Raw genomic sequence first — 72,089 nt, forward strand, 5'->3', positions numbered from 1 at the left:
CTGACACACAATTACCGCTTTGTGATTGTAGATATTGTAGCCTATGGGAGCACTGAGGACGCTTGCGTCTTCAGAGCTTCCAGAATGGGTCAGCAGCTTTACAACCAGCTGCTCCTGCCCAGCAATTCTGGACCTCAGGAACCCATTTTCATGGTGGCGATGAGGGGTTTGGTCTCTTCCAGCATGTAATGTGTGTTTTCTCTAGATGAGCATTGAACACCCAGAAGGGTGCCTTCATTTACAGGCTTACTAGGGCTTGCCGGTATGTGGAATGGGATCCTTCCTAACAAGTGGAGGTTCATTCATCCAGCTGGATGTGGAATGTGTGGACTTGGTTACTCAAGTCTACATCATGCTCCACAATTTTCTTCAGATTCACAATGCCACCTTGGACTTTGACCGGGAGCACAAGTTTCCTTTTCAAGGAAGATCTAGATCATCAGGACTGGTAATTTGGTACTTGTTTGCAGAGTACTTTATGATCACAAAGAGTTCTGTTCCCTGACAGCAGGATTACATGTATCTTAACAAACCACCCAGCACTATTTCACATGGGAGAGGGGAGTACATGATGGTTTCTTGTTCACAAATAAGCAAACACAAATACAGTTGACAAAAAAAAGATCTTTTTAGAACTAAAACATTCAAAAATCAACATGTATGCATTAATGCACTGTGCAGCATATTATACTGTGTGGGGTCCACTGTGGAGCATATTATATTGTGTGGGATCCACTGTGGAGCATATTGTACTGTGCAGTGTCCACTGTGGAGCGCATTATACTGTGCGGAGTACACTGTGGAGAACATTATACTGTGCGGAGTACACTGTGTAGGGGCCACTATTGAACAAATTATACTGTGGAGGGCACTGTGAAACATTATGATGCTTGGCAACTCAGAGTTTCAGCTCTCTCCATACATTTTTTGGGGGATTAAGGTCTGGAGACTGGCTAGGCCACTCCATGACCTTAATGTGCTTATTTTTGAGCCACTCCTTTGTTGCCTTGGCTGTATGTATGGTAATTCTCCTGCTGGAAAACGCAGCCACTACCCATTTTTAATGTCCTCGTAGATGGAAGGAGGTTGTCACTCAGGATTTTACAGTACATGGCTCCATACATTCTCCCATTGATTCGGTGAAATAGTCCTGTGCCCTTAGTGGAGAAACACCCCCAAAACCTAATGTTTCCACCTCCATACTCGACAGTGGGGATGGTGTTCTTTGGGTCTTAGGTAGCATTTCTCTTCCTCCAAACACGGCCAAAGAGCTGAAGGTGCTGACCACAGCATCTTTTCCCAATCACTCTCAGAATCATCCAGATTGGTCAGAACACAGCCGAACACTGTGAAGATCTCAATGAGAGATAAAACATGGTGAGTATAACTGTTGTTTTTATTCACCTCTTCTGGGCTTCTACTTATTATACTATAGGGTCTAGGGAGGTACCAGAGTACAATAATAGGACTGTAATGAACCAGAACTGGGGCAAACCAATCAAATATTCGTCAAAATGATTTTGGTGGAGTTAATCTGACGCAGCCTGAGGTTCTTGAGGGAATATTATTTTGTTTGGGGTCACTTCCGAGTATTATACTATGGGGTAGCTCTGGGGGGCATATTAGGCTGTATGGGGTATTGTGGAGCACTATACTAGAGGGTCCTTTGGGGAGTATATTATACTATGTGGGGCCACTGGGAAGTATTTTACTGGGGGGGTCTGGGGAGCATATTATACTGTGTAGGGACACTATGGAGCACTATACAGGGGGGCCGCTGGAGAGTATATTATGAGTGCGGGAGCTCAGAGAAGCATTTTATACCCTATGGAGCATTTTACTGCAGAGGAACTGTGAAGAATTATATATCATGTGGATTATTGTATTGTGGGTGGTATGCTGTGGAAATTTATACTGTGTGGGGGAACACTATGTATATTGTCTGGGGAGCACTGGTGAATATTATATATATTGAGTGGGGGCCACAAGACAGGGAACTTAAAGGGATTGTCCACTTTCAGATCAATATGGAAAGACAAATGTTATTGTTTGTATAATAACAAATTGTACAATTTTCCAATATACTTTCTGAATCAATTCCTCACAATTTTCTAGATCTCTGCCTGTTGTCATTCATTCTGTTACTTCTAGTGGATAAAAGTCTGACCATGGTCATGTGATTTACGGTCCATGGTCATGTGATGAGCACACAGGTGTACAGCTGATTACCAGGCAGATGTCTGATTACTGTGCTGTGACTATAACGAGCGGCACCTGTGTGTCCATCACATGACCATGGACAGTAAATCACATGACCATGGACTGTATATCAAATGAGCATGATCAGAATTTCATCCACTAAAGGTAAATAGAATGAATGACAGACAGCAGAGATCTAGAAAACCATGAGGAATTGATACACAAAGTATACTGGAAAATTGTAAAAAATTTTATTATACAAACAATAACATTTACCTTTCAATATTGGTCTGAAAGTGGCCAACCCCTTTAAGATACATCGGGGAAGGGGGGAGGGCCCACATTATGTCAGTATACACTCACCGGCCACTTTATTAGGTACACCTGTCCAACTGCTCGTTAACACTTAATTTCTAATCAGCCAATCACATGGCGGCAACTCAGTGCATTTAGACATGTAGACATGGTCACGACAATCTCCTGCAGTTCAAACCGAGCATCAGTATGGGGAAGAAAGGTGATTTGAGTGCCTTTGAACGTGGCATGGTTGTTGGTGCCAGAAGGGCTGGTCTGAGTATTTCAGAAACTGCTGATCTACTGGGATTTTCACGCACAACCATCTCTAGGGTTTACAGAGAATGGTCCGAAAAAGAAAAAACATCCAGTGAGCGGCAGTTCTGTGGGCGGAAATGCGTTGTTGATGCCAGAGGTCAGAGGAGAATGGCCAGACTGGTTCGAGCTGATAGAAAGGCAACAGTGACTCAAATAGCCACCCGTTACAACCAAGGTAGCCAGAAGAGCATCTCTGAACGCACAGTACGTCGAACTTTGAGGCAGATGGGCTACAGCAGCAGAAGACCACACCGGGTGCCACTCCTTTCAGCTAAGAACAGGAAACTGAGGCTACAATTTGCACAAGCTCATCGAAATTGGACAATTGAAGATTGGAAAAACGTTGCCTGGTCTGATGAGTCTCGATTTCTGCTGCGACATTCGGATGGTAGGGTCAGAATTTGGCATCAACAACATGAAAGCATGGATCCATCCTGCCTTGTATCAACGGTTCAGGCTGGTGGTGGTGGTGGTGTCATGGTGTGGGGAATATTTTCTTGGCACTCTTTGGGCCCCTTGGTACCAATTGAGCATCGTTGCAACGCCAAAGCCTACCTGAGTATTGTTGCTGACCATGTCCATCCCTTTATGACCACAATGTACCCAACAACTGATGGCTACTTTCAGCAGGATAATGCGCCATGTCATAAAGCTGGAATCACCTCAGACTGGTTTCTTGAACATGACAATGAGTTCACTGTACTCCAATGGCCTCCACAGTCACCAGATCTCAATCCAATAGAGCATCTTTGGGATGTGGTGGAACGGGAGATTCGCATCATGGATGTGCAGCCGACAAATCTGCGGCAACTGTGTGATGCCATCATGTCAATATGGACCAAAATCTCTGAGGAATGCTTCCAGCACCTTGTTGTATCTATGCCACGAAGAATTGAGGCAGTTCTGAAGGCAAAAGGGGGTCCAACCCGTTACTAGCATGGTGTACCTAATAAAGTGGCCGGTGAGTGTATTATGCGCCAATATTAATGATGGCAGTTCTGTGTTCTATGCCTGCATCACAGCGCCCTCACTATAATCTTGCACATGCATGGAACACTCCATGGCCATATCATTCCCCATACAGTACTGTGCATGACCCATCCATGGACCTTTTGGGGCATGCACTGCACTGCACTATAGGAGATAGTACATGCATGTTCTCTGAGCTGTGATCAGGCCATGTCTGTAGGTCCTACACAGATGGCGCCTTCATTACACAGAAGCTGACACATTTTTGAGGTCCCATCACATATAATAATAACTAACAGGAGGATCCGACTTCACACGGGTATATTTCATTTTTTGTTTGTGTAGTGGCCCCATAAGAATTATCCAGTTTTGCACTGGTGTATTTTGCATATCGTTTGTGTGTGTGTCCATAAGCATCTCATTTGCAGACATGCATATTTAACCCTCCAGTGTGTGGTACTGTGTGCTGACTTGTGTATCTAATCCTCCAGCGTGAGGTATTGTGTGCATACGCGCGTATCTAAACCTCTGGCGCAGTGACTGTGTGTATTGCTGTTGGAATATGAGTGAAAGACTTGCAGTTTTGTTTTGACTAATGGGGGTCAGGGTCTTGGGAAAGCTGTATCTCCAGAACGGTACGTCTGAGTGAGTTGGGTTCTCGTCTTAAACCTTCCCGGACACCTGAAGTATCTGTGTGTCAAATTTGGTGAAGATCGGTCCAGTCATTTGGTCGCGCATAAAGAACAGACAGACAGACAGAAATTTATTTTTATAAGATAGAGAGATAAAGCAGGTGTAAGGCTGATGCTCTGTGCTTGTAGGTGTACTACCTTACCAAGTAGACCTAGCCAATTGCTCACCTCTATGAATATGCTCACCTTCTGAACTTCTTTCTGCCAACCCCAGTCTGCCTGTGTGTATAAAAGTCCTCTTCCCTAGCCGCATTTTGGCTTTTGCATTGTTTAGTTGTCAACTTGATGGTCTGTTTGGACGTATACATGTTTTTCTCCTGTCTGTCGGAGTTTTATGTCTGAAGCCAGTCATGTCTGTAATTTTGTAGCCACATTTGTCCTTCTGCAATGGTTTCATCTCTGCTATCTGTGGCCTACAGGCTTCTGTTACGGTTATACCTCTGCTACCTTTGGTCAATAGGCTTCTGTTATGTATATACCTTTACTACCTGTCCTGATGTCCTGCTTTGTGTTCTGGCTTTTGTTAGGTGGATGATTTGGTTTGTTCCTGTCTAGTATTGCTATTACCAGCTCTGAACACTGTTTTTACTCTCTTTGTATTTTGATTTTGGCCTGTGTTTATACAGTGGAGGAATTTATTAAGACTGGTGTTCTTCTGCAGGAAAAAAACTGCGGCGCTGCAGAACTAGACTGTGCTGGGAGATACTGGAGCACCGGGGACAGGTGAGCATGGTATTTTTAAAAATCGTAATTGAAAAAAGAAATGTAAGTCTGGACAACACCTTTAACTAAATCCGAGGGTGTACTCTTAATTCTGATGTACTCTTGTGCGCCAAAATTAAAATCTGACAGTAAGGAACTGACCTAGCGTTCAGGTATAACTCACATCAGTTAGCAGTCCAGTTAGTAACCAGTCCACTCGGTCTCCATCTCACATTCGTAAACGTGGCGAACGGGGCACTGAAGGAACAATATGGCGCATCTTTGGCACAAGACAGGCGTTCACCAAAGATGCAACACATTTACATCTGTGGACCCTAGAAAACTGATGTAAATGGGTTAGTAAATTCTCATCTGTGTTTTGCCTGACTTTGTCCCTGACTTGCCTGGTCAGCTGCTGCCAACATAGTGACCACCTCTGGAGACAGCGACCTGACAGACTCCCTGATGTGGGGTCCAGATTCCTCTATAGGGGTTTAAAAGGTGATAACCAGGAAGTCTGATTAGAACATGCCCTTAGGTTGAGTTCAGAAGCAATATGCCCTTTCTTCAGGTGGATTCTGTGGCCGATTCAGCCTCTCTTCCGGCTAGGCCCATTTATTAGGGCCTAATTTGGAGCCGAGTGTCGCGACTGGATGCCAGTGTGCTGCATCGGCATCCAGTCGCGGCTACCCATTTTGGTCCGGAATCTGAGGCGGCCTCCGTGTCAAATTCCAGACCAAAAACCCCGTCTGAACTTAGAGATGGTCCAAAGTCAAACAGGTTTGCTAGCACAGTGGATTTGCTGTCTGTTACCAGAGTCTTATATGCATGGTTGTGTTTCACATGGCTAAGAAAGGTACAGCTAAAAAATCTATAGTTTGCCAAAATTCAGGGACAAATGCATACAGATCTGTGGGAAGTACATAATGTGCTTCAGTTATTCTAGGCAAAGCCATCATACTTGACGTGCATCCACAGCTATGCACTTCAAACTATACACAGTCCTGCTTCATGTTTGTACCTACCTTCTACAACATGAAAACCCAGCCTTTATGGTATATCACTACGGGTTATAAGTATTTGCTAGATACATCTGATTATTCTTATCTCTGAAAAAAAGAGAATCTGACAAAAAAAAAAAAGTGTAATATTTACTAAACTATATGTGTCAGAATTCTGGCTTAGTGTGTGCCAAAAACTGTCCTGCTGCTTGCTCTACTTGCTGCAATTTGCTTGACAAAAACATATGGCTTAGTGGGAAAGTGGTATGATGCGCCATCGTTCCTAATGGACATTTGATCCATCAGTCAAAACACTTCAAAATTTTTAGGACTTGAGGATTTTACATATTGACTGTCTTTACCATGAAATGCTTGTTAATAAATCAGGATTTTTTTCCTGTCCATATCACACATCACTAGCCATCACTGGTTCAGATTGTTCTATTGAATATTTTCACTGTAACATCTGTAACCTATTCAAGCTGTAATCTGACACAGTGTAAACATACTTTTCCAGTGAATCAACATCATTGCAAAAAAGAAAAAAACTTGTAGAAGAGAGGGCATTTACAGCAAGTACTTGTACGCACAAGAAGGAACTTGTATGTATAGAAAATATGCCCCATTTTTACCAGAATTAATGTATTGATACCCTGTAGTCTGAGCTGCTTACTTCCTTTGTCAGTCGGCAGAGTAGCACACAAACATTTAAAGAGGACCTTTCACAGGTCAGAACAATATTAGGCAGTATAATGTGTGTTAAACAGTCATAGATTTTACTAGCTCTACTGAGAAAAACATTTTATCAAAAAAAAACCCATAAATTATATGAATTCTGTGCAGGTTTTAAGGCTTTTCCAGAATTCTTAGTAGAACTGTGATTATAGCTATATGTTCCTAGGATAAACTGTATGGTAAACTGAATTTTTAAATACAGTATTTATGGTCTGTGACTTTACCATTGAAGTCAATAAGAAAAATAATCTGCCACATAAGGGAATACCAGTGCTTATTCTGTACTGTAAAATCCAGTACTATGACATAATTGTACTGTGACATCACAGGGCATTATATTGTAACTAGAGATGAGCGAATAGTATTCGAAACTGCAGTTTCGAATACTTCGCTCCATAGGAATGAATGGGAGCGGCCCTGCGTCGGCCGGTGCTTAACCCCGTTGTAGTTCGCCCGCTCCCATTCATTCCTATGGGAGTGAGGTATTCAAAACTGGAGTTTCGAATATTATTCATAGTTACATAGCAGATGAGGTTGGATAAAGAAATTAGTCCATCAAGTCCAACGCTCATCTGTAATTATAACATTATGTTTATTATCCATGTACTGGGAAGATGACTTTGGTCTTTAGGCATTAGATATAATATGACCATATTTATTATACCTGTTTTGAGAGCACACTGTGTGCAATGGCTCCATACAGCGGCAATATACCCAAATACAGCAACAATTCTGCCCACTGTGTTGGAAGCCACACACAAAATACCGGTTACTCTGCCAGAACTGTTTGTTTTCTCACAGACACAAGTAGTGTGTAGTCTTGAAGATAATACATCTGTGAGCAAACAAACAGTTCTGGCATTGTGATTGGCAAGGAAACTTCCCTAAATTATGTATGAGATTTATGCCAGCTTGTGGCTGGCATACATTTCAGTTCTAGTGAATGGACAGCTCAAGATGCAATAAAATTATTAAGAAGCCTTAACAATTGTTATGCATCTGACTCTAGTGAAACAAAGTTTTAATACATTTCCCCTGCTGGCATAAATCTGGCATATTTTAAAATTGCCTAGTCTAAGTTTATACGTCTATTAAGTTTATACGGTCTATTAGACAGAATTAAAGTAAGCCTGCCTCACTGTACAGAAAGTATCTAGGATTCTAGACAGTAACCCAGGGGTCTCAAACTTGCGGCCCGCGGGCCAACTGCGGCCCTCGGAACGAAAGTTTGCGGCCCCCGCGCAGCTCCCTGAATGTCCCGCTATAGTCATCTTTCGGCCGACACACTAAGACACGCCTCCAATAGTCAGGTGACGTCACACACAGGTCCTTGAGTCTTAAACTTCAGCAGTACTAGCTTTCCACTGATCACCCATCACTTTTATTGCTGTTATAACAGATAAGTGATCAGTGGAAAGCTAGTACTGCTGAAGTTTAAGACTCAAGGACCTGTGTGTGACGTCACCTGACTATTGGAGGCGTGCCGGCCGAAAGATGAAGAGATGTAGTACTGAGAGGAATGTGAGATGGAGTGTGTGTCAGTGTGTGTGTGTCAGTAACCTAGGGGCAGAGATGGAGGGGGGACATGAACCTGGGGTCACAGATGGAAGGGGGACATGAAAATGGGGGCAGATGAAGGGGGTATCTGAAATTGGGGCACATGGAGGGGAATATGAAACTGGGGGCAGATGGATGGGGCACATGAAACTGGGGCAGATGGAGGGACGACATAAAACTGGGGACAGATGGAGGGGGGACATAAAAAGGGGCAAATGAAGGGGGATATCAAACTGGGGGAGAAATGGGGGAGATGAAACGGGGTAGATGAAGGGGGGCACTTAAACTGGGGACAACTGGAGGGGCATTAAACCGTGGGAGTAGCTGGAGGGGGACCTGTCTGCCTCTAGTTGTCCCCAGTTTATTGTCACTGTCCACCTACCCCTACAGTTTAATGTCTGCTTCTAGCCTCCTGAGTTTAATGTCCCCCTCTAGTTGCCCCCAGTTTAATGTCCCACTTCAGCTGCCGTTAATTTATTGCCCCCCCTTCAACTACCCCCACTGTTTTATGTCCCCCTCCAGCTGTCCCAGTTTCATGTCCCTTCTAGTTTCCCCGAGTTTAAACTGGGGCACCAGGAGAGGGACCTAATACTGTGGGGCAGTTGGAAGGGAACATTATAATGTGGGGACATATAATGTACAGGTGCCTGTAGGAGGATTATACTGTGTGGGGGCACATGGAAAATGAATAAGAATGGGTGGAGTCATCATAAAATTGGGCGGAGCTAAATTTGCTGTGGCGAGCATAGCTTGTGGAAAACCTGATGCGGCCCAGCCTCACCCAGGCTCTACCTCCAGCGGCCCCCGTGTAAATTGAGTTTGAGACCCCTGCAGTAACCTCTCAAAGCCCTTTTTTTTTATATCACCATTCATTTATCTGTGTGTGTACAGTATGTCATGGCCCATCTGGAGGTGTTATGTGAAGTCCTGTTTCACTGGTCCTGATATGACTGCTGACAAAATGGGTTGGTTGGTGGGCAGATGGGCTCACAATCCATAGGAGCAGAATGGAAGAATGGACAGGCAGAAAGGCAGATAGATGTGTGGGAAAACTGATGTGGAAGTAGTGAAAGCTCAGTAGGAACAAAGTTAGGAGTTCATGAAAAATAGAATACTTTATTGATCTGCAAGGGCAATTCATTGTCCAACAGCTAGTTGTTTCATTACATTGTAGGCACAGGAATACATTTTTTGATCCGTTCATGGGTGGGGGTCAGTGAGGGATTTGGGCCAGGAGTACCCCTAATGCCAATAGATGTATTTGATAGTTCTGTTGAAGCATGCTATTGTGGAGGGGATGAATAACCTCCTAAACCTCTCACTATGGCAATTAGCTGGACAAACCTCTCACTATGGTTACTCTGTTAACCAATCAACAGGCCATGGAGAAATTTCTTTGGATTTGCCACAACTGAATGCAGTTTTTTGAGTCCACAGCTTCCCCACCGTCCATCCATATGGATTCCAATTGTGGAGCTGGCTCTTCTAATTAGTTTCTCAATCTTCCTTTACATCGGACACCCTGTAATTGCCAGCATAGAACATAACTCCGCCCACTAAAGTGTGGTAGAATGTCTCTAATAGACTACTGCAGATCTTGACCGATCAGTTTTTGTAGGAAGTAAAGTCTGCTTGCACCTTCCTGTACACCCTCTTAGCATTTTGTCACCATTTGAATTTGTTGTCTATAAGGATGCCCAGATACTTGTAGGATGTGACACTCTTTACATCTTGCCCCACTGTAACCAGGGTGGAAGGATTGGTGCTATAGTCAATCGCCATCTCTTTAATTTTACTTATGTTACTTAGTAGGCATTGGCGGGGCCCCAAGGCGAACATTTGACATGCTTCCCCCTGCATTCCTACACACACTATTATGTTCTATGGCTCCTGCACACAAAATGCTCTAGGCTGCCACAGCAACCAAATGGCCTTCACTATCTCTCTGTGCAATAGCCATTTAGTACAGGAAAGCTATCGGAAACTCTCAGGTGTTGTGGTTGCATTTGAAGGTTGTGCCCATGATCAGAGATGTCTCCTGGGTACTGCTACTAGGTTTCTAATGTGTAAATAAGCAGAGACCCAGCAGCTATAAGCAGCAACCTTTAAATAAAATAAAATAAAATCTTCTGGAAAACTGGACTGCAAATACATGCTGAAATGATGTAGCCTATAAGATCCCTGACACAGGAAAAGAGAAATTCATGAGTAGCCAGTAAATCTGCCTGCTGTCTGAATAAAATCATAATCACACAAGCAGCCACTAATACATAGAAGTTCATAAGTAGATTTGTCTTACATTATAAGCTGTGAGATGTGCAGAATATTCAGTTTTAGAAGTTTGCAGATGTGTAGAAAGGATGCGAGGAGAATCAGCCCCATATGTGGTTGTAAACTGCTGTATTGATACATGGTCAGGCTTGGAATAGAAAGAATGATATTTAGATTTTGGAGGGCAGATTTTGCCAGAATGATTTTCAACTGCCATGTCTTGTTTGCAAAACCCCTAAACTACCAGTACAGTGGAAAACCCCCAAAATGAGACTCCATTGTGGAAACTACACCCCTCATGGAACTTATCTCAGAGATATAGTAAACATTTTGACCCTACAGCTGTTTCACATATTATATTAACACTGAAAATTGAAAAATTACCATATTTTTCAGACTAAAAGGAAAAACTTTGTTAAAAAGGCCCTCCATCTTACAATAGATTATAGTGGATGGAGAGGGAAAAGATTTGCAAAAATATATACTGTATAATATATACTGTATAACACAAATGAATTATATGTGGCCACCTGAAAGAAGTTAATTACTTTTTTTGTAGTACCACGTATGATTTCCTTATGATTTCCTTTTGTAGTACCTGGTCTTCGAGGTCCACACCTCCATGTTTTTGTTGTAACCAGTAATTGTAACAAGTTTTACTGTGTCAAAGCAAAAAAGCAACCTTTGAAACTGTTGTTGTGGCATCAGTGTGGATCCAGCTGAAGATAAAAACTATCTATGTTATCCTCGTATTTCAGGGCAAGCGACTCTCCACTGCTGACTGCTTCTCCTTTCTGAATTTTTCATTGACCAATGACTGCGAAAACCACTGTCAGTTCTTCTGGATGGTCCAACAAGCCTTGTTACCAGACACATTTTAGTTTTTTTTTTTTTTTATTGTATGTGCGATTTTGAGGGCTGTAACACTTTTATCATATGTTATTCAACTAATTTCTGCATCTTTTTTCAGTGACACACAGGGATTTTATTTATTTCTTTTAATATCCGAGAAAATATAAACAAAATGGGAAGGAAGTCGTGTCTGTTCTTTCTCTTTTCATTTAATAATACAAAGTGCTACTAAAAAACCTCTACAAAATAGTTTTTCCTCTCTATTATGGTAATTTTTGTTTTGTATGGTGTCATGAGGGGTGGAGCTATAACCTTTAATAACAGCGTTTTATTGGCATATTTTATTTTTTGTTTACTTTTTAAGCTTTTTTTTTGTAGGGGAAGCAGATTTCCCCTGTAACTGGGGCTGGTACATTTAGCCTCAGTTGCAAGTGAAATACAGCCTACTGCCCATTATCATAGAGCTGATGTGGGTCCTGTAGGACCCAGTAGCTCTTATAAGATGCCGATCCCAGCAGATCAGGTTACTGCCGGGTCAGAGGGGAGCTGTAACCTGGTGGTGCCCATAGCACTGTATACAGCACTCATTGAGCACTGTATACATGGCGATCGGGAAGGTTTAAGTTACAGCTGGCTCCCTGTTTAAGCAGCTGTGTATCACATTGAAAGCAATAGGGAAAAAAGCTTCCCATTGATTTCAATGGGGAGCGCACGTATGCCGACACTCATAGTAATCAATGGGAGCTGTTTTTTATGTGCTCATTCTGAACGAGTTTTACGTTCAGAATGAGAGGAGCGTATACTCCGTGTGAAGGCTCCCTAATTGTACCGACCCGCAGAATAAAGGTCACATGTTACTTATACTGTATGCTGCATGACGAAACATTTAAAAGGTAAAACGTAATGCCAGAATTGAGATTTTTTTTTAATCCCAAAAATGGTGTCATTACAAAATGCATCTCATCGCACAAACAATATATAGAAAATATAGCATCTAGCAATGTGAAAACAAAAAAACCCCCAAAATCGCCAAATCATTAGAACACAACTGGCTGCGGCAGAAAGGGAATATATAAGCTGTGTGAGCGTACATCAGGGAACACCCCCATATTTACAGCTTGTACGGGAAAATAAACTAAAAGTGACCCCAGAGTAAAGCCTCCCAATCATAGGAGCTATTGGGGACATAATAGGGAATTTGTGTACCCCACAAAGCTTTGTATTCACTTTTCACTATCCGCTGTGCAATCCCGCTTGGGATACTAATGCTCATTACACACCATGATAAATTCTGTGAGGGCTGTAGTTCCCAAATGCGGTCATTTTTTGGAGGGTTTTCATTGTTTTGGTACTCTAGGAGCTTTGTAAATGAGACATGGCGCCTGAAAACTATTCCAGCAAATTCTGTTTTTCATACCCCAGTGTCGCTCCTGAGTGCCCAGAAATCAGTTTACACCCACATGTGGGGTATTTCTGTGCCCGGGAGAAATTGCATAACAAACTGTGAGATGCATTTTCACCTTTAACCATTTGTGAATGTGTTAATTTTAGGCATAAATGAATATATTATTGGATAAAAATTAAACGTCTAAATTTCATCTCCATATTCTTTTAATTCCCGTGAGATGCTTAAAAGGTTAACAAACTTTCAAAATGTTGTTTTGAATTATTTGAGGAGTGTAGTTTTAAAAATGTGGTGTTTTATGGGGGTTTCTAATATATAGGCCTTTATAATCCTCTTCAGAACTGAAGTCGTCCTTAAAAAATGAGTTTGGGAAATTTTTTTGTAAATCTGGAAAATCACTGATACACTTGTAAGCCTTGTAACATCCAAAATAAATTAAAAGGTGATGCCAATATAAAGCAGAGATATGGTAGATAATATTTATTCATGTATGTGGGCGGTATGACTATTTGCCTGAAACGCAGGGCATTTCACATTTTGAAAATTGCGATTTTATTTTTATTTTTTTTAAATTTCAATCAAATTTCAAATTTTTTTAGAAATAAATACAAAAATTTTGATCAATATTTACCAGTAACATGAAGTACAATGTGTCATGAGAAAAAAATCTCAGAACACTTGTATAAGTTATAGTGTCTCAAAGTTATTGCCATATAAAGTGACACATGTAAGTTTTGAAAAATGAGACCTGGTCCTTAACCAGTTAAAATAATAGGATTGTGGATAAACTGGGAAGCATATAAATTAGTTTGGGCACCAATACATTCTAGTAACTCATTTATAATTTATTTATAAATAATTGGTGTAAAATCTCCCACATCCACATTTATACCAGTGGCGGTCTTAAAAATCAAGCATGAATGGAGTGGCAGAATCAGAAGTCTCCTATCTGGGAAATGCTACATCCTTTGTAAATGTGTCCTGTTACATGTACTGAGCATCTCTGCCTCTCCAGTACTGATTCTTGTCATCTATGAAGGTGGACCAGAGTGACTGCTACTTTCTGAGCTGTCACTGTTGCTGGTAGTAATACCTCAAATTGCAGACTGATACACTTTCTTCACTGTCAGACAATAAAAGGGCCTAAGCCTCTTCCACAGTATAAAATTTCTGTACCATTTTATTAATATACATCATTAATATATATAAAAATATATTAGTTGCTTCATGGTACACAATTAGTTGAACTTGATGGGTCTTTGTTACATGCAATTTAACAAATCAGTGAATTAATGTAATTATATTATTCAAATATATATGCAAATGGTTAAAAATTAATTGATAAATTAGTTTTAAATTATAAATACTGTATTTTTTGCTTTATAAGACCGGAGGAAACACATCCAGGTTTTAGATAAGGAAGATAGGAAAAAAATATTCCTGACAACCTCTTTAAAGGGATTCTACCATTAAAAGCAAATGTTTTGTCGTTGGCACATAGGAATAGCCTTAAGAAAAATGGCCCCTTACACAGTACGTAAGCAGCCATTTTCTTGTGGCCTTTGGGCATGCGCAGTCGACTCTGCCCGAGGCCTAGAAGTTTGACCCCAGAGCTGAAAGAAGACGCGTGAAGAGGCCGTTCCTGAAGAAGATGGAGCTGGCGCTGGAGAGTTCTCTTGCAGAATTGGGGACGTCCCCAGTGCTGCGAGAGAACTTGCATATAGACGAAAACCGGGATTTCTACCGAACAGCGGCACGGAGAAGACATCTAAAGGTAGGAGAAGAATAGCCTTTCTTAAGGCTATTCCTACGTGTCAATGACAAAAAAAATTGATTTTAATGGTAGAATCTCTTTAAGAATAATATCCCATAGTAGCTCTGCCACACAGTATAATGCCTCATAGTGGCCCATTCATGCAGTGTGTGTGGCCTCTCCACACACTGTATAATGCCCATAGTGACTCCTCCACACACCAAAATTCCCTATAGTGGCCCATATGGATTTTGTTGACTTTTCCAAAAATGTTGGGTTTGGAAGATGCTGAAACTTTTGAGGTTCGCCACCCAGAAACTCTTCAGATCCCAGAGTATAATGATCGGAGGCCCCGGGGAGATGTATAAACTTAATAAAATAGTGTAACTCACCTCTCCTGGGCTCCGTGGCTAATCTTCCCACATCTTTTGTTCACAGAGATGTCTTTGAATGACAGAGACTAAATCACAGGCCTCGGGGTCATGTCAGCATCATGATGCAAAATGATGGCAGCGTGATCGATGTGACATTACCGCATCATTTTGCGTGAAGACCCAATCACAGGCCTCAGTGTTCTCTGAGGTCATTCAGAGATGTTTTTGTAAACAGAAGAGACTGAAAAAACATGCACTGGAGCCCAGGAGAGGTGAGTTACACTGTTTATTACATACACTAACTCCAAGTTTATACTGCACTATATACCCAATGTATCTTTTTTTTCCCCCACTACCACAAATTGTATAGTCGAGTTTCCCCAACATTTAGGGGAAATCACAGGCGTTAATCCATCAAAAGTGCAATGATGAGATCTCACCCTGGGAATACCACCTTTTAGGTCGTGGATTTTTCCCCTGCCAAGTAAGTATATACCCAATGTTTCTCCTTTGATTCCTCTCTGAATCAGTATATATGCAGAAAGCAGTCAGATAGTTTTTTCCTACAAAAATAATACTTTCCCTGAACTGGCTATGATTTGTTATCATGGTCATCACACGATCAAGACCTGAACCAATCATGTTTCCATGACCAACATCAGCTAGCAACGCTGCAATCATAGAGTTGACAGCACTTCAGAGTTCCAGTCCTCAATTATGGAAGGAGAGAATATATACTGTATATAGCTATCTAAATAACTGTAACAGTGCTGCACAAAGCCCGGCAAGCGCAGATGTTTATAGTGAGCAGTCGGGAAGACGTTAAATAATAAGACACTATTTTACAGTTGTATATGTAACCAAATTTAGTACTGCTGTTCCAGTGGCTTAACAGAACTTTATAAATAATGACTAGAGATGAGTGAACAGCATTCGATCAAGTACATGTTCGATCAGATATCAGGCTGTTCGAGATGTTCGATTCAAGTTGAACACCAGGTGGCAAACTCACTAAAAATTCGATTCCCCTCCCACCTTCCCTGGCACTTTTTTGCACCAATAACTGTGCAGGGGAAGTGGAACAGGAACTACGACAACGGAGACATTGAAAAAAAATCGGAAAAAGTAATTGGGCTATTTCAGGAGACCTTTTTCCCATAGGAATGCATTGACCAGCGGAGAGTAAACAGGATGGCACTGCTAAATATACGGATGTGAGTCCTGGTAAGCTGGAGGTATATATGAGGAATAAAACCTTTTGTATTGAGAGCCGTGGGGGTGCTCAACAACCAGAAATAGAGCACTGTGGCAATAACAAAATAGTAGAAAAATTGGAAGGGCACTCACCCACATCGAGGCTCGTCTTTGTAAAAAACTTCTTTATTTGATGCAATACATATCTAAAAGCAATAAGTGCAGGGAGGGAAGAACAGCATGCAAAGGCAAAAGGCAACAGCCGTTTCGCGCAGCTATGTGCGCTTTCTCAAGCCATAGAATGCAAAATTTGCATTCTATGGCTTGAGAAAGCGCACATAGCTGCGCGAAACGGCTGTTGCCTTTTGCCTTTGCATGCTGTTCTTCCCTCCCTGCACTTATTGCTTTTAGATATGTATTGCATCAAATAAAGAAGTTTTTTACAAAGACGAGCCTCGATGTGGGTGAGTGCCCTTCCAATTTTTCTACTATTTTGTTAATGCATTGACCAGCGTTGATTGGCCGAATGCCATACAGCATTCGGCCAATCAACGTTGGTTCCGCTGGAGGCTCGTCTGTGAGGAGGCAGGGTCTAAGATCGGACCAGAATGGAGACTGCTGTGGACCGATCTAAGACTCCGCCTCCTCTGGCAGAACCAGCGTTGATTGGCCGAATGCTGTACTCTGTATGGCATTCGGCCAATCAACGCTGGTCAAAGCATTCCTATGCCGAGATGTAGCAGTGCTGGCCGTGTGCTCAGCACTGCTACACCGGAGATGAAGCAGAGCTGAGAGTGCAGCAGGGTTCTGCGCATCTCTCATGCAGCAGAGCTGAGTGTGCAGCAGGGTTCTGCGCATCTCTCATGCAGCAGAGCTGAGTGTGCAGCAGGGTTCAGCGCATCTCTGATGCAGCAGAGCTGAATGTGCAGTAGGGTTCAGAGCTGAGCACACGGCCAGCACTACTACATCTCGGCATAGGAATGCATTGACCAGCGTTGATTGGCCGAATGCCATACAGAGTACAGCATTCGGCCAATCAACGCTGGTTCTGCTGGAGGAGGCGGAGTCTAAGATCGTTCCACGGCAGTCTCCATTCTGGTCCGATCTTAGCTCCGCCTCCTCACAGACGAGCCTCCGGCAGAACCAGCGTTGATTGGACGAATGCTGTACTCTGTATGGCAATTGGCCAATCAACGCTGGTCAATGCATTCCTATGGGAAGAAATCAGCTCCCGCATATCACAAGCTGACAGGGATCTCGACGTAATACAGTGACTTGGGCATGTTAGATGCCCCCAGACATGCTTCCCCTGCTGTCCCAGTTGCATTCCAGGGTGTTGGCATCATTTCCTGGGGTGTCATAGTGGACTTGGTAACCCTCTTGAGTCGAATAGTGGTTCCCCCTAAACGAGTATTTATTCCCCATAGACTATAATGGGTTCGATCGACCAGTCGAGTATTGAGCGGCTACTCGAATCGAACTTTGAACATTTCATTGTTCACTCATCTCTAATAATGACCCATCTTGACACTTGGAAACCCCTTGTATCATCCAGTTAAAATAAAAGGTCGTAAGGTGTTACATTTATCACTCCCAGGCCAGATCGCAGCGCAGTCCCATTAAAGTGGATAAGATGAGCTGTGATACCGTCACAAATGTACAGGGCTGTGCTTGGTAAGCACTGAAGATGCTGCAGTGCCGACCCAAATACTGCAGTCTCTTCACATAACTGATCCACCAATCTTAAATTGATGACCTATCCTAAGGATAGGTTATCAATTATTAAGTCCCAGAACACCCACAAACAGTTGAACGCATCTTCAACTTTACTTTTTGACTTGGGTCACATGTTACTTTTATCAATCAATAACTGCAAGCTTTTTAATACAGCTGTAATGAGTAGCACAATGAAGGGTGCCACTACATATGTTTTTACTTATACTAAAACATTGATTTTTTTTAAACCACACAGGGTTTTGCATTTTTGATCAGTGTTACTCATTTCCAATAGTGTTGTAAAAACCGCTTGTGAAATAACATCTTAGGCTGAGGCCTCACATTGCGGAAAAGATGTTTTTTTTTGTTGCAAATGTTCACTTTGGCTAAAAAACCTGTAGCAAAATCTGCAACAAAAAAGCAGCTTTTCTGCAACATGGGAGCTCAGCCTTGGGGCACTGCCAGACAGAGCTAGTCTTCCTCCCCTCTCCATAGCGTTCTTGTGTACTGACTAGAGATGGGTGAGTAGTATTCGATCGAATACCTTGCTGCCATAGGTATGCATGTAAGCAACCGAACACCAATGGGTTAAATGCATCAAATATTCGATGTGCTTAACCCCTTGGTGTTTGGTGGCTTACAGGCATACCTATGGTGGCGAGGTATTCAATCGAATACTGCTCGCTCATCTCTAGTACTGACAATTTTCTTATACAAAGTATATTTCAAATTTTATCTTTACCTACAATATGGACTTCTGAAAACCATAAATGAATAAAAGTTTTGTTTTAAATACAATGGTGAAGCCGGGAAGAGTCAGCTCTGTGCTCCAATATTCGCACCCTGTTGGTCCCATTAAAGTAGATAAGGTCTAGGCTGCTGAAAGCAAAGACTGGAGCGTATGGGTAGGCAGTATCAGAAGGGGCATTATAATGTGTGGGGGACACTAAGGGGAAGATTATATTATGGAGCATTAAGGAGACTTTTTCACTGTGTTACACAAAGGAGCACATTATTATTGGACAGGGGTACAGTGAAACTGGTTGAGATCATATGGGGCACAGGCTGGACCGTGAGCTTGGTGGCTGATACAGTACCCTGCATGCACTGCAGATTTTACCCCTCTCTTTGTCCTATGAATGTTGGATGTTGTGTTCATATGCTAGCTATTTTGTTCCTTCTGAAGTAAAAAGTATGTCTGCCTGAGGGCTTTAACTTACTCTGTGAATTTGTTCAAGCTGGAACTCGGGTTCTGACCCCAGGTCATGTGATCAGAACTAGACACAGTCCTTTGGGTCGCATCAGAGCTGACACCCATCCTCTTCCACCTTTCATGTGAATTAGCAGACTATGGTAAACCATGCATGAGGGAAAGCAAGTTAAAGTCCCTGGACAGTCCCTTTAAATGTTTAAGGTGTAACCTCAGAATCCTTTAACAATAGTAAGAGATGTGCCAGCCAGCACTATGAAAGAGCCAATAAGAACCTGCTAGGACACATGAAGGAACCACCACCTCTCATATGATGGCTGCAGGTCCTCAGCTACGTGTCAGATCACCCCCTCTATTATAACATTACAACAGCACACTAATCCGTACATGGGTCCAGCTATCAACGCCTTATTTATAGTACTTATGGCTCTGCAGTCAAGGTACATAACATTAGCACCATGGCAGAGTTAGTGTTCACACACAGCTTCTTTTCCGCCCTCCAGTAGCAGACAAATTCCACCCCAACCCCCCGCATACAGGCCCCGGCACACCGTACACTCCCCAAGCACACCGTACACTCCCCAAGCACACCGTACAGGCCCCGGCACACACAACACACCGCAGCAGTGACGCATCGCATTTAAACACTTGGCTGCTCCACGCTGTGCGCGTCCATCCGCGCCGGATCTTTTTGCTGAGGCTCCGCCCACCTTCTAAGCGTGGCCAAGAGAAAGTCAAGTCCCTCCCTCCATAAAAGCGGAAGCGGAGGGGCCGCGCTGGGTGAAGCCTCTGTAAGCCCCTCCTCTCCCGGGCTGCCGCAGTGAAATTGGGCGCATTTGCGCAGTAACGGCCCTTTTTTTGTTGGAAGGTAAGGAAGGGTTAGCATGGCGCCCGGGTTCTCGTGGATTGAGGCGGTATGATGTTTTGTTACAGGGCCGCTGAGGAGGGTGGGCGAAAGGGGGCAAAGGCTAGTGGTAACCGTAGTTTATGGCAAAGGGTTAGGTCAGCTCGGGCGGGGACAGAGCCCTACGATGTGGCGGAGCTACGAGGCCCGAGCGCGCCATGCCGTTCCGCTGGTTAGGGGCGGGGGGAATTAGACTCTGGGTGAGGCTGGCGTACTAGTGAGGCTGGGAGTCGATAGCTAGTGGCGGCCTGGTGGTGAGGGTTTGGGCTGCTTGCGGCTGCTTGTCTTCCAGCTGTGTGCACTGCGAGTGGCCGCCATGTCATGCCAGGCCTATGGGGATAGCAGAGTCATCCAGGCTGGGGGAGGGGAGCGTCCGTGCCGCCACGACTGAGCGGTGACGGTGGGCTCAGCGCCGACACCGTGCGAGAGGCTTCCGTTTCCTAGGGCGGTCGGTGCTCACACGTGGACAGGCGGGAGGGGTAGAAGGCCGCTTCGTGTACAGGGGTGGATGCTGCTGACTGGCGCCCCCATACAGAGGAGCACGTTGTTCATTGTCAGTGCAGCGCCCTATAGTATCAGCATGGTGACTGTATGACCAGCTAGGCACTGGTGTCTTTACAATCTCTTCACTATCTCCCCAGTACTCGTAGACACCCATCAATATGGCAGATGACATTGATTTCACCACTGGAGATGCCGGGGCTTCCGCCACTTTCCCCATGCAGTGCTCTGCCCTGCGCAAGAACGGATTTGTGGTTCTGAAATCACGTCCCTGCAAGATTGTTGAAATGTCAACTTCCAAAACTGGCAAGCACGGTCATGCCAAGGTAACTTATTCCCTCCTTCTCTTTAACGTTACCATTATTAACAGCGGTAGGTTTATATAGCAGATAAATATTACTACCTTGTACCATGTTCTTTCCTTCAGGTTCACCTTGTTGGTATTGATATCTTCACTGGTAAGAAGTATGAAGATATATGTCCATCTACCCACAACATGGATGTCCCAAACATTAAGAGATGTGACTACCAGGTAATGAATCCTGCCATTGTAGTGCAGTATATCCTTGTATGGCTTTGCAGCTGTGTACATTGTTTTGTAAGGGAGATAAAACAGACTTGTCTAGGGCTTCTCTATCCTCCACTGAGATACCTTTCTTTGGTATGGGAGCACAAGAGTCTTAAAGAACCAGTGATTGTAGGAGCGAAACTATAGGCCGTAATGTTCGAATCTGGAAAAGGCAACTGAAGGTGGTGATGAGACAGAGCAGATGATGTAGCATATTCAATGGCAAGTCATTGTTCTATGGCATCTTCAAGGGATAGTTTCCTTAAGGGCTTATGAACACTAGTGCTAACATCAGATGTCTAAAACTGCTGCAATATTTGATGCTTACCTGGGTACAGATGCGAGTACTTGATGGGTATTTTAACTGCTATCCCTTAAAGGAGTTGTCCAGGATATTGAATTTTATGGCCTATCCCTAGGTGGATGGTCAGTACCCAGCCCTTCCCATCAGTAAAGGGCTGCTTCTAGTGCACACATCACAGGACTGGAAACAGTTGGCTTTGTGCCCTGTGTAGTGGCCAGGCCCTAGTACTGCAGCTCACCTCCCATTGAAGTCAGTAAAAGCTGAACTGCAATGACTGTGTCTGGCCACTACATAGAGACTGGAGCTGTTTCTGGCTCTGTTCTATGTAGTGCCAGCCCTGTACAGCTGATTTGTGGTGGCCTATCCTAAGGGCAACTCCTTCTAAATGAGATATTTAGGTTGGCTTAGTCAAAATCTTGCATGCCTAACCCTCCTTTCCCCTGACTCTTCTATAAACCTCAGATGGTTTGCTGAAAGCATGAGGTTTGTGTATTAACTTCTGTATATACATAGGCCTGCATTTACTTGTACCAGAAAATTCTACACAGGCAGTCTGAAATTGCACTAGCTTTCAGTTGCTGAGTGCTAAATCTTATCTAGTTTATGCCACCTATTAGTTTGAGCCAAAATTTTGGTGCAGTGATGGGGCATGTGGCTACATTTTTGGGACCTTGAGGTAGTCAGAAAAAGGATGTGTTGGAGCAGGCTGCTGTCGGTCTGTTCTGGTTCTTGGCCTGTTCAATTATAACGTACAGTAGATATCTTGCAGGTCTAGAAAACAGATTTTACGTCATGTTAGTATAATTTGTGTGGCTCTGGTGATTTCCGAACTACTAAATACTTCATTAGGTAGTTTGGTCTCCTATGACATGTAGGCCAGATCAGGAGTTAACTACGCAAAATGGCTGCTGTCAATGAAAGTCTGGTGTCTGCCAAATACAGACTTTACTTGGCAGTGTCATTTGTGAGAAGACTGAGTTAATTCAGGTGCTATTTTTTATGATAAAGGAAGGTTAAACTGAAGATGTTAAATATAACTTTATAACACTTCATGTGAACTGTAAAATGGTTGCAGCTATAATGGAGCAAAGTCATTTAGATTGGTGACTACTGGTTGTTAGACACTTGTAAGGAAATAAGATCTTCTAGACTAGAAAGTCACTTACATGGACCTCTGTATACTTTAAGCTGTACTTGAGAACATGGAACATTAGTCTATTCTATGAGAACATAATATTTTGACTGTCGGTGGCTCATGCTTTTCACGGTCTTTCCTTACTAGCAGTTTGATTGTAAAAGGTGAGGCAAAACCAAAATATTACTTAGTTTTTAAATGAGAAAGTCAAGTGAATGAATATCAGATGAGCTGGAGTCTGCCATCTAGGACACCTACCAATCGGATATTCTTACAGGTACTATACAGAGAAGAGCGCTGGGCGCAGATAACGTTTTACTTGTATAAGAGCTGAGCTGCAGCAACTCATGACCACTACACAGAATAGAGCTACCTGCTTCCAGCACTGTTCTCTGAATAGCTGGTTGGCAGGAGACTGACACGAGTCCTCTGCCAATCTGATATTGATGATCAATATAATTTACCCCAAACTTTTTTATTACCGAATCTTTTCATAAGAATTACCATAATAGTACCACTCAGCAGACTGTCTTGTAAAGGGGATTGGCTGTTGACTTGTGCACAGTTTACCATTGCACATGTTGAGACTCCCATAGGACCTTACTAATGGGCCAGTGATATTTAGTGTTATACCTATACACAAGCTTTTTTAAAATTGTCTAAATATTTTAGGTCTGTTGTGGACAACCTATATTCATAGTCTCTGAGGACATTTGACAAATGTGAAAGGTAGCAGCTACTCTGGGGGACTGAATGAAACGGTTTCAATGAAAACAGCAAGTATGTGACAGGACAACACCTTTTTCACTACTAAACTTGTCCTGACTTACCTTAGTAAAGGAGGTTGCAACAGTGCCAAGCCCAATGTGTGAGGACACATGTGTTCCCACTTGGCTTGCCTTGTCAGCACATCAGTAATCCATGGGATGGTATTGTTTTGTGGCTGCAGGGACAAGCAGAGTTAAGTTTGTCTGTTCTAGTTTTACCCTGACTATTTGTACTTGACTGCGGCTTATGTTGGAATAAGCAAGACCTGAAATCGATGACTTGGAAGGACTAATGTACTTGTGCACGGTTTAAGGAGTCTGTCATGAGAAGCTTGAAATAAAACCAGCAACAGTACATTGTAGGGTACATTATTCCAGGCAAAAATTTCCTTGCAAAAGATATGAACAGCAATGGAGCATGGCTTACAATCTTTTGCCTCAGCAGTGACTTACACTCATGACTGCTCAGGGAAAATGGCAATGTACTACTGTGTTCAGTTAGCTCTTTTCATTTCAAGCATATGGGTTTGAGTCTGGCCACCCATTTTAGATGTTCAGGGTATGCCCTTTGGTAGCACATCATTATGTAGGGGCTTCTCATCTGTTAGAAGAGAATTCCTAATCCTGTAGTGGACTCTGGCCAGATACTTGATGGTACAAGAACGAACATTTTCCTTATAGCGCTCCTTAGAATTTCTACAGGTAGACTCTTTCAGCTGATTGTTGGGACAGCTCACTTCTAAGAGCCTGCCTTGTGGAGACCTACAAGGCTGTGCCCATACTGTTTGACATCTAATATAGATTGATATCTTTGATATTTCTTGTGTTGACCTTTGGGTATTAAATGGCAAAGCTAACCAGGTTATCTGTGACACCAGTGCACAGACATCCATATTTTGTGGCTGCCTTATACACTACTGTATATGGTTATGTAGTTTAGCGTTCTGAATCTTGGCTGGGTGGTAAGGAACGCCCCCTCGCAGTACAGAACTATGGACATTACTGTGAGGGGCGTTCCTGACAGACTGTTGGAAACTCCCTTCTGACACTGAAGAGCTATGATAATGGCACCGATAGCTCTTCAGCAGGGGCACAACGGGAAAGTCGATAGTGTGCAGAATTCGGCGCACTGTCTGCTTTCTAGCAGTGTATTACACGCATAACTGAAATCTTTTTGGTCACCTCACTCAGACATCATGGAGTGGGATGCTGATTGTGCCTTCTCGGTGTGATACAGAAGTGACTAGGCATTAATGGAAAGGACATTACTTAAACTGGCCCCATCGTCTACAGGATCTTGTTGGAAAAAGCCGCCTGACTGGTTTCCTTTTGGAACTGCAGTTACTGAGTTTGAGTGCTTTGTGGCATGGATTACCAAGGCTGCGCATCTACGTATGTAAGCTGTATAGTGCAATGTCAAACATCAGATGGAGCAGTGAAAAGCGGTCACTAGACTGTGGAAGAGTATTGCGGAGTAACTATCTCACTTCTCTGTATGGCATTCTGACAAAGGAGTTTGGACATGAGTTGCCAGAATCTTTTTCAGGAGTTGGCCTAGAACTAGTCTGGAGACTGCTGTTGCATGAAATCTGGCTTGGTGTCTGACCTCACAAATGCTTTTCTGGGTGCATAGGCAAAAAGTCCCACACGCTGCAGCTAAAACAGATTCCCCTCAGGCATTCTACAAAATTTTGTAATGAGACCAACTCTGTTAAAGCCTATTGTTTCAGAATAGAATGTCATAAAAAGCTCCAAGTTTTAACTACTTTTTCCATATAGTGTAATATAGATTTATCTAGTAAACCAAAGATTCATCTTTTACCATCCCATGAAATTCTCATTACTAAACTTTTTATATCCCTCAAAGTATTGCACTGAATGGAATCTGAACAGTCTTTTGAGGGAGTAAAACAACTAATTTCATTTAGTTGGCTTGCTGTCTCACCAGCAGACTATTTAAGATCAACAAGTGCTACATGTTTCACTCAAACATTATTGTAGTGGGCCAGGACCACACAGGACTAGGACTCTGCTGAGCTATCCTGTAGTGTTTCCTCTGCACTTAGGATAGATCTCTAGTTCTCATAAGTTTAACTTGGTGTTCCTGGTTTTATATAAGGAATATATAAAGAAGGTTATTTTGACATACAAATAGAAGTGCCTTCTTCCAATAAATGTTGTATACTAACTGTTTGCTACAGATTTTTCTGTAAATGTCTACTTTTGTTTCCTAGCTGATCAATATTCAAGATGGTTATCTGTCCCTGCTGGGTGAGGGTGGTGAAGTCCGTGAAGATCTTAAGTTGCCAGAAGGAGAACTGGGAAAGGAAATACAACTTAAATTTGACGGAGGAGAAGAGATGCTGGTAATATAAATTAATGTGTTTGAGTAGCTTTGTAGGTTACCACTTACAGGACAAGCCTTCAATATAACTTGGCTGTTAGGGCATCTATCTGCAGAGATGAGTGCATCTATTAGATCTTTAAAGGGTATCTCCTGGTGACTTCTTATTGGTTTAGTTCTTTTCTTACTAGTGTGAAACTTATTGTCTAAATGGTGTGCAAGCTATCTAGTGGTAGTAACTAGAGATTTTTCTAAAAAGGAAAGCTTACCACTTGCATATAGAAATGCTGAATAAGGACTTTAAAAGGCTTATGCAATGAAAAGTTTCTCTATCCAGGGAATTAAAACTGGTGGGTTCTCCACCACTGAGACCACCTAAGTGGGGTGTGTCCCTCTGCTGCACACCCACCCTGACAGCAGCCAGGTCTAAACTAGGTGACAAGCACTACCACTCACTTTAATGGAAGTGTTATATTTGGCATTGAAGTGTATGGGACATCCATCCACGAAGCGACATTCCTACAGCTTTGCTGCTGTTGTGCTTAAAGGGATTCTACCATGAAATTTTATTTTTTTTTTCTAGTTCACATGTCGGAATAGCCTTAAGAAAGGCTATTAGTTTCCTACCTTTAGAAGTAGTCTATGGCCTGCTGTTCGGTGAAAGATCTGGTTCTTGTCGGTATGCAAGAACATCTGGGGGTCAGATGTCGACGCCTGCGCAGTCGGCTCTGCCATTGGGACGCAGGCAAGAGCTGAGTGCAAAGGCCAGCCAGCGGCCTTTATTTGGAGGCTGTTTATTTGTAGTATGCTCCTGTACTCCATAGAACTACAGGAGCGTACTGTGCATAAGCGGCCTCCAAAAAAATGGCTGCCTGCCTATGCACACTGCTCTTGCCTGTGTTCCGATGGCAGAGCCGACTTCTCCGGCGTCGACTTCTGACCCCCAGCCGGAAGAAGATGGAGGTGTCGCTGGAGAGAGTTCTTTCGCAGCATTGGGGAAGCCCCCAGTGCTGTTTGAGTGCTTAGGCCCGCCCCAGTGCTGCGAGAGAACTCATTTGCATACTGACAATAAACGGATTTTTCACCGAACGGTGGGCTGGAGACTACTTCTAAAGGTAGGAGACAGATAGCCTTAAGGTTATTCTGACGTGTTAATGAGAAAATGATTTTTAATGGTAGAATCCCTTTAATGCAGGGGGATATAAATTCCATTATCTCCCAATTAGCGTCTGAAGAGAATTGATTCCACCGTTTGTTTAATGGCAAAGTCCTTGTCCCCTTTCGCGCATAGTGACTTGTCTAAAACGCTTTAGAATTGTCCGTATGGTAAAGTTGGTATGTCTGATGCGTGTATGTAGTTGTAGGTACATATAGCATACAATGTTGTCTATTGTCAGATTACACATTGGCAAAGTAGTTGCCTGTTTTCTGGGTTTTTTTATTTATTTTTTTGTTGCACTATCCAACATAATGAAATTGTTACAATGCTATACTAATTTCAACTTTTTCAACAGGTCTCTGTCTTGCATGCAATGGATGAAGAATGTGCAGTGTCCATCAAGGCCATGTCCAAATGAACAGGGATCCCCGGCTCGAGCTATCTGCTCAGGTCAAGATAAACAGATCTTAAATTTGGTTCTGATTGTCACCAAAGCTATGGCCTTCACAAAAAACCTCATTTCTTTTTGACTTGTTTGCAAATACTGCTGGATTCTAAATTTGGTTATGCAGGTTAACTGGTCATTTCCAAATCACCACACTGCAGACATTTCTTGAGTTACCTTTCACATTCCTGAAGGTGTTCATTTGACGGTCCAACCAAGTGACTCTTTAAAATGAGGTATTCTGCATCGGTTTTCCCCGATGCATGTGTTAAATCAGGCTTCTAGGTATTTTGGTTAAAGCACCTGGAATTAAAAAGGTAATTTAATAAAGCAGATGCAAAAGTTGTCTATTCCTTACTAATATGTAGAAAGAGAAGACATCTTAGAATATTAAGCAAGCTTCAATCTATTGCATGTTAGACTGTTTGAAACACCAAGTGCCAAGTACATCACTTGGAGAAGTGTGAGTGATTTATAAATGCCAGTTGATGCTTCTTCTCCTGCCCCTTTATTAAAAATAAATAAAAATCCTGGTGGCCATGTGCAAGTAAATTGTATTACCTCTTTATTCTCTCTGCCAACGTGTTGGCTTACATATTATAACCTAATAAAATTGTGTCAAAGCCTGGCTACAGTCTAGACAGGCATCTGGTATATTGGGTGATTCTACATAGCAGGCATACATGGCACAAAATGAGGATAAGAGTTGTTAATGCTACAGATTTTCACTCGAGGCCTTTGTCATCAAACTGATAAAATAAAAATAGAAAAATTGCAGTTCAGTTGCTTTTTTTTTTCTTTTATTGTATTTATCTTGAAATATTAAACCTAGTAAAGACCTTCCCAGGAATTGATTTTGCGGTGCTTCCAGTGTGATTTCTTTAAATATTTTTGTAATACAAATGTCGATACTAGTACATGGGAGTGAAAAGTGTTTATCCAAACCATAATCCTAAAGACCTGTGTAGTGTTAGAATTGTAGGTTTAAAGAGAATCCAGCTGCTTGCCAGACTTCTGAATTGGTAAATTGCTTTATAAATACTTCTGTATTGTGCTGTTTCTCTCTACAAACCTTAGAGCTGGGTGTTGGAACTGTTTTCCAGGCTTATTTGATGACAACAGGTCTGATGTAAAGGATCTCGGTCGATCAGCTGTTTAGAGGCCACTGTCTGGGTGAGTGCTGTGGCCTCTTCAAGATTACCAAGCATAGTGCTGTACATCTCTGCCTGGTATACAGCTCAGTATAGGACGAGGCCTGGAAAAGACAATGTTACTAAATACTGAACTGAATATACATGTGTTGCATAGCCTTTGGAGCAGCAGACCTGGACTGACTATCATCTGACAATGAGCAGGGGTCTAAGGAAAAGTTATCAATCTAGACAAGTGTTTGTATAATTTCCCTATAAATTAATTTCTCATTGTCTTCTAGATCTCTGCTTGCTTAAAATCCAGTGCATAAAAATCAATGCATGGTCATATGATGTAGATGCAGGTAAACTGCTCATTATAACACAGTTGACAATCACATGACCAGCAACTGATATTCTGCTTACTTTCCGTGAATAAGACAGCAAGCAGATCTAGAAAACCATAAGGAATATATGCATAAAGTAGATTGGAAATTTGTATAACATTCTATTATACAAACATTTGTCACTAATATTGGTCTGAAACTGGCCACCTCCAAGTCCCAGAACATCCCTTAAGTGTGTTCCTACAGTCTGGTTCTTGGACACTCCTGCAATGTAATGCCAGTTGTAACTTTATTCACACACTTGTAAGCTAACAGAGGAACAACTCAAGGCAAATATTGAGGGCGAGATTTTTTTTAAAGTACAATTTACTAAAGTAGAAGTCGTGAGGTGAAGGGTCCTCTGAACAAATCTACACCTATACAAGCTATTTCTGTTACTTTAGGGATCCTAGTGTATATGTATTAAAGCTTCATTGAAACGGGGGTGGGTTTTTAACCAGTCTTGTCCACATTTTCTTTCTTCCTCACCTAATCTTAAGTCCCTTTTTAATTTGGTTTGCTATATATATTTCGACAGCTACTTTTTAGGTGCACAAATCTGGAAGTGACGTTCTGACATCACTGTAACTTTGTACCGTGCATCCTTACCTTGTCATACTTGTCTTATAATGTAAAGGTTTTGTGACTGTGACACAAAGCCATTTACACCTGCATCTGGAGCTATAAATCTGAAATCACTGTTTGGTAACAATTTCTATTGTAAAAGGCTTTCCAGTATTCTGCCCTATGTGGATCCTGAGTAAGCAGTTTGGTTCTTTAGAAGTTTCAGAATGTTGCTCAAACTTAACAGAGTTGAAAGCAAACATGACTTGCATGCCTTGTTGACTGATTCCCAATACCTGGAAGTGTCCAGCTCGTGTCCTTAAACATTCATTCCTGACTTTACCATTTGCATGAATTACAAGTTCATTAAGTGATACAAGTAACAGGATAGGGGGTGGCATGAAAGATCAGCACATGGTACATGTGGTGGTATTGAGGACACTGGATATAGTTAATGGTGTATTCAAGGTAAGTGCACTACTTAACCAGTAACATTTCTATCCCCAATGTGCTGGGGTAACAAACTGAAGGCTGTATAATATGTACTTCTGTGCTGTTGTGCAGATTTCAATTTCAAATTGGCAGGCCAGAAATATAACTGGGCTTCAGACACTCCAGGAATTGGAAACTAATATGGAAAATGGCATGAAATTCTGTACAGTTAGGGGAGGGGGGCTTCTCATTACTTGCCATGTGCTAGATCACACTGCCATGCATTCCCTACAGTACTGGGACATGGATTAAACTAGATTTTCACTAACATGCTTTTGTAACAATCATTGTATGCTGCTAAAAGTAACACTAGCCCAGCTTCATATGGTTAAATCTGGGTTCACACTAAAATCTTAGATGGTCTGTGTTGGCTTTACTGTCCTGTGCACCATTCTGGGAATTGGCCTCCTAGCGTTAGTTATTGATGATCTGTAAAATTGCAGTATGTAGCAGACATGACTTCTAGTGTCATAGGCAACGTGTAATAGAAGTTTCCTGGCATAGTGTGCAGGTTGTTAAATCCAGTGGATAATTCCATGTCAGACACTCAGTAGTGTGAACCCAGCCTAAAACTTTGAGGCCTGGTTTACATCTGTGCTCGGGAAGTCCACTTGGGGACCCCCTGAATGGAAACGTCTCTGCATTAAAAAAAAAACAAAAACGGTTACCTAAGGAAACCTGTGGCCCCGTAGACTATAATGGGGTCTGTGTGGTTTCCGTGCAAAAAAAATTAGAGAAAAGTGCTGCTTGTAGAACTTTTCTCTCTGCGTGTTTCATGCCGATAGGCCCGAACACAGATGTGAACTGGCCTTAGGGCTCGTTCACATCTGCGTTGTAGGGTCCTTATTGCAGGTTTCCGTTTCCTGCATAAAACAGATGCAGGAGACGGAAGCCTGCAGGAGACTTTCTCACTTGCTCTCCGCCGCGAAACCGGGTTTTATAATCCGGACACAGAGTTGGACATGCACTACTCTGTGTCCGGATAAAAAAAAATCCGGTTTCGCGGCGGAGAGCCTAAAACGCTCACCGCCGCGCACGGCCGGACCCGGTCTATGGTTTCCGTCTTCTGCCATGCAGAAGACGGAAACCATAGTACGGAGACCCTGAACGCAGGTGTGAACCCAGCGTTAGTCTACTGTTTGGATAATATCCTGCTGGTGTGAGGAATTGTAAACCAAGTGGTGTGGGTGATCTTTAGGACTGGCATGATGCTTTGCACAACATTATGCAGATCATACTGCATTGTCAATGTAAGTGCAACATGTAGCATGCTGAACTGACAGCTATGGTTATGTGAAAAGATGTGTAACTAGACGCCAAGCAATAATGACTTTCATACAGCAAAACAATCCTTGGCTTGTAGTCTAAAGCTTTGCTATGTTTGCAGCATACACTTTTAATTATGCAATGGTTGCTGAATAGATCATACTCCAAGACCTATCAATATAACTTGTTCGGTGTTTATCAGCTTTCCAGTTTAACTGCATATGTTGTAGGTGGCTGCATCATGCCATTTTCTTTCCCTCCTTAAGCTGGTGTCTAGATAATAGTTTGGCAGGAGATAGTAGAAAGGGTGGTGACCTAAAGTTTGTGCTTTGAAAATTTGTTTTCTAGTCTTTAATGTTAAGTGTTTGCCCTGCATGCTATAACACTGACATTGCAGTTCACAACCGGGAAAACAACTGTAAGCATCTAAAACTTTTTTTTTATCCTATTTCTTTTGTTTTTGAAGGTCAATTACTATTTGTACATTGGACAGTACATAGACAATTCTGAAAAAAAGAACACTACAAGGGAATTGCAAATGTCTGCCCTAAACCTATTGTAGGTTGATGTATTGTATTAGTTTTGACATTCACATTGTACAGAAGAGTCTAGCAGCCTTGTATATTTTGCATTTCACTGTAAAGTTAAACCTAATTGGTTAATCAAAACATGTAGAGTTTCAAGATTGTGTTACTAGGTTATAAATTGTGGATTGAACAAATTAATAAGATCAATAAAACTTAGGTGATTTCTGATGTCTATTTCTAGTCCTTCTTTAAGTGTGCTTGTATACTGCATCAAATGAAGATTGACGATCTGGCTTCACACTCTGCTTGTGGTGGGAAGCATCAGTTGAGTTTCTTTAACATGTCTGCTTATGTAATGTAACACAGTCTCAATTATATTTCATATAGGTAAACCATTTATAAGCTATTAGGGGGACTATTGATGGAGTCCACCCCAAAAATAGTGAGTTTATAAAAATACCCTCACTGATCCCTCCAATTCAGTTACAATAGTACTCGGGCAATAGTCATACAAGGAATTCTGGCCTGCAAATTGCTGGCTATATATATATATATATATATATATATAGTAGATTGTGAGCCCCCCCATATAGGGATCACAATGTACATCTTTTTTTTCCACTCCACAAAAAAATATCTACACACTTGTCGAAAGAGAATGGAACTCCGCAGATAAGAAGGGCATCATTCCTTGGGGGAGTGAAACACAAGTACCCATTTGAAGAGGTTTCTTCTTGGAATTCAGTTCCTAGGCTAGACATGGCCATATCCAAGGCCTCAAAGAGATTGGCACTGCCCTTTGAGGATATGGGCTCTTTAAAAGGACCCTTTGGACAAAAAAAAGTGGACAGTTTTCTTAAACACAGTTGCAAGTCAGTGCAAATCTCCCTCAACAAAAATACAGAAGCAACCTGTACAGTTGGAACCCTTAAAGTCTGGCTGGAGGAGCTAGGACTCCCAGCTCAGGAATGAGGCTCTTAGAGGTTTTGGGAACCCTACCCACTATTCCCAAGGTGGCAGATTTTTTAGCTGATGCCTCTGTGGATACAACGAAGTTATCTAGACAGGCAATCTGGTATAAGGCAAGATTATAGAACCTCCTGTGTGACAGAAAATTTCTGTTTGGCCCAGCCCTGGATGACATTCTGGCCAAGGCAGCAGACAAGAAGAAAGGGTTCCCAGCCCCAGCTACTGGCAGATTGCATAAGCCCTTTTGGAAATCCAACAAGGGCAAGGTTACTTCTAACAGATTAAGGGCCGGGTTGAACCAGGGAAGAAGGCAGAGAGGGTTCCTGATCAATACCTTTCAGAATAGAGACAGGAGACCCTCCAAACAATGACTCCAGATACCAGGAGGAATCTAGGTTAAAATAAATTTCTCCCATGCTGGGTAGACATTTCCCTAAGCCCCTGGAATGGGCTATGCCTAGAGTTCCACTCCCTCCCCCTTGATGGAGTGAGTGCACAGCAAGAGTACCGTGAACATGGAGTGAGTGCTGTCAAAATCTCACGCAAATGCATGCAGGTTCTGCCATGGTCTGGTTCCGTGCATTATGTTAATACAACCAAAAGATGAAAAATAGCTCTTTTTCATATGTAGTCACACGTTCTAGTAGGGTGCCATATGCTTCTTAAGCACAAGATGTTGCTGAAGTGTACACAATGTAAATGCAAACCTGTGTTTTGCATAACTTTTGTAATTGGTATTTTTTTTTTTTTATATTTTTATTGGTTTTATAATCCGTAACATACAAATGGTGTAACAATGACAGAATATGTAACTACATTGGGTTACAATAGTAGAGAAAAAAAATAAAATAATAGAAATAAAAAGGAACAGACAACTTTGAATTAACCAAAATGGTCAAGATAGCTATAAGTCAATAGGTAGAACAAAATTGTGCACTCACGTATAAATATCATACTGTACTAGCTGACTAGGGGACGACAAGAAGAGGGAGAAGCGAGAAAAAGAGGGAGGAAAAAGATTTAAGAGCGAAGGAAGGAGAGGAGAAAAGATGAAGGTGGAAGGGAGATGGGGGGGGGGGGAAGGGCTGTCGCAATCCATCAATCTCACAAACGCAGACTCCTCCATGAAGACCAAGTTTTTAAGTATTTATCGTGTGTTCTTGCCTTCCAGCTGGAGAGTTCCTCAAATCTAGAGATCGCATTAACTTTTGCTATCCATTCCTCCTTGGTGGGGGAATCAGGGCTTAACCATCTTCGTGGTATAAGCTGATTTGCTGCCAAGATGTGTGAGACCAAATTTTTCCTGGAGGGGGTATAGTCAGGGGAATGTAATGAGAGAAGGACCATTGCTGGAGTCAGTTTAAATGCAGTAGAGGTGACATTGCTGATAATGTCCTATATATCACTCCAGAACCCCCGTATCGCAGGGCAAGACCACCAAATATGGGATAAGTTTCTGCTATCTGATTTGCATCTCCAACACAAGTCAGTATCGGTCAGCTTGAGTTTGCGTAGGCGAGCAGGCGTCTGGTACCCTCTTGTGAGGAGTTTGTAGTATGTCTCCTGGAGGCGCACGCAGGGGGAAAAACCATGCGAATGGCTCAAGATTTGGTTGACCTGATCCTTTGAGAGGGACATCTGGAGCTCATCCTCCCAAACGTAAAGGAAAGCGGGTTTGGTGATCTCTAGGGAGTTGACATAGATAGTGAGAACATAGGAAGTTTTAGTTAAACACCTGGACTTCACCAGAAGAAAACGTTCGAAATTTGTGAGGCTGTAGCGAATGTTGTTTGCAGTTTTTCAATCATTTATGTTTATGAAGATGAAATTTGTCCAAGAAAGATAGAGGTCTACTAGAAAGCATGGCTTCTAGCTTTGGTAAGTCAATACCTGTAGCAGTATCGAGTACATCAATGAACCTGCAAGGTAGTAATGTCTGCCATATATGTGGGCAAACATCATTCGTACGACCCAACAAATCAGGGAGCAAGCCAACAGGCACAATCGGAGAAAGGGAGGGAGCTAGTCGGTCTCTGAAAGTTTTCCACGTTTCGCAAGCACCTAACAGAAGAGAGTCGATTGATTTCAGTCTAAAACCAGTATGTCCATAGAGCCAAAGGTATGATTGCGAGGTTAGGCCAAAAGTGGCATTGGAGAGATCGGCTATGAGTGAGCTTCCATCAGTAGAAGTCAGCTCAATCCACCTCTTCAGCTGTACCGCCTTATAGTAGTCAGCAATTGGTATTTTTTTTTATGTAGGAATGAAGAAATATTTTGAGATACATTCTGCAGTTACTGTCTATAATAGATGTAAAAATATTATATAGTCCATCTTTTAAGAGTGACACTCATAAGGTGAGTGAATTAGCCACAATCACTTTTTGACTGGACTTGACTGGAACAAATGGCTGGCAGGTTTTGAGTGAATTCAATGGACGTCTTCCAAATATGAAACATCTTGCTTTGTTAAGTATATCCAGTATGTGTAAATATACAGTAAAAAGCTTTTACTTTTTATTGGAGCACAAGAGAGTGTTTTAGGATTATTTTTTCCTTTTGCATATAGTACTCAGACTGAGACAGCCTTCTTTACATGAGTAATATTGTAACCAGTTATATCAAAGTAAGACTTTATCTCTAAAAATAGTATCATGTATGTTTAGACCAAAAACATGAAAAGAAAAAGCAAAACTCATAAAGAATTTATTGTTGGCAGAAAGATTCACGATGTCTATTTCACTAAATACTTGTGTTCCACATGAAATTACAATAACTGGAACATATTTTCTCAAAGAGCTTTTGCAGGTTCTTAGGGTAGGTCATCAATTGAATATCCATTGGGGGGTCTGACACCCGGGACCATTGTGGACCAGTTCTTTGAAGCAGCAGTGGTGCTCTATGAGTGATCATGTGTTGTCACATTCATCAGTGACATAGCCTAATAGCAGTTCAGTTCCTTTGTAGTGAGTATCAGGCAGAGCCAGATTGTTCATGGGTGGTCCACAATGGGGCATAATAGTGTGTGCAGAGGCCACTATGGGGCATAATAGTGTGTTCAGGAATGTGGTTTGTGCAAGTGGGGGGAGGGCAGCTGGAAGGGAGGAGGGGCCCCATGTCAAATGTTCGCCTTGGGGCCCAGCCATTCCTAGTTACGCCACTGTATGTGACGAAAGTTGCTAAAAGCACTAGTAGCTATCTATATGATGTCAGTATGTCCCCATATAGCAGTGGTTCTCAACCTTTCTAATGCCGTGACCCCGCAATACAGTTCTTCATGTTGCGGTGACCCCATTCAGTTTAGAACATGCGTCCATAACGGCGTGCGTTCCAGCTGAATAGCACTGCTGCAGACAGTAGCGTGGCTTCTCAGTGGCTAAAGCCATCGGAAATATGTACTATACTACATGTGCTCCCACACAGTATAATCCTCCTACAGTCACCCGGACATTATATGTCCCCTTGCCATCTCTGCCCCCAGTTTCATGTCCCCATCTCTTCCCCAGTTTCATGTCCCCCCATCTCTGCCCCCAGTGTCATGCCGTACCCCCCCTTCATCTGCCCACAGTTTCATGTCCCCCCATATCTTCCCCCAGTTTCATGTCCCCATCTGTTCCCCAGTTTCATGTTCCCCCATCTCTGCCCAGAATTTCATGTCCCTCCATCTCTGCCCCCAGTGTCATGCCGTCCCCCCCTTCATCTGCCTAGAGTTTCATGTCCCTCCATCTCTGCCCCCAGTGTCATGCCACCCCCCCTTCATTATGTTCTACCTTAATGTTTAAAACAAAAAAAAAAAAACTCTTATACTCACCTTCCAACGCTCCCCTGCCACTCTCTCCGCAGACTCGCTCACTCATATAGTTGTAGCCGCGATGTGACGTCATCACATCGCGGCTACACATACAGAAGTCGCAGCACAGCGTTAAAGCAGGAGCTGCCGGTGTCAGCTCCTGCTTTAATCGCCTGTGTGTTCAACTAATCGGCGTCCTCCGGGAGCCAATAAGTTGAAACCGGGACATACCTCCCACCGACGGGGACGGTTGGGAGGTATGCTTTAGGCGACCCCTGTGTTTTGGTCGTTCGACCCCCGCCGGGGGCGCGACCCACAGGTTGAGAAACGCTGCCATATAGCCTCCTGCACATGGACAATATGGGCTGCGAATTTCGGTTTATACATTGGCTGCATTTCCTGGCCCAAGCCCAATCAGGAAACGCAGACTCTAAGCAACATAGTGATCTATAAATCTAGGAGTCCCTGCTTTTCTGCGGCTCTACCTTCCCATAGTATATTCAGTACAGAACAGCAAAACTATGGAGAGACAAGGACTCCTAGCATCATAGATCACTATTATGGAAACAATCCTGGTCTCCAGACCAGATTCAGTCTGGAATATGTGTGCAATATATTTTTCAGATTTTCTGGACAGTTTTTGCCTGTGTTCATGGGGTGTGATGTGGATATATTCTCTCTTATAAGTAAATCTCCACAATGCTACATCAATGGAACACGTCATGATTTATTTTCTGTAGGTACTGTATACCCCTGTGAATTTTATGGGTGCAGTAAGACAACTCGCTCCACCTCAGGGGTCATATGGAAGCATTATACCCTTGTTTTGCTGTGTTTGCTAAGCCTGTGTGGTGTTGTACAAATGGCATCAAGTTAGGTTTGTATGGGAAAAAAAAACCTCCTCATATACAAGCAGGTACATGCTAAATGCCAGACTTCTCCAGGATCTGATTGTAAAGACCTACATATGACATTGGAGGCATACAGAAGGGATCGTGCACTTACATGAGCGCTGTATCACTGCTCTGCCGGATGTACAGTCATGAACTCTTAGAGTATGTTTACATGTAGTGGATATGTTGCATATTTCTGTATGAATTTTTAGATAGAAAATCTACTAGGAATTACAGTACCAGCAAAAAGGGTACTGTAGAAAGGGCTGAAAAAGGGCTGTAGAAAAATCTGTAGAAATTGACCTATGGTGCAAATTTGCATATTTATTTACGCCATGCTACAAATACACATGTAAGGCATGATACATCACAAATTTGCCAGCATATCTGCATCAAAATACAAGCTGTAAAACTTGTGTGTGTGCAGTATATGTAACTGTGAAGGGGTCCACAGCATTCACTATGGTCGTGTATAACAGAAGTGAGAGAGTCCACAGCATTCACTATGTTCGAAAACGGAGTTTATAATTTTCACCCCCTCCCGTATATAGCCCCTCCACCCGACCCATCTATCAAAGTTAACGAACCCCACTTACCCCTGTCCCATAATTCCGATGCCTTGGGGTAACCCTGGACTCCGACCTATCCTTCAAGCCACATATTCAAACCCTCAACACCTCCTGTCGCCTCCAGCTCAAGAACATCCACCGAATCCGCTCCTTCCTCACCCAGGAAACTACCAAGATGCTCGTCCAGGCCCTCATAATCTCCCGCCTAGACTACTGCAACACCCTTCTCCATGGACTCCCAGCTAACACCCTCGCCCCCCTCCAGTCCACCCTAAACTGCGCTGCTCGCTTAATCCACCTCCCCCCCCCCCCCGATCTTCATCGGCTGCTCCCCTCTGCCAGTCCCTCCACTGGCTACCCATAGCCCAGCGAATTGAGTTCAAGCTACTAACGTTAACATACAAAGCCATCCACAACCTGTCCCCTCCATATATCTCTGACCTAATCTCCCCCTACCTGCCCACACGTAACCTCAGAGCCTCCAATGACCTCCTACTCCGCTCTGCTCTCATCCGCTCCTCACACAACCGTCTCCAAGATTTCTCCCGTGCATCCCCCATACTCTGGAACTCCTTACCACGACACATAAGACTGATCCCCACAATCACAGGATTCAAGAAGGCCCTGAAGACTCACCTATTCAGGAAGGCCTACAACTTCCACTAACACTATCACCGCACTGCCATCTGTACAGTCTCCCTCCCCCCTTCCCCCATAGATTGTAAGCCCTAGCGGGCAGGGCCCTCTACCCCACTGTGCCAGCCGGTCACTGTTAGTTTTATATCTACCTGTATATTCTGTGTACTGTATGTAAAGCACCATGGAATTAATGGTGCTAAATAAAAATAACAGAAGTGAGAGAGTCCACCGCAATCTCTATGGTTGTGTATAACAGTGAGGGGGCTCACAGCACTGACTATGGTTGTGTATCACAGTGAGGGGGCTCACAGCACTGACTACGGTTGTGTATCACAGTGAGGGGGCTCACAGCATTGACTATGGTTGTGTATAACGGTGAGGGGGCTCACAGCACTGACTATGGTTGTGTATCACGGTGAGGGGGCTCACAGCACTGACTATGGTTGTGTATCACAGTGAGGGGGCTCACAGCACTGACTATGGTTGTGTATCACAATGAGGGGGCTCACAGCACTGACTATGGTTGTGTATCACAGTGAGGGGGCTCACAGCATTGACTATGGTTGTGTATAACGGTGAGGGGGCTCACAGCACTGACTATGGTTGTGTATCACAATGAGGGGGCTCACAGCACTGACTATGGTTGTGTATCACAGTGAGGGGGCTCACAGCACTGACTATGGTTGTGTATCACAGTGAGGGGGCTCACAGCACTGACTACAGTTGTGTATCACAGTGAGGGGGCTCACAGCACTGACTATGGTTGTGTATCACAGTGAGGGGGCTCACAGCATTGACTATGGTTGTGTATAACGGTGAGGGGGCTCACAGCACTGACTATGGTTGTGTATCACGGTGAGGGGGCTCACAGCATTCATTATGGTTAAGTATCACAGTGAGCGCTCACTATGGCTGTGACATTTTTTTTTTTTTAGTACAGTCGTTCGCCCAGTGTGCTGAAGCTGGTAGGTTATACTTGTATAGCCTGTAAAACCGAGTAGTTCGCTGGCAGACAGCCCTCAGCCTGATACATGATTCATACACCACCCGCCCAGCTCTGCACATCAGCCCCCTCCCCATTAATCACCACGCTCACTGACTCAGCACCATGCGGCCACAGCGCAGACCGGATATGGCGTAATCACGTCACGCTGCAGGCGGCGGGCTTACGTCACGCTCTGTATATAAACCCTGGCGCCCTCTAGACACGCCCTCTTTTCTTACTTAGCCGCTTGCTGAGAAGATGGCGCCGGTGAGTGCTGTGCACAGTCTGAGTTCTTCCTTCCCGGTTACTTTTAGAACTAGGTTCTGGAATTAACTGTGTGACCGATGTCTGCGACTCGTGTACATGTGTCTGCTGGGTTGCGAGGGGCTGTGCTATTAGTGAGATGAGTCGCCGCTTCAGTGTGGTGACACGTGTAGAGTCGGGCCGGGTATAACTTGCCTGTCGTGGTAGAGGGCACTTCCATTCAGATGACTGTGGTGTGAGCAAGTAGTATTAAAGGGAATTCCCATATCTAGAATGTACCTCCTTTGCTGATCAGTTGGGGGTGGTCTGGTGAGACCGCACCTTCAGTGATCGTGAGAACTGACGTGTCTTGTATCCAGGTTATAATGACTCTGTGGGTTAGACGTGTCCTTCTGTGTCATTCATTTTAGTGAGAGCTGCCAGAGACAGCCCAGTTATGGAGTTTTGTCATCTCTGGCGGTTCCTGTTTAAATACAGTGCACATGGGATGTATATGTCTGTCCTGTTCTATTCATATCAGGTTACAAGACACAACACCCCAGTTCTCATTGCTGGGGGTCCTGGCAGCCCGATTCCTACTGATCAGCAAATTACTTCCATTGGATTGTCAGGTAGTGGAGATATCAGATGTATCTGACTGCTGCACCCAAACACTGACTTCTTATTGTATGCGAAGGCAGGCGTTGCTGCGGAGGGCAGTGATCCAGTACAGATCTGGCAGGGTAATATGTGCTTGAAAGAAGACCTTTTGTGTCGTCTGAAATTGGCGCAAAGCCAACAGTGCTGACTTCTGTGCACTTTGAATTTTGCGACTATGTGCCCTGTTTGGTGCTGAATCTTGTTTATAAACTTGCTATTAACTGTTTCTTGCAGAAAGTTAAAAAGGTGCAGAAAGAAAGAAAGGCAAAGAAGGCTGCCTGGAGGTTCACCCTGGATCTCACCCATCCTGTAGAAGATGGAATCTTTGATTCAGTCAACTTTGTAAGTCAAGTATTACCTCTATAAGGTTTATAGTCAAGAAGATATAAATTAGCATGTAAACAGATCACGTTGTGCTTTGCACTGTTTAAAGGGGTTGTCTGTGGACTGTTAATTATGATTGGTGGTGGCTAAAGGCTCGTTCACATCCGCGCCCGTACTCCGTTCTGCAGGTTTCCGTTTCCCGCACAAAACAGGGACAGGAGACGGAAACCTACTGGCATGTTTCAATCCCATTCATTTGAATGGGCCTGAAAAGTCTCTGGCCGTGTGCGCTGGTGAGCGTTTTATGCGCTCTGCGGCGAAACCGGCTTTTTTAAACCAGACACGGAGTTGAACATGCAGTACTTTGTGTCCGGTTTAAAAAAAAAAAAATGGTTTCGCCGCGGAACGCATAAAATGCTCACGGCCAGACTCGGCATGAAAACGGAGTTCAGGCCCTGGTGTGAACCCAGCGTAAGTGACCCTGCTGCTTCAGATCACATGACCCAGGGGATGCAACATGAGTTGAACCCATAGGTCCCTCAGCTGTAATAACCCAGGGCAGGTAGTAAAATAACAGTCCCTGGAAAACCCTTTTAAGTGGGTATTGCGACTTTATATAGAGGGGCATAATACTAGGATATGCTGTCACTTGATGATTTGTGGGAGCCTAATCTCTGGTGCCTCAACTGATCCTGGGCAAGAAGAGGATACATTGGTGGTGCCGCACAGCACCCCCCCCACACACACACACACACACACACTTTACTGGTGCAGCCAGGAACATGACGTCAATGCCTTTATTCTTGGGGTTGGTGATCATTTCCATAAGTACTAATTCTGCTGATGGTCATGGCATAGCCTATTGATTTATAAAATGGGACTAGCTTTAAAGAAGCTCAGGCTTATTTGTTTTGAGATGCCCTGTGACCGTGTGCTTGCGCTTGGTTCACACTATCTCTGTGGTCTGTCATTTGGGACTGCTGGGTGTCCGCTTTTTTAAAATTGAAAAATGAAGAGAGAGTCCTCCATGCAGAAATCTTTTTTCTGCTGATTTTTGGTGGTTTCAGTGGTGGTTTAATCCAGCCTTACATGACAGTCACTATGTAGACCTGCCTATTGGAGCTCTCACTAGAAGGCAGTAGTTTCACTTCAATCATAGGATTTTTAGTGAGGTTTATATTAGTAACTGGGTTTTGCTTGACGTGTGCTATTTTCATTGGTAGGCTAACACTTTATATAACGTTAAGCAGTTTTCTTAACATGTCCTGTAACTAGGGTTACCTTCCCTAGTTTGTGCCTAGGGTTTCCTTCCCTAGTGTCTACATGTTTGTTTTTATAAAACAGGAGCAGTTTCTAAGGGCAAAGGTGAAGGTCAACGGCAAAACCGGAAACCTTGGAAATACTGTTCACATTGAACGTTCAAAGAACAAGATAAATGTGGCGTCTGACAAGCAGTTCTCAAAAAGGTAAGTTCTTCAGTGATAAAAATGGTCTAATCCATTGTGTTACTGGGATAGATTTAATGAAGTGCACCCTCTGCTAGGCCACATACCTGGAAACAAATGTACGCCAGATCATAAGTGACATGAATTTACTTAAAGAGGACCTTTCATCAGATTGGGCACATGCAGTTTTATATACTGCTGGAAAGCTGACAGTTCGCTGAATTCAGCGCACTATCGGCTTTCCCGATCTGTGCCCGGTGTAAAACGCTATCGGTCCCGGGACCGTAGCGCTTTCGTGTCAGAAGGGCGTTTCTGACACTTAGCCAGGGACGCCCTTCTGCCCAGCAGCGCCTATCGCGCTGTGCTCTAAGACTGGGGAGGAACGCCCCCTCCCCTCCTGATAACACTCGTCTATGGACGAGCACTGTGAGCAGAGGGAGGGGACGTTCCTCCCCGCTCACACAGTACAAGCGCGATAGGCGCTGCTGGGCAGAAGGGCGTCCCTGGCTAACTGTCAGAAACGCCCTTCTGACACTAAAGCGCTACGGTAACGGGACCGATAGCGCTTTACACCGGGCACAGATCGGGAAAGCCGACAGTGCACTGAATTCAGTGCACTGTCAGCTTTCCAGCAGTATATAGAACTGCCTGTGCCCAATCTGATGAAAGGTCCTCTTTAATCATTTATGCCAGATTTGTGGTTTAACTGATAATGCATCTGGCAGGACCCATGGTCTGGTCTCCTGCACTCTTTCCCCACCCCTTTTAAGTGACATAGGCTGTGCAGAAACTGTTGCAATTTTTTGTTTATCTTTTTTTGCACAGATTAGACAGATTACTGGTGTACAAGAAATAATAAATCTGCCCTATTGTTGCCAATAACATTATAGTGTCTTCTATGGGTCACAAGTTCTCTAAAGGTCCAAATAATTTTTATTGTTTTAGATCAGTGATAGACATTGGTGGGCAAACCAACTGGTATAATACTACAAAAAATAACATAAAACCACAATAAAATCTCCAGTAGTTATAATGGACAGAATCTTTTCCCTAGTAGGTGTCTTTTCAGTCCTCAGTCCCATTCTCCATCTAAAGTATTGTAATTTTTCCCCAGGAGAAGCCTGCACCCAGCCAGATTTTTCTCCCGTTTATTCTCCCATCTTGGTTCTATTAAATATGGGAATTTTACTTCTTTTTTTTTTTTAATACTAATTTTACTACTTGAAGTGGCTGTGCAGGGTATTGCAGCTTTTCCTGCTGATGTGACTAAGAAAAGCCACTACTAACTAGACAGTGTATAGTTATAAATATTTTTTATTTATTTTTTTAAAGCTGCATGGCTTTCCGAAGTACTTGAGGTCCCTTCAAACAGCAGTCTGAGGGTACAAGTTGTTTCCCCATGATCTGACACTTTTAGGCTCTACCATCAGCATGAAGGAAGTTTAAATGTAAACTTCCTATAACTCTTTGGACAATGAATGTAAAATCATAAGTGTTGACTGAGCAAGGAAAAAAGGCATACATAAGTACTTCTAAGTATTTTTCTGTGTATGGGATGTGGGGGTTTTTTGTTGCCATATGTCAGCTTCTTACACTAACCTTGGCAAATTACTGTTGGGAAAAGTTTGGAATGATTTGGAGCATTAATATGATTGAGGACTCTGGGTTTTGTGGATAATCTAACTTTTTTTTTTTTCCTAGGTACCTTAAATACCTTACAAAGAAATACCTGAAGAAAAACAACTTGCGTGACTGGCTACGTGTAGTTGCTTCTGACAAGGAAACCTATGAGCTTAGGTACTTCCAGATCAGCCAAGATGATGAGTCTGAATCAGAAGAATAAATGTCTTTACAAAATAAAGAAATGTATGAAAACTATTCAGCTGTCTTTTTTTTTTTCCTGCTATGGCGTTTACTGTATAGGACAAATGTTATTACCGTATTTTTCGGACTATAAGACGCACTAGGTTTTAGAGGAGGAAAATAGGGAAAAACAATTTTGAAGCAAAAACTGGTAAAATATTTAATATATGGGAGTTGTAGTTTTGCAACAGCTGCAAGGCCACATTGACAGGTGACCCTGCAGCTGTACAGGGATGCATAGAGTGTTTTTTTTTGCGGGGCCAGATGTACTTTTTAGTTATACCATTTTGGGGAATATCTATTTCTTCCATTTCTAAAACCTAAACTATAAGACGCACTGGACTATAAGACGCACCTTTAGAGGTTTTAGAGGAGGAAAATAGGGAAAAAAAATTTTGAAGCAAAAACTGGTAAAATATTTAATATATGGGAGTTGTAGTTTTGCTACAGCTGCAAGGCCACATTGACAGGTGACCCTGCAGCTGTACGGGGACGCATAGTGGGTTTTTTTTTTTTTTTTTGTGGAGCCAGAAGTACTTTTTAGTTATACCATTTTGGGGAATATCTATTGCTTAGATCACCTTTTATTGAAAAAAAAACCCGGTGGTTTATGATATATGATTTTCTACTTTTATATTTATATATATATATATATATATATATATATATATATATATATATATATCTATATTTATATATATTTATTCTAGGGACAGGAGGTGATTTAGAACTTTTATTTATTTCATATTTTTATTATATATTTTTAAAACTTTTTTTTTTTTTTTTTACTATTTTATTCCCCCCCGAAATTTGGGGGGAAAAAAGTGCGTCTTATAGTCCGAAAAATACGGTAAGTTAATAGTTCAGGCATTTTTATACTTTGGGATGCCTGATGTGTATTTACTTTTATTTGTATATGTGATCTAGGGAAAGGGGGTGATTTAAAGTTTTAGGGTATGTTCACACAATGGAAATGAATAGGAATTCTTTGTTTTCTGCCCCTGGCATTTTCGTCGCGGTCTAGTTGTGATGGGATGCTGATGTAGTGCATTGACATTCCATTGTTGTATCCTGCTGCTGATTAGGCCCGGATTATGGCTGGTCTCACACAACCGTAGTTTAAGACTGCAAATGGTCCACAATTGCGGGTTTTAAATTGCGGACCCACTGTTTTCTATGCAGCCTCTTAGACCACCGTAGATTTTGTCCGTGGTGTGGTGTGCCGTAACTGTGGTCTGGACAGTATACCGCATGTCCATAATGGCCTTGTTTTTATGGCACAAACTGTCCCATACAAGTCTATGGGCGTGTGCAGTTATGCGGACATACATCTGTTTATATCTGTAATTGCAGATGTCAACGTGTGTTTTGTGGTGTTTTTTTTTTTTTTTTTTTTTGTGGATCCACATAATACTGATATACACGGAACTTTGCGGTTGGGCACGGACATCTGCGGAATGAGTTTTTAGAGGGAAATTTGTTTTGCGGACCGCAAAAACCACTTCGGTCGTGTAAGACCAGCCTAATAGGCCTAGTCAGCAGGGGTTCTCGAGCAGTGGACTCTGACTGTATCAGTGGCAAGAATGAACAGGACGCTTGTTTTTTTTTCCGCATCCTGCTGTGAACACTGCCTCTCAGATTCGGGGGTGAAATCTGCATCCAAATCCATGGCAAATTCCTCCATGCAAATACAGCCTTACGCTAGGTTCACACTAGCGCCCGGAGTCTGAGCTTTCCGTCTTCTGCATGCAGACCGGGTCCAGACGTGTGCGCTGGTGAGCGTTTTATGATCTCTGCCGCAAAACTTTTTATTTTTTATTATTATATAAACCGGACACAGAGTACTGCATGTTTGACTCTTGTGTCCGATTTAAAAAAAAAACAAAAAAAAAAACAGTTTCACGGCGGAGAGCACGGCGCTCACGGCCGGACATCTTTCAAACCCATTCAAATGAATGGGTATGAAAGAGTCCTGCAAGTTTCCGTCTCCTGCTCAGTTTTGTGCAGGAAACGGAAACCTGTATGAACGGAGACCAGGCGCAGATGTGAACGAGCTCTTGGGTGTATTATTATATTTTATTTTTTTCTTTCCCAGGGGCTTGAACATGTGATCTTCATATGTAACAAGCCTGTTTCTGTAGACTTCTGAAGTTACATTACTATGGCAGGGATGGGACCCTTAAGAAGGCTCCCCGCTACCATGGTAATGGGATGACTCCTGCGATTGTGCTGTTTGGGGAAATCCCATTATCAATCATCATAGGGAAACTAAAAGTAACCACTCGGATGGAATGTTAAACATTTACCACAGCATCTGAGTGGTTAAATGCATTTCATCAGAGATGTATGAAACAGCACAGACCCGTTAGCTAGTGCGGGCGCTCTGCTTCACAGCGGCTGCCATAGTTAGCCACTTGCAAAACGATGTACATGTACGTCTTGATGCACGTAGAGGTTAATCTTTAATAAATATAGTTAAAAATAATCTCAAGTTAAAGTCTGTACCACACAGCTAATAGTTAGAATCTGTTCGAAGTGTATGCTGACTTCAGGATGTATTCACAAAAATGGTGCTTATGTTAGAGATCTAACACCATTTAAATATATTGTCCCCTATTTCTGGATGGTTCATCTTTAGGATAATGCCCCATGTAGCAGGTCACCGCAAAACAGCGCTGGCCACAAAACCGCAACGATTTTGGAAATTGCAGCATATCCGCTGGGATTGGGATGGGATTCACTAGAAACTTTGCAGGACTGTAAAACGCTGCATGGGGCCCGGCTTTAAATAGGATTGCCAAGGATGGCGTAGAAAAGAGTATCAAGGGGTTAACAATTAGAGATGAGCGAATAGTATTCAAAACTCTAGTTTCGAATACCTCGCTCCCATAGGAATGAATGGAAGCGGACGAACACCAAGGTTAAGCGCCGGCCGCTTCCATTCATTCCTTTGGAGAGAGGTATTCGTAACTAGAGTTTTGAATACTATTCGCTCATCTCTAATAACAATGTATAACATTCAACCAGGATTAGGGTCACCCCCAGTTGCAACTTTCAATGAGTTTCTTCCCATATTCATATTGTGGAACTTAAAAGGAGAGGTAAATAAGGCAAAAATTGCAGCCCTCGATATCAAAGCTTGCAGTTCTATCTGCATTTCCTGGGTCCGTTATGGTGGACTCCGGAGCTATAATACCTTTCCTGATGAATCCTGCACTATGTGTATGGGAAGTAACGCATATTGCATTACAAAAACAGGAATACGATCATTTTAAGTTATATACTCAAAAATAGTACCAGTGAAAACTGTTTGCCCTGGAATAAAACAGGTTCTGGAAATACACAGGAAAGAGGAAATATTCACTAATAAAATATGAAATCTATTTCTCTAATCCATATAGAAATTAATCTTCATTTAGAGTCAAATGAGGTACAGGAATGCAAATCTCACACGTTAAGTAGTCCTAGGCCAATTTCATATAAGTGTAGCATCAGATTCCTATATGTGGGAACCCAGCCAGGGGAGGTATGGACTCTGTACTGGATCCATACACATGAAGCTGTGGTATTCATTTTAATGTAACTGAGCTGCTGCACTGCCATGTGAAAATCGGACATGATCTTTGGCCTCGACCTCTTCAAAGGGGATATTAGGTATCAGAACCCCACCAATCTGATATTGATAGATCATCACTTTCATAGACTGGAAAACCTTTTTAACTCCTCACACAATGACATACGACACTTATTTCCATGACATACTATTAAAACAACATGACATACTACTACGTTATGGTAGTGTCACCAACTCAGAAGCTAAGCAGGTGACATCAAGAGCTGGTTTCAGCTGTAAGACCCACTTGTGGCTGTAGCTGAACTCCAGCTATAGACATTTACACTAGAGATGAGCGAACAGTGTTCTATCGAACTCATGTTCGATCGGATATTAGGCTGTTCGGCATGTTCGAATCGAATCGAACACCGCGTGGTAAAGTGCGCCATTACTCGATTCCCCTCCCACCTTCCCTGGCGCCTTTTTTGCTCCAATAACAGCGCAGGGTAGGTGGGACAGGAACTACGACACCGGTGACGTTGAAAAAAGTAGGCAAAACCCATTGGCTGCCGAAAACATGTGACCTCTAATTTAAAAGAACAGCGACGCCCAGCTTCGCGTCATTCTGAGCTTGCAATTCACCGGGGACGGAGGTTTCCGTCCAGTTAGCTAGGGCTTAGATTCTGGGTAGGCAGGGACAGGCTAGGATAGGAAGGAGAAGACAACCAACAGCTCTTATAAGAGCTAAATTCCAGGGAGAAGCTTGTCAGTGTAACGTGGCACTGACGGGCTCAATCGCCGCAACCCAGCTTTCCGCGGATCCTGAATGGAATACACTGACAGACCCAACCCCCACCGACCTGCGGTCAACTGCAATCTGACTATCTGATCCTGCAGGAGTCTCAGGTGTGTAAGGAAATGAAGAATATTAGAGCGAACAAAGCGGGGGGACCTGATGGTATAAGCGCAAGAGTTCTTAAAATGTGCAGTGACCAGCTGTGTGGTATTATAACGCACATGTACAATATGAGCCTGAAGCTGGGGGTGGTACTTCAACTGTGGAAAACATCTTGCGTGGTACCAGTCCCAAAGAAACCCAACCCGATGGGCTACAATGACTACCGACCTGTAGCACTGACATCACACCTAATGAAGGTCCTAGAGAGACTGGTCCTGACACACCTACGCCCCCTAGTGAGCTCCGCTCTGGACCCCCTCCAGTTTGCCTACCGGCCAGGCATTGGGGTAGATGACGCCATCATCCACCTTCTTCACAGAGCTCTCTCTCACCTGGAGAAACCCGGGAACACTGTGAGAATAATGTTCTTTGATTTCTCCAGTGCGTTCAACACCATTCAGCCAGGGCTACTGAGGGAGAAGCTGAACCTTGGTGGTGTGGACCATCACCTGTCCAACTGGATCCTAGACTACCTGACAAACCGCCCTCAGTATGTGAGAGCCCAGGACTGTGTGTCTGACACTGTGATCTGTAGTACGGGGGCACCTCAAGGTACAGTTCTTGCCCCATTCCTCTTCACACTGTACACTGCTGACTTCAGGCACAACTCATCCAGCTGTTACTTACAGAAGTACTCCGATGACTCTGCTATAGTCGGCCTTATCACTGATGGCGATGATAGGGAATACAGAGACTTAAACCGGGATTTTGTTGAATGGTGCCAGCAGAACCAGCTCAGGATTAATGCTGGGAAGACCAAGGAGATGGTGGTGGACTTTAGTAAACGGAGAGGTGCTCCGACCCCGGTGGAGATCCAAGGAACATGTATTGAGATAGTCAGGACCTATAAGTACCTGGGCGTGCTCCTCAATAATAAACTAGACTGGGCTGATCACCTGGAGGCGCTGCACAGAAAGGGCCACAGCAGACTCTACCTGCTCAGGAGGCTGAGGGCCTTCGGAGTCCAGGGGACACTTCTTAGGGCCTTCTTCAACTCTGTGGTTGCCTCAGCCATCTTTTTCGGTGTGGCCTGCTGGGGAAGCAGTATATCAACCAGGGACAGAAATAGACTTGACAGGCTGATCAGGAGGGCCAGCTCTGTCCTGGGGAGCCCCTTGGACCCAGTACAGGTGGTGGGTGACAGAAGGATACTGTCTGTGGTGACCTCCATGCGGGGGAACAAATCCCACCCCATGTATGGGACCCTGATGGGACTTGGCAGCACTGTAAGCGACCGTCTGCTTCACCCCAAGTGTGAGAAGGAGCGCTATCGCAGGTCCTTCCTTCCAACCGCGACCAGGCTGTATAATCTACATCAGACCAAACGAAGAGCTCTCCGCACAGAGAACTAATGATTATGAGGATGACCATGAGGTCTTCCTCTTTCTCTTCTGTTTTTCCTTAGCTGCCATGGACTCCTAGTATATCTTCTCTTCTCAGCTTATCTGTGTCTACGTCTGTAACATATTACTCTGTATTATCCTGTATCTGTATTACTATGCTGCTGTAACACGCTGAAATTTCCCCAAGGTGGGACTATTAAAGGATTATCTTATCTTATCTTATCTCTTATTTTTGCTACTGGTATATAGTGCCATTGTCTCACTGGGAATTCAAAGAATATATTGGGGTTACGTGCACCCACAATTTTTGCTACTGGTATATAGTGCCATTGTCTCACTGGGAATTCAAAGAATATATGGGGGTTACGTGCACCCACAATTTTTGCTACTGCTATACAGTGCCATTGTCTGACTGGGAATTCAAAGAATATATTGGGGTTACGTGCACCCACAATTTTTGCTACTGGTAGATAGTGCCATTGTCTCACTGGGAATTCAAAGAATATATGGGGGTTATGTGCACCCACAATTTTTGCTACTGGTATATAGTGCCATTGTCTCACTGGGAATTCAAAGAATATATTGGGGTTACGTGCACCCACAATTTTTGCTACTGGTATATAGTGCCATTGTCTCACTGGTAATTCAAAGAATATATGGGGGTTACGTGCACCCACAATTTTTGCTACTGCTATACAGTGCCATTGTCTGACTGGGAATTCAAAGAATATATTGGGGTTATGTGCACCCACAATTTTTGCTACTGCTATATAGTGCCAGTTTCTGACTGGTAATTCAAAGAATATATTGGGGTTACGTGCACCCACAATTTTTGCTACTGGTATATAGTGCCATTGTCTGACTGGGAATTCAAAGAATATATTGGGGTTACGTGCACCCACAATTTTTGCTACTGGTATATAGTGCCATTGTCTGACTGGGAATTCAAAGAATATATTGGGGTTATGTGCACCCACAATTTTTGCTACTGCTATATAGTGCCAGTTTCTGACTGGTAATTCAAAGAATATATTGGGGTTACGTGCACCCACAATTTTTGTTACTGGTATATAGTGCCAGTTTCTGACTGGGAATTCAAAGAATATATGGGGGTTACGTGCACCCACAATTTTTGCTACTGCTATATAGTGCCATTGTCTCACTGGGAATTCAAAGAATATATGAGGGTTACATATAACTTCAATTCCAGGGAGAAGCTTGTCAGTGTAACGTGGCACTGACGGGCTCAATCGCCGCAACCCAGCTTTCCCAGGATCCTGAATGGAACACACTGACAGTGTATTCCCGTATACCCCATATATACACCCCAAATCCCCGTTCCAACGGTGTGCCCCCCCACCTTCACCTCAGAAATACCCTGCAAGTCCCCTAGCAATAGAATTGGGGCTATATACACCCACAATTTTTGCTACTGGTATATAGTGCCATTGTCTGACTGGGAATTCAAAGAATATATTGGGGTTACGTGCACCCACAATTTTTGCTACTGGTATATAGTGCCATTGTCTCACTGGGAATTCAAAGAATATATGGGGGTTACGTGCACCCACAATTTTTGCTACTGCTATACAGTGCCATTGTCTCACTGGGAATTCAAAGAATATATTGGGGTTATGTGCACCCACAATTTTTGCTACTGGTATATAGGGCCAGTTTCTGACTGGGAATTCAAAGAATATATGGGGGTTACGTGCACCCACAATTTTTGCTACTGCTATATAGTGCCATTGTCTCACTGGGAATTCAAAGAATATATTGGGGTTACGTGCACCCACAATTTTTGCTACTGGTATATAGTGCCATTGTCTGACTGGGAATTCAAAGAATATATTGGGGTTACAAATACCCTCATTTCTTGCAACTGGTATATAGTGCCATTGTCTGACTGGTAATTCAAAGATTATATTGGGGTTACGTGCACCCACAATTTTTGCTACTGGTATATAGTGCCATTGTCTGACTGGGAATTCAAAGAATATATAGGGGTTACAAATACCCTCATTTCTTGCTACTGCCATACAGTGCCATTGTCTCACTGGGAATTCAAAGAATATATTGGGGTTATGTGCACCCACAATTTTTGCTACTGGTAGATAGTGCCATTGTCTGACTGGGAATTCAAAGAATATATGGGGGTTACGTGCACCCACAATTTTTGCTACTGCTATACAGTGCCATTGTCTCACTGGGAATTCAAAGAATATATTGGGGTTATGTGCACCCACAATTTTTGCTACTGGTATATAGTGCCATTGTCTCACTGGGAATTCAAAGAATATATGGGGGTTACGTGCACCCACAATTTTTGCTACTGCTATACAGTGCCATTGTCTCACTGGGAATTCAAAGAATATATTGGGGTTACGTGCACCCACAATTTTTGCTACTGGTATATAGTGCCATTGTCTGACTGGGAATTCAAAGAATATATTGGGGTTACAAATACCCTCATTTCTTGCTACTGGTATATAGTGCCATTGTCTGACTGGGAATTCAAAGAATATATTGGGGTTATGTGCACCCACAATTTTTGCTACTGCTATATAGTGCCAGTTTCTGACTGGTAATTCAAAGAATATATTGGGGTTACGTGCACCCACAATTTTTGCTACTGGTATATAGTGCCATTGTCTGACTGGGAATTCAAAGAATATATTGGGGTTACAAATACCCTCATTTCGGCCACTGCAGCTACAGCCTAAGGGGGGAGGGGAACCTGGATGTACGGACTGATACTTCTCCACTCAGGACAACAGTAAACTTGCTATACTAGAGGGCCATAGCTGAAGGTCTGAGAACCCTTGCTCTGTCTGCACTATTGATGTGAGCCTCCCTCCCCCTCCCTTTACATCTGGCACACATAGACAGTGTCCCTTGGGACTAACTGACAACACTTCCACTGGTGAAGGGGTTAATGCAGTGTGTAAGGGAACTCTTCTGCTCTCTGAACCCCTTGCTCTACCTGCTGCCTGGCCTCCCTGCATTGCCTGAAGTGGAGACACCTCACCCCCCCCTGCTGTTTTGGCTTCCATCCTGACACTTTCTGCTGGGACATTCTGCTAACTCTGTGAGTACTCCCTACTGTTTTTTGGACTTTCTTACCCTCTTCAGAGACCTTTCTAGCAGGGAATTTTTTTTTTTTTTTTTGTTGTCGTGCACTGCAGTGGTGTGAAGGGAGTGCTGAGCCCCTACTCCACCATCAGGGGGGGCTCCTCACCTTCCTCCACTTGCTGTGTGTTCCACGTTCTGCAGTATATCCCCAAGGAACTAGCACTTCTCCCATTGCTCCTTTTGCACCTCATGGGTACCAGGTTTGATTATGGACCTGTGTGACCGCCTCATGTAAGGCCTGGTGATACTGCGAGTGTACCTTCCTTACCTTCTATGGTCGCTTCTCATTGTGATATGTCCAGAAGACGTCCTAACACCTCTACTGCTCCTTCCCGCATGCCGAGTCGCTCTCTTACTCACTCACCGTCAATCTCTACCTTCCTGTCCCGATCTGGAACCTCGGCTACTGGGTCTGGCACTGATGACATGGCTCCTCCATCTCCTCCGCTTCGCCAATCGCAGCCACCTCCTTCACTGTCTGCCACCCTCCCTGGACATGACGTGCAATCCATGGATTCGGCCTCCCTGCCCTGCTCGGCAGCCCATATTGCCTCTGCGGACTTTCAGCTACTTCGGGACCTTATTCAAGCTCTGCCCACTAAACAGGACCTGGATGCTGTAGTTTCCCGAATGGAACAATCCCAGGCACAGGCCCTCGGTGCGATCCAGTCTGATGTGTCTCAACTTACTACTAGGGCTGACGCTACTGATCAAACACTGTCCTCTTTGGAACAACGCCTGTCTGCAGTGGAGAGCAATCAAACCCACTCTGAGGCCCGCCTTCAACAAATTGCCTTGCTCCTGGATGACCAGGAGAACCGGGGTCGCAGAAATAATATTCGATTACGAGGAGTGCCAGAAAAAGGCCCTCAGGATGATCTGATCAGCCGTATTAATACCATTTTCAATATGGCGACTCAACGCCCGCTGGATGCTACCTTCATGATGGACCGTGTGCATAGAGTCCAACGTTCTGGCCCGCTTGACCCTGCTAATCCTAGAGACGTTCTGTGTAGACTACATTACTTCACGGACAAGGAACACATCCTGAGGTGTGCCTGGGATATGGGATCGGTGCCTTTTGAGAATGCCTCTGTCAAGCTCTACCCAGACGTCTCATCCCGCACATTGGCTATGCGCCGTGCCCTTCAGCCGGTGTTGACTCTGATTAAGGACTGTGGAGGTTCCTATAGGTGGGGTCATCCCTTCCATTTGATTGTTCGTGCTGGCTCGTCTTCGATTGTTGTCCGTTCCCCGGCGGACTTGCCTGATTTGTTTGCCTCCCTGGATGTGCGCCCTGTCTCAGTCCCGAACTGGCTTGCTCTGGATTCCTCCCGCCCTACTATACCCAGGCGCGGCCGCGGTTCCAGGCGTTCTTCTTTGGCTGCTTCCAGAGAGAGACCTCGGCGAAACTCATCTCCACGACGTCTTCCAATACCGGATCCGCCTGGGTCTCCGCTCCGCCAACCAGATCTCTCAGCTCAGCTTCCCATTGAAGCATGATCCCTCATACCGCCGGTCTTTGATCTGCCCACAGGACAGTGTTAATATCCTTTTATGTTGAGTGGTCTTGGACTTGTTTCGCGGTTGGTGGACATTTTCACTATGTTTATTTTGTTTTGTGACTACTCTGTTCCTCTTGATCCTGTTCCTGCTGGGCTTTATAGATGGCCCTTGTTGTTGGTATTGCTGTGTTTTTATACAATGTTGTTATTTGGACCTTAGAGTCAGTTTGTAGCCCTGTGCTTCCTATCCCTTTACACTTTGTTGGGGGTGGGGACATAGGGTCTTCCTTACCAGGTACACTCGTGGTGCTTGCGGGCCCACTTCTCCCCCCATCTTTTCTTACTCCCTCACTCCTTCCTGTCTGTTGTTGTGCCCCTGGCCCATTTGTCTAGGGGTAGTTAGATTTGTTCTACTCTTGGTTCTTTTTCCCTTTCCTTTCTCCCCCCCTCCCCCTCATTCTTTACTGCTCTCCTTCCTCTACTCTGTTACTTTTCTCTCTTTTTTTTTTCTTTCCCTCCCCTTTACCCTCTTCAATTCTTCGCCCTCTCCCCTTCCTCCCCCCCCCCTTTTTTTTTTTTTTTCTCTCTCTGCTCCTAGGGTGTGAGCTGGGAAAGCCCGTCTCCCTCCATGCCTCCGCTTGATCGCCTTTCCTCCATCGCTGTGGGCTCCCTCAATGTGAGAGGCCTTCATAGTCCAGAGAAGCGCTCCGTACTCTTCAATCTGCTCAAAGGTAAGCGCCTTCATGTTGTGTTTTTGCAGGAAACTCACCATTGCTCTACCAAGCCATACAAGTTGACTAATGCTTGGTTTCCTCATGCATATCATAGCTCTTCTCCTGACCCGAAATCCAGAGGGACTAGTATCTTGATTTCTCGCTCCCTGCCTTGGGAACATTTGGAGACTCGCACTGATTCTGAGGGGAGACTTGTTATGGTCAAGGGTCGTATCTCCTCTCAGCTTTTTACTTTTGCCTCTTTGTATTTGCCTAACTCGGGACAGGGTCGTGCCCTTAGTTCTTACTTAGGGCTGTTGGACGGCTTTGTGGAGGGCTTCCTGGTGGCGGGGGGTGATCTTAATCTGGTCCTAGACCCTTCATTGGACTCTTCTGCTGGCGTCTCTTCTCACCCTTACTCGCTCATCAGGAGGATTAAGAGGGACCTTCATTCCCACCAGCTTGTGGACTCCTGGAGGTTACTCCACCCATTGGATAGGGATTACTCCTATTACTCTCCGGTCCATCACCGATATTCTCGTATCGACTACCTCTTTATCCGTCACCAACATCTCCACTCTTTGTTGGCTGCGGAAGTCGATAACATTACTTTCTCCGACCATGCTTTGGTTACTTTGTCTGTTTCCTTGTCCTCTCCTATTCCCTTCCAGCGTCAGTGGAAACTTAACGCATCACTTCTTGATGACGTAACCATCCTGGATGACATTAAGACCCGTTTGGGGGAATACTTTGAGAGGGAGGAATTGTCGGGGATTGCTCCTCCAATGGTGTGGGAGGCTCACAAATGTTTTATCCGGGGTATCCTGTTGCAACATGGTTCCCGCTTAAACAAGGAACGCCGGGCTTGTATTGAATCTCTGCTGCAGCGGATCCGCTCATTGGAACTTCTTCATAAACGCCAAATCACTCCTGATGTTTATTCCCAGCTTGCCAGCGCCCGAGAGGAATTGCGTACGCTCGTCACTGATAGGGTGAAGGGTACTCTAGCTAAATGCAGACGTCATTTTTATGAGTTTGGAAATAAGAGCGGGCGTTCACTAGCTAGGGCCCTTCGGGTTCAGCAGTCCTCCACCTACGTTCCATGCATCAATTCCACCCAGGGTACTCGATTACACATGCCCCTTGATATTGCAGCTGCCTTTCGGGACTACTATGCCTCTTTGTATTCTGTAAACTCTGGCCCTTCTCCTCTCCCTGAAGCGGAGTTCCGAGATCGCATTCGTTCTTATCTCTCCTCCTCTGGTCTCCCGTCGTTGTCTCTAGAGGAATTGACGGCCTTGGAATCTCCTATTGTTGAAGAGGAAATTTCTTTAGCTATCTCCAGTATGGCAACGGGTAAGGCCCCAGGCCCAGACGGCCTTACCTTGGTATACTATAAGAAACTTGGCCCTGAACTCCGCCCCAGACTGTTGAAAGTTTTCAATTCTCTCACCGATGGCTCGGCCCTTTGTCGTGACTCCCTGTGTGCTCACATAGCGGTTATCCCCAAACCCGGAAAGGACCCTCTTCTGTGCTCTAACTACCGCCCCATTTCACTAATCAATGTTGACCTAAAAATTTTAGCCAAGATCCTTGCGACGCGTTTATCGCCCTTGTTAGGAAATATTGTTCACGCGGATCAAGCTGGATTTTTACCCGGCCGTGAGGCTCGAGATAATACTACCAAAGCTATCAACCTCATGTATGGGGCTAAACAATCGGGCTCTCCTCTCATGCTTCTGTCAACTGACGCTGAGAAAGCCTTCGACAGGGTCAACTGGCGGTTCATGGAAGAGACCCTGTTACATATTGGTCTTGGAAATCGCATGATGAGTTGGATCATGGCTCTATACTCTCTCCCTACAGCGATGGTTAGGGTGAACGGTTTATTGTCCCAGTCCTTCCCTATCCGAAATGGCACTAGGCAAGGATGCCCCCTCTCGCCTCTCATTTTCGTCCTGACTCTTGAACCCTTCCTCCGCCAGGTTCGAGCCGACCCGAACATCTCAGGCGCTGCTCATTCTTCCTGTTTATACAAAGTGGCGGCTTATGCAGACGACTTGCTATTTTTTCTTTCCTCCCCTCATGTTTCTCTTCCAGCTCTGATGTCCGCCTTTCAGGTTTACTCGACCCTTTCGAATTTTAAAATCAACTTTTCGAAATCAGAAGCCCTTAATGTGACCCTTTCCTCCTCGGCGGTCACCTCCTTGAGTCAATCTTTCCCTTTTCATTGGGCCCCCACTTCTCTCAAATATTTGGGGGTTTATCTTACTCCGGACCCGAAAGATCTCTTTCGTTGCAACTTCCCCCCACTTCTGGCGTCTATCAGGGCTGATTGTACTCGATGGTCCGCTGGAGCCTTTACTTGGTTCGGGAGATGCGCGATTTTTAAAATGAACATTCTCCCTCGTCTTCTCTACTTGATGCAGGCGCTTCCCATTCACATCCCTCTGTCTTTTCTTAGATCCCTCACTTCCGTCCAATTGAAGTTCATCTGGTCGGGCAGACCCGCCCGAGTGAGCAAGGCTTTTCTCTTTCGTCCCAAGAGTTGCGGTGGTTTATCGCTTCCGGACCTGAAGTCCTATTACTTGGCTACCCACCTGACTCGTGTCGTGGACTGGTGTAGGCATGCTGTTTCTAAACCTTGGGTCTACATCGAACAGGCATTCTCTCCGATCCCTTTGCAGGTTGCCCCGTGGCTGGACTCCTCCTCATTGTCATCTCTCTTTTCTCACCCTACCCTTGGTCCCACGCTTCGGATTTGCTCCAGGGGCCTTGTTCGCTCCACTCTCCTCCCTAAGGATTCCGCTCTTTTCCCAGTGCTGGGCAATCCTGCCTTTCCACCTGGAATGTTTGACCGAGTTTTTCGTAATTGGCGCCGTCATGGGATTTTCCGTGCCTGTCACTTCCAGGACGCTGGGGGATGGACTACACTTCTGAATTCCCAGGCCCCTCCCGAGCTGCCCCCTTTGGATGCTTGGCGGGGGATGCAACTTCGTCACTTTTTACATTCTCTCCCTGCTCCTGCAGAGTTCCGCGTCGAACCTACCCCCTTGGAGAAGATTTTTGTTGGTGCTGGCCCCCTTCGCCACTCCCTCTCGCTCACTTACCGGATCCTGGTTGAACCTCCGGAGGACTTTGTTCCGCCGTTCTTGTTGAAATGGGAATCTGACTTATCCCTTTCCCTCTCTCAGGAACAGCGTAGGCGCATTTTTCGCCTTTCTCATACTGCTTCCATCAGCTCTCGCCACCAGGAGGCCAGCTACAAAATCTTGTCCCGATGGTATAGGGTTCCTACGAGACTCCATGCTATGTTTCCTCAGGTCTCCCCATTATGTTGGCGCTGTGGCGACGAGGAAGGCACGCTGCTACACATTTTTTGGTCCTGTCCTGCCCTTTCGTCCTTCTGGGAGGGGGTCAAGCGGATAACCCTCCAGCTTACTGAAACTTCTCACCATTTGGGCCCTGCCCTGTTCCTCCTTAATCATTGTGAGTCTTCTGTAAAGGTCTTTAAGCGTTCCCTACTTAGATTCCTGATCCTCGCTGCCCGGGCTTGTATCCCCCTTTTTTGGAAACGAGTGGATCCTCCTCCTCTCTCCCTCTGGATTTCGAAGGTCAACAAGATAATGCGCATGGAAAATCTCACGTCTTTCCTGCATGGCACGACTGAGGCGTACATCAAAACCTGGTTCTACTGGTTCAGGTTTCAACAGTCTGCAGAGTACCGGACGCTCCTGGGCTCTGACCCCTCCTCTGATTGATACTCTTGTTGTTCGTCTCAGGTATTTGACCAGTGGTTGCTCCCGAGCCCTTCCCAACTGGCTGTGGTATGGATGACCTGGCGAGCGCTCTCACTGGTTTCCTGACTGCTCACACTCACCCCTACCTACCCTTTCACCCCCCACATTTAGTCCTCTCCCCCACTCATCTGTCCCACTAACCCCTCCCTCCCCCCCCCCTTTTTTTTCCTTTTTTTTCTATGTTGCTTTCTTTGTCTTTAATTTTTTTTTTATTTTTTTTTTTATTTTTTTATTTTATTCTTCTGATTGTATTTTGTGTTGCACTGTGTGCTTTTTCTGTTCGCAGGGCGGGTGTTCGCCTTGTAACTTGTAATTGTTTTTTCTTTTCTTATTGTTTAAAAAATTTTCAATAAAAATTTGAGTTATAAAAAAAAAAAACAAATACCCTCATTTCTTACTACTGCCATACAGTGCCATTGTCTCACTGGGAATTCAAAGAATATATTGGGGTTATGTGCACCCACAATTTTTGCTACTGGTATATAGTGCCATTGTCTCACTTTGAATTCAAAGAATATATGGGGGTTACGTGCACCCACAATTTTTGCTACTGCTATACAGTGCCATTGTCTCACTGGGAATTCAAAGAATATATTGGGGTTACGTGCACCCACAATTTTTGCTACTGGTATATAGTGCCATTGTCTGACTGGGAATTCAAAGAATATATTGGGGTTACAAATACCCTCATTTCTTGCTACTGGTATATAGTGCCATTGTCTGACTGGGAATTCAAAGAATATATTGGGGTTATGTGCACCCACAATTTTTGCTACTGCTATATAGTGCCAGTTTCTGACTGGTAATTCAAAGAATATATTGGGGTTACGTGCACCCACAATTTTTGCTACTGCTATACAGTGCCATTGTCTGACTGGGAATTCAAAGAATATATTGGGGTTACGTGCACCCACAATTTTTGCTACTGGTATATAGTGCCATTGTCTGACTGGGAATTCAAAGAATATATTGGGGTTACGTGCACCCACAATTTTTGCTACTGCTATACAGTGCCATTGTCTCACTGGGAATTCAAAGAATATATTGGGGTTACGTGCACCCACAATTTTTGCTACTGGTATATAGTGCCATTGTCTCACTGGGAATTCAAAGAATATATGGGGGTTACGTGCACCCACAATTTTTGCTACTGCTATACAGTGCCATTGTCTCACTGGGAATTCAAAGAATATATTGGGGTTACGTGCACCCACAATTTTTGCTACTGGTAGATAGTGCCATTGTCTCACTGGGAATTCCACAAATAATTTGGGGATTCATTCACCCTACATCTCAGGCTCTTGCCATATTCACCCAGGTTGTCAGTGCTGCACCAGCTCGTTCCCAGACAGCTCGGCCCGAAAAACACGTTACCTATATAGAGGATTTGGACAATGAAGACAACATGTTCTAAATATAATGTCTGCACCTTCTCCAGAATTAAAATAAAGGCAGCGTTTAACTTTCAAATAGCACTGCACAAAGGAAGAGCTTATCAGCTTGTCTCATGACATGCTACTGAAAAGTGTCATTTGTGTATCTTAATGTAAATATAGTTGTATAAGCTTTTTGGGTTTTAGGCACTGCCAAGTTATTTATTACCACCCGCTCCCTTATAAAGTCACTGTGGGTGTTCAGAGCTCACAGCTTTGGTTGACATTTGTCTTGCTCTCTGTCGGTACCAGCTGTCTTTTTGGATACCGTAAAGTTATGTCGACTTTATTAACAGCTATAGAAGCTTTAGCCAGGTTGTGACGGTGTGTAACCCTAACAACACTAAGTGGGATACACATTAATAGTCAGTCTATGTACGCTAAACGTATCACTGAAGTAATTTTTTTTCCCTCTCCCCTAATATAAGAAAGGAACAGACATTAGACCTAGACCGGGGTTCGAGGCTTGTAAAAATCCAGTATTATTTGTTCTTCATTATGTGAAATATGTGTTGAAAAGCAACCCAAGATGAAGTCAGCCATGTGTGCCAGTGTGTTACTTGGCATGCCTTTGCTGGCCCCAACTGTAAGGGTCACTCTCCATTTCCTCCATTTTCCACTCCCCTTCACACCATTTGTGGTGAAGCAATGGGATGCACTGAAGTGCACCCTCTAGCCTCGTGTGGGACAGGGACATCAGATGCCACTCCAACCCCCTCGTCTTCCTCCGCCAGCCAACGGTGCGAAGATGAGAGGAGTGTGCTCTGAATGTTTTCTGCCTAGCAGAGGCTAGTTCTCACTTACGAAAATGGCCCCACTTTGACCTGTATATGAGGCACAATGGTGTAGGTTTCAAAGAAACATGGCACCAACAAGTTGGAAAACGTGGGCCATGCGTGGACCGTGTTTGAGTCTGGCAAGCTCCAGATCTGCTACCAGGTTCCAGCCATTATCACAGGCGCAAAAATGCCAGGCCCCAGGTGTAGCAGGGAAAAAAAAATGCCATCTCAGCCAGGATGGCATCCCTGACCTCGGAGGCACTGTGCTGTCTGTCCCCCAAGCTGATGAGCTTCAGCACCGCCTGCTGACGTCTCCCCACACCAGTGTTTTAGCGTTTGCCGCTAGTAGCTGTGGTGGAGGTTGCAGCGTCGTAGGGTTTCAGTCTACTCATGCCATGAATTTTGGCCTGGGAGAGGAGATAGGGTACCTCAGTTTGCACCCCGGGACCAGACTCCACCACATTCACCCTGCCTGTCCTTAAAGATAAGCAGCATCCCTGACCACAGGCGCTTGTCCAAGTGTCGGTGGTCAAGTGGACCTTGCAGCAAAGCGCGGAACTAAGGGCCCACCTGATGTTGAGTGACACGTGCTGGTGCAAGGCGGGGACGCCACACCGGGAGAAGTTGAGACGGCTAGGGACGGCATAGTGAGGTGCCACAGTTGCCATCAGGTCCGGGAAGGCGGGAGGGGAGTTTCAACAAGCCGGAACGCCAACCTCTCCTGGGCCAGCAGTTTAGCGATGTTGGCGTTCTAGGCTTGCGTGGGTGGGTGGTTAGCGGTGTATTTCTGCCGGCGCTCCAATGTCTGAGAGATGGTGGGTTGTTGTAAAGAAGCGCCTGATGGTGCCTTTGATGGTGCAGGAGAAGGAGATAAGACAGAAACAGGGGAGGATGAGGGAGAAGTCAACAAAGTGGCGGAGGCAGATGAAGTGATGTCCTGGCTCGTCCTCTGGAGTGCATCGCCAGCACTGTGAGCAGAGGCAGTGGCATGAACGGCGGGCGACGTTTGTCCTGCCGTTGCTGCCTGCCACTGATTCCATTGCTTGGATTCCAAATGACGGTGCATTGAAGTGGTGGACAGGTTGCTCTTCTCAGGGCCCCTACTCGATTTCGAGAGGCAAATTGTGTAGACGACACTATATCTGTCCTCGGCGCATTCCTTGAAAAAACTCTACACCTTCAAGAAACGTGCCCTCGATGGGGAGTTTTTCTGGGCTGGGTACAAAAGGGAACATCTTCGGACATTCCGGGTCTGGCCTGGCTTCGGCAAAGCAGCTGACCTCTGCCTCTGGACATGTCTCTGCCTCTAGCTACCCTTTTTGGTGCTGCACCTGCCTCAACATCCACACTACTTTCCCAGCTTGACATCCGCCTTGTCCAGGTGGGGTCGGTGTCCTCGTCGTCCACCACCTCCTCTTCCAACTCCTGTCTCGCCTCCTCCTCCTGCACAATGCGCATGTCAACTGGCTGCCCTGACAGCAACTGCGTCTCATCGTCGTCGATGAGGGTGGGTTGCTGGTCATCCGCCACCAAATCGACCGGAGATGGAGGAGACTCTAGTGTTTGAGCATCTGGACACAGATACTCGTCTGTTAGGTCCGTGGAATCGCGAAATGGAGGGGCAGGTTGCGGTACAGTCAAAGGAAGGGAGAACAGCTCTGGGGAGCAGGGACAGTTGGGGTTATTGTTCTGGGAAGATTGGGAATTTTGGGTGGAAGGAGGACAAGACTGTTGGGTAAGAGGAGGTAGAGGCTGACTGGCTGGTGGACAATGTGCTTTAAGCGTTATCCGACAGCCATTGCAAGACCTGTTCCTGGTTCTCGGGCCTACTAATCTTTGTACCATTCAGCCTAGTTAATGTGGAACTTTTGTGCAAAGCGCAGAACTTAGGGCCCGCCTGATGTTAAGGGACACACGCTGGTACAAAGCTCAACTCACCCTAAGTGCCAAAAACACAGCTGGTGCAAGGCTCTACTCATGCCAAGGGCCTCAATCTTTGCTGGTAGCTCAGCTTAAGGTCCTGTAACTTTGTTTGGAAGGGCTCATGTTAAGGGCTAGAAAAGTGAATTTTGGAAGGTCTTACCACATCACACACACACAAACACACACACACACACACACACACACACACACTCAAAATGACAGTTAAGGGTGAGGGCTTTTGGAATTCCCATTGCCTATTCCATTTGTGGTTGTCATGGGGAACGTGATTTAAAGGGGTGGTTGTTACTGTTTGTTGAGCTTAAATTGGGGTTTGTGTCCATCCATTTGGGGAGTAAAGAAGGTTTCCAGGTATTTTCCCACTTTGATAGAGGTTTTTTTGAATGTGGAAAGTGTGTAGTTGTTAGGCAGTGATGTTGGGGTAATAGAGGGTCTTTGGTGTGTTAGATGCCCCAGACATGCTTCCCCTGCTGTCCCAGTGTCATTCCAGAGGTGTTGGCATCATTTCCTGGGGTGTCATAGTGGACTTGGTGACCCTCCAGACACGGATTTGGGTTTCCCCCTTAACGAGTATCTGTTCCCCATAGACTATAATGGGGTTCGAAACCCATTCGAACACACGAACATTGAGCGGCTGTTCGAATCGAATTTCGAACCTCGAACATTTTAGTGTTCGCTCATCTCTAATTTACACCACGTGTGGCCCCTGTCTTAAAATCACATCTGTAAAAGCAGGGTTATCACATGACCTGATCGCATTGTTTTACACGTCTGCACACTTATGTTTTGAAGTAATTGATTGAAGTATAAAATTTAAGATCATGGATATTTCAAGAATGGAATCCACCATTGCAGATAAAAAGTCTGGTCATGTGCATTACAGCTTAGTAACTCCATGGGGATCATAGTAATCGCAGTTAACCCCATCATGTCCCTCACATTAACCCCCTGTGTTCCTCACATAAGAGTTACTGATATGTGGGACATATGGAGGTAATAATTAGGTATCTTCATAATTAAGGTCCTTCATTAGTACCCTCATGTGTCTCACATATTAGTAACCCTTATATGGGGCACACAGGGGTTAATATGAGGGACATGATGGGGTAACTGTTATTAATGTGAGGCACATGGAGTTACTGAAACTAAATTAATAACCCCAAATGCCTGACATTACTAGGCAGAGTAACTAAAGGAAGATACCTATGTGTGTCACGTTACTGTAGCTTCCTCTCCTCCATACAACAGACATCTTCCATAAGACACAACGAATCCTGGCCACTCATCTGCAGGGTAGATGCTAAAGGACCTCTGATGACGTCATGACCATGTGATCGGATATATATATATCTTAAGGTAATCCTTTAATAGTCCCACAGTGGGGAAACTTCAGTATGTTATAGCAGCATAGTAATACAGATACAGGATAATAAAAAGTAATATATTACGGAAGCAGACACACATATGCTGAGAAGAGAAGATATACTAAGAGTCCATAGCAGCTAAGGAAGAGAAGAAAGAAAGAAGGAAGACTTCAGGGTCACTTAGTTCTCTGTGCGGAGTGATCTTCGCTTGGTCTGATATAGATTATTTACCCTGATCGCCGTTGGAAGGAAGGATTTGCGATAGCGCTCCTTCTCACACTTAGGGTGAAGCAGTCGGTCACTTACAATGCTGCCAAGTGCCATCAAGGTTCCATACATGGCGTGGGATTTGTTCTCCTGCATGGAGCTTACCACGGATAGTATCCTTCTGTCACCCACCACCTGTACTGGGTCCCGGGGGTTCCCCATGACAGAGCTGGCCCTTCTGATCAGCCTGTCAAGTCTATTTCTGTCCCTGGTTGATATACTGCTCCCCCAGCAGGCCACACCGAAAAAGATGGCTGAAGCAACCACAGAGTTGAAAAAGACCCTAAGAAGTGTCCCCTGGACTCTAAAGGCCCCCAGCCTCCTGAGCAGGTATGGCCTGCTGTGGCCTTTTCTGTGCAGCTCCTCCAGGTGATCAGCCCAGTCCAGTTTATTATTGAGGAGTACACCTAGGTACTTATAAGTCGTGACTATCTCAATGCATGTCCCTTGGATCTCCACCAGGGTCGGAGCACTCTTCCATTTACTAAAGTCCACCACCATCTCCTTTGTCTTCCCAGCATTAATCCTGAGGTGGTTCAGCTGGCACCATTCAACAAAAATCCCGGTTTAAGTCTCTGTATTCCCTATCATCACCATCAGTCAGCGCCGCACCTCCCATGAGGTGACCTGAAGCGACCGCTTCAGGCAGCGCTATGCTGGACCCTGGGGTGGGGGTGGGGGGGGCGGCATTTTTGCTGACCTACGCCAGTCCAGGACAAGCCGTCCTGGACTGGCTTAGCATCATCGTCTCGGCAGCCCGGCACGGGAAGCGAGCGGTGGATTGGGGAGGCCCTGTGGACGCAGCGCTGCTCCACCGGCCTCCCCTGACGCTCAGGCAGAGAGCAGGTCCTCTCCCTGCCTGCTAACGCCGCAGAGAGCAGGGGGGCGGCTTTCTGTCATCCGCCTCAGGCGGCATAAAAGCTAGGTTCACCCCTGCCATCAGTGATAAGGCCTACTATAGCAGAGTCATCGGAGTTGTGCCTAAAGTCAGCAGAAGAAATCAAAGAACATTATTCTCACAGTGTTCCCTGGTTTCTCCAGGTGAGAGAGAGCTCTGTGAAGAAGGTGGTTGATGAGGTCATCTAACCCAATGCCCGGTCGCTATATTAATAAGGCAGGGGGAACTATTATATATTGGGGGGGGGGTTTGGCTATTGTTTATAAGAAGGGGAGTATTATTTTTAAGCAGTAACTATTATTTATTAAGTGTGATTGATTTATAAGGGGGAACTACAGTCCTATGAAAAAGTTTGGGCACCCCTATTAATCTTAATCATTTTTAGTTCTAAATATTTTGGTGTTTGCAACAGCCATTTCAGTTTGATATATATATATATATATATATATATATATATATATATATATATATATAATGTGCAATATGCATTAAACCAAAATTTGACCGGTGCAAAAGTATGGGCACCTCAATAGAAAAGTGACATTAATATTTAGTAGATCCTCCTTTTGCAAAGATAACAGCCTCTAGTCGCTTCCTGTAGCTTTTAATCAGTTCCTGGATCCTGGATGAAGGGATTTTGGACCATTCCGCTTTACAAAACAATTCAAGTTCAGTTAAGTTTGATGGTCGCCGAGCATGGACAGCCCGCTCTCAAGTGATCTGAAAACAAAGATTGTTTAACATAGTTGTTCAGGGGAAGGATACAAAAAGTTGTCTCAGAGATTTAACCTGTCAGTTTCCACTGTGAGGAACATAGTAAGGAAATGGAAGACCACAGGGACAGTTTTTGTTAAGCCCAGAAGTGGCAGGCCAAGAAAAATATCAGAAAGGCAGAGAAGAAGAATGGTGAGAACAGTCAAGGACAATCCACAGACCACCTCCAAAGAGCTGCAGCATCATCTTGCTGCAGATAGTGTCACTGTGCATCGGTCAACAATACAGCGCACTTTGCACAATTAGAAGCTGTATGGGAGAGTGATGAGAAAGAAGCCGATTCTGCAAGCACGCCACAAACAGAGTCACCTGAGTTATGCAAAAGCGCATTTGGACAAGCCAGCTTCATTTTGGAAGAAGGTCCTGTGGACTGATGAAACAAAGATTGAGTTGTTTGGTCATACAAAAAGGCGTTATGCATGGCGTCCAGAAAAAACAGTATTCCAAGAAAAACACTTGCTACCCACTGTAAAATTTGGTGGAGGTTCCATCATGCTTTGGGGCTGTGTGGCCAATGCCGGCACCGGGAATCTTGTTAAAGTTGAGGCTCGCATGGATTCCACTCAGTATCAGCAGATTTTTGAGAATAATGTTCAAGAATCAGTGATGAAGTTGAAGTTACGCCAGGGATGGATATTTCAGAAAGACAATGATCCAAAACACCGCTCCAAATCGACTCAGGCATTCATGCAGAGGAACAATTACAACGTTCTGGAATGGCCATCCCAGTCCCCAGACCTGAATATCATTGAACATCTGGGGGATGATTTGAAGCGGGCTGTCCATGCTCGGCGACCATCAAACTTAACTGAACTTGAATTGTTTTGTAAAGAGGAATGGTCCAAAATCCCTTCATCCAGGATTCAGGAACTGATTAAAAGCTACAGGAAGCGACTAGAGGCTGTTATCTGTGCAAAAGGAGGATCTACTACATATTAATGTCACTTTTCTGTTGAGGTGCCCATACTTTTGCACCGGTCAAATTTTGGTTTAATGCATATTGCACATTTTATGTTAGTACAATAAACCTCATTTCAATCCTGAAATATTACTGTGTCCATCAGTTATTAGATATATCAAACTGAAATGGCTGTTGCAAACACCAAAATATTTAGAACTAAAAATGATTAAGATTAATAGGGGTGCCCAAACTTTTTCATAGGATTGTATTATTCATAAACAGAGTGTAACATCTCTGCCTGTTCAGGTCACTGCGCCCAGCACTGCACCTCTAATAAGGCGACCTGCGGCCTTTTTACTGACCTAAGCCAGTCCAGGACAAGCTGCGTGTGAACTGTCCTGTACTGGCTTAGCATTACGGCAGGGGAAGCGAGCAATGGCTTGGGGCGGGCCTGTGGACGCTGCTTTAACGGTCACCTATTAGCAGCAGCGCTGCTCCAACGTCCGCCCCTCATCCCTAGCAGAGTGCAGGTCGTCTCCCTGCTTGCTCTCTGCATGCTAACGCCACCCCCCTCCTCCCTCTATTCCCCACACGCCGGGAGACGTGGCCACGTAATCAGGCCCACACCTGACGTGTGCCTGCGCTCCTATGCGGTCTCACAAGACCGCTGCACAGGCTGAAGATCAGACAGCAGTAAGTACGCTGCTGCTGAAAAAAAAAAGCTATTTTTCAAGTATTTATCCCCTATCCAGGGGCGTTTCTCACAATCAGTCAGGAACGCCCTTCCTCACAGCAGAGCCTATAGCGCTGTACTGTGAGAGTGGCGTTCCTCCCTGCTCTCACAGTACAGTGCTATAGGCACTGCTGTGAGGAAGGACGTTCCTGACTGACTGTGAGAAACGCTCTTCTGACAGTGAAGAGCTACGGTACCGGCACCAATAGCTCTTCACTGGGGGCACAGAACGAGAAAGCTGACAGTGCACTGAATTCAGCTTTCCAGCAGTATATAAAACCGCATGTGCCCCAACTCATGAAAGGTCCTCTTTAAGGGGAACTGTGTAGGTGAGGACAATATGGGTCGGGTGCCTGGAGAATTGAGGAGTCAAAGATGTCTGTGTTGCAAACTTTACAGAGACAAATCACATATTGGAAGAAGTGGTCATGGCAGTCCAGAGGGAAGAGATGGTAAATGTGAGCGATTAGTCAGGGACGTCTCCGGTAAGTCACGACAAAATGTTATGCACTACTGTACCACTGTATTCACTGTAATGTTACCGCTAGCAGCCCCCCCCCCCCCCCCGCCCGGTATTCAGTCTGGCGGAGGGGGGGGAGGCGCCTTTCTGTCATCCGCCTTAGGCAGCAGAAAGGCTTGGTTCACCACTGACTGCGCCACCCTCTGCTTGCATGCTGCAGTGCAGGAGGCATGTGCAGTTTCATTCCTTGCTTAGAGTTTTTGGTTGCACTGTGTGAACATGGCTCTATTTCTGTAATTGATTTTCCACCACACCCGTCTGCCTTCACCTTCATTTCCCTCTGTTTCTCTAATAGTTAAGTTTAGCCTTGCCCTGTGATTGACAGCCTATCCGCCTATCAACTCCAGGGGGATTCTTCCTCCCTATTTATTCTTGGCTCTCATTCACATTGGTGCTTGCTATTGTTTTGTGCGTGCTGGCTTTTCTCTCGCTTTTTATTCTTATATTCTGATTCTTGATCTCTGGCTTTCCCTATTGACTTCTCTTTTGGATATCGATTTTGACACTGCATTGCTCGACTGTTACCGAACCTTTGGCTAGCTGACCTGCCGTTGTTGTTTGTCTTGTCCGTGTTTTGTGTTTCACATATATAGGAAGGGATCGTCTCCAAGTTGCTGCCTATTACGTAGGATAGGACCAGGCAAGCAGGAAGGGGCAGTGGGGGGGTTTGAGCTTAGGGTTCACTGTCTCTTGTGCGCCTTCCCAGCGTTTCCAGCAACTACTGGGGAATTGCTGTCCTAGCAATTCCCTAACACAGGGATTATTATTTATAAGGGTGCACTATAATAACTCATAAGGCGATACAAAGGGGGTTGTTATTACTGGGGGCAGAAAGTTTATTATTAATTCACTATTTTAAGTTTTCCAGCAGCAAATTTTTTTCTGTTCTGATGACCTATCTGATGACCTTTAGTTATATGACCTTATTTATTAAAAGATGTCTGGACTGTTGTGTTGAAACTATATAAGTAAAAATGATTATTATTCCCCTTCTGTGCCTGGGTGTGTGGCCAAACATCATATAGCATTGTTACGTACTTTATCCTGGGTACAACATGCCATACATGTGGCATAAACTGCAGTCTGGGCACACAGCAGGGCACAGATGTGAAGGAGCACTATATGGCTTTTGGAATGAAAATTTAGATTGTTCACCTTGGTATTAAAGCCGGATCATTTCTTGAGGAATTCCAATTTACTGGCACCTCCAAAACCCAATCCCTCTAAATGTATACTTCAAAAGCTAAAAGCGCAGCGCTCCTTCCCTTCTGAGCCCTGCTGTGTGCCCAAACAGCAGTTTGCTGCCACACATACAATTTTTTTGTACCTGGGATAACCCACAATAGTTTTAGGAAAGCATGGGAAACACTCTTTTGGTCTTAAAATTATAATAATACCACTGAAGAAATTCCTAGAGGGGTGTAGTTTCTAAAACAAGGTAATATTTTTTTTTTGGGGGGGGGGGTAATTATTTATTTTATCTCATGGTCTCAGCAAATGCAGTGTAAATGTCAAAATTAGGCCACAAATGCACAAGATGTTCTTTCACTTCTGAGCCCTGTTGTATTTCCAGGCAAAAGATTAGGGCCCCATATAGTGTGTTTCCAAAATCAGGAAACATCATAATAACTTGAGATATGTAGTTTCAAAAATGGGGTCACTTTTGGGGTTTTTCATTGTACTGTTACTTTAGGGACTCTGCAAATGTGTGAGAGCACCCGAAAACTATTCCATTTCACATTATGAAAACTGCATCAAATGCAGTTATTTTTAGTCTTAACACAACATGACTTATTTTTCATTTTTTCCTTCATAACTGCAGAAGTGATGAGTTATCAATCAATATATTAGCCTCAATGCAAGCCAAGCATACACCTGATAATAAGGGAACACTTATATGGTGTTCTTGCTTGAGAAAGATACAGTGAATATATTTTTCACCCAATAGATGGTGCTGTGATTTTTCTTTTTGTTGCTGTGTATTTGGTTTGTTGATGAAGATGTATTTCTTTTAGCTCAGTCTTTATACCATCAGTGGGTTGAAACAGATGTAAGGTCGAGGTCCTACGTGTCGTTTTACAGTACTGCAAAGTGGATGGGATTCTAGCCAATCCCATTCACATGGGAAAATATGCACAGCTAATATGCTGCGATATCCAAAACTGTTGCAGTTTAGGAAAACGCAGCATTTCAAGTATACCTATGGAAATGCCAGCGGTTTCCGTATAGGTATAATAAAAGAGGCATAGTGAGAGAAAGGTGCTTTTTTTGCTGCAGCCTGCTAGACGGAGGCCTTAACCTAAGATGGATTCTTTAAGTCCAATCCAGTAGAGATGGGGGAGGTCCAGGTATTACAGCCAAAATAAGTTGATAGAATGAAAGCTGCATTTTGCCTGTCCCTATATTCACATGACTGTAACGGACTATTTTTGCAAGTAAATTTAACAAACTACATTTTTCAAAAATTCATTTTTTTTTTTTTTTGCAATGTGTGGATGAGTGGCAACCTACTACACTAATAACATAATGTGTGAGACGCATATAGGATAAACACAAGAAAGAAGCCAATCCCATATTTATAATGAAATACAAATTTTATTAAATGATTCTAAAATCACATAAAACACACGAAGACAATTAGACAAGAAAACAGGGGAATAAGATTGGTAAGGTTATGGTGATATCAACTGATTTTAGGCATAGTAACAATTCAACAGATTATATTCCATTAATATGGCATGTAGCACATACCATGCAAATAACAGGCACTATGGAAAGCTGTACAACAGGGTGCGAGCATAAGTAGATGACAATCCACAATAGTAAAACCCCTGGTGAAAGCAACTTATAATACCATACCAATGAGATAAGTGCAACGCCCGACACATGTTTCACCTGGTTACAAGATTTGTCAAGCCTGCGGTCATGGTGTTTTTTTTTTGTTGTTTTTATTTTATAAAGAAAACATTTTGAGAGAATTGGTCCCGTGGCAAACTTTTGACATGGCCCCCCTTCCCTTCCACCCCCGACTGACGCCAAAGACACCAACCTTCCCGCCCCTCCACATTCCTGCACGCACTATTATGCCCCATAGTGGGCTCCTGGCACACAGTATTGTGCCCCATTAGTTAAACCCCTGAATCCACCCTTAGGCTAAGGCCCCATGTAGTTAGCTGCAGTAGAAAAGCAGCGCAGCATCTTTCACAGAGTGTCCACAGAGAAAAAATCTCAGTTTCAATTATACCGTTAATTAAACAATTTCCGTAGGTATAAGTAACATGCTGCGATTTCTAAAAACACAGTGGTTTTTCTGCAATCTGTGGATGGGATTTGCTAGAATATCATCCACTTTGCAGGGACTTTA

At 44.1% G+C, this 72,089-nt stretch overlaps 2 protein-coding genes and 1 non-coding gene across 3 annotated transcripts; 2 read left to right on the forward strand and 1 right to left on the reverse strand.

Moving 5' to 3' along the window:
* Positions 1-15,452: 15,452 nt before the first annotated feature.
* On the reverse strand, positions 15,453-15,614 carry LOC142198773 (U1 spliceosomal RNA). Its single transcript, XR_012715414.1, has one exon. It is a non-coding gene; the product is annotated as a U1 spliceosomal RNA (small nuclear RNA).
* A 4,374-nt stretch (positions 15,615-19,988) lies between these two features.
* Positions 19,989-31,623, forward strand: EIF5A2 (eukaryotic translation initiation factor 5A2). Its single transcript, XM_075268710.1, has 5 exons — positions 19,989-20,110; positions 20,788-20,973; positions 21,075-21,179; positions 25,656-25,787; positions 27,280-31,623. Exons 2-5 carry the CDS (start codon positions 20,809-20,811, stop codon positions 27,340-27,342), a joined length of 465 nt encoding a protein of 154 aa, XP_075124811.1. The 5' UTR covers positions 19,989-20,110; positions 20,788-20,808; the 3' UTR covers positions 27,343-31,623.
* An 8,180-nt stretch (positions 31,624-39,803) lies between these two features.
* RPL22L1 (ribosomal protein L22 like 1) lies at positions 39,804-44,126 on the forward strand. Its single transcript, XM_075268711.1, has 4 exons — positions 39,804-39,843; positions 40,714-40,821; positions 42,148-42,269; positions 43,950-44,126. The coding sequence occupies exons 1-4, from the start codon at positions 39,835-39,837 to the stop codon at positions 44,089-44,091; spliced, it is 381 nt and encodes a 126-aa protein (XP_075124812.1). The 5' UTR covers positions 39,804-39,834; the 3' UTR covers positions 44,092-44,126.
* The last annotated feature ends 27,963 nt before the right edge of the window (positions 44,127-72,089 follow it).

Source organism: Leptodactylus fuscus, chromosome 3, assembly GCF_031893055.1.
Source record: "Leptodactylus fuscus isolate aLepFus1 chromosome 3, aLepFus1.hap2, whole genome shotgun sequence".
Classification (NCBI taxonomy): Eukaryota; Metazoa; Chordata; class Amphibia; order Anura; family Leptodactylidae; genus Leptodactylus; species Leptodactylus fuscus.

Excerpts from the sequence above, each read along its gene's own strand:
- EIF5A2 (XM_075268710.1), top strand. The coding sequence starts at position 20,809 with ATGGCAGATGACATTGATTTCACCACTGGAGATGCCGGGGCTTCCGCC. Across the intron at positions 20,974-21,074 it reads GCAAGCACGGTCATGCCAAG|GTTCACCTTGTTGGTATTGA; the intron begins GTAACTTATTCC and ends TCTTTCCTTCAG. Across the intron at positions 21,180-25,655 it reads TTAAGAGATGTGACTACCAG|CTGATCAATATTCAAGATGG; the intron begins GTAATGAATCCT and ends TTTGTTTCCTAG.
- RPL22L1 (XM_075268711.1), top strand. Across the intron at positions 40,822-42,147 it reads TCTTTGATTCAGTCAACTTT|GAGCAGTTTCTAAGGGCAAA; the intron begins GTAAGTCAAGTA and ends TTTATAAAACAG. Across the intron at positions 42,270-43,949 it reads GACAAGCAGTTCTCAAAAAG|GTACCTTAAATACCTTACAA; the intron begins GTAAGTTCTTCA and ends TTTTTTTCCTAG.